This window comes from Lactuca serriola, chromosome 4 (genome assembly GCF_051521515.1).
Source record: "Lactuca serriola cultivar US96UC23 chromosome 4, Lser_US96UC23_V15, whole genome shotgun sequence".
NCBI lineage: Eukaryota > Viridiplantae > Streptophyta > Magnoliopsida > Asterales > Asteraceae > Lactuca > Lactuca serriola.
This window is the reverse complement of record NC_136411.1, coordinates 88,442,533-88,508,143: the sequence shown is the minus strand read 5'-3', so window position 1 is coordinate 88,508,143 and position 65,611 is coordinate 88,442,533. Positions and strand designations below refer to the sequence as shown.

The 65,611-nt window shown below is 31.7% G+C and overlaps 1 protein-coding gene across 1 annotated transcript; it reads left to right on the top strand.

The window, feature by feature from the left end:
- The first annotated feature begins 16,111 nt into the window (after positions 1 to 16,111).
- LOC145098588 (secreted RxLR effector protein 161-like) lies at positions 16,112 to 16,633 on the top strand. Its single transcript, XM_079036215.1, has one exon. The coding sequence runs from the start codon at positions 16,112 to 16,114 to the stop codon at positions 16,631 to 16,633; it is 522 nt and encodes a 173-aa protein (XP_078892341.1).
- The last annotated feature ends 48,978 nt before the right edge of the window (positions 16,634 to 65,611 follow it).

The window sequence follows — 65,611 nt, the reverse complement described above, 5'->3', positions numbered from 1 at the left end:
AGCAGGCTAGTAGATATATGTTTTATATCGGTTCGATTTTAGGTCATGTGGTATCATCAAATACGAATCTATTCGTGGTCTAAGTGTCACTAACTGGTCTAAGTGTCACTAACTAGAGATGCACAAAATCGAAATCCGACCTGATCTGGTTTTGTTTATGTCATCAAAAATCCGATCCGATTCCAACCAAAATCTGAATTCAATTCTAATCCGATTTGAAACCTTAAACCGATATTAGTGGGTTTTAAGCGGATTTTGGGGCGGATTTGGATCCGGTTTTTAGCGAATTCGGTTTACTATCCAGTATCAAATCCGATTTGAAATTTAGGATTACGATCCGATTGAAAATCCGATTCGATCCGGTTTGGTCAAAACCAGTTTTGATACAATCCGGTTTCAGATTTGATCCGGTTTTACATAGTGAAACCGGTTTTTGTGTGCAACCCTACCACCAACCACCAATATAAACGTCATCCGTATGTTTGTGGTGGTTAGTGGTCGTGGTCATTTGTGGTGGGAAGCACGAACATCACATTCAATCAACTTGTTTCCTTCTCTATATTTTTCTATCTTTGTCTACATTATTTCATCTCTCTCTACATTTCAATATATATATAATTTTAATAAAAAAAAAGAGGAATATAATGGTGGGTATCCAAAACTTTTTGTAGTTGAATGTGGTGATTAATTGACACCCACCACTATAATGGTTAATAGTGGAAAAACCCGATAATTTTATATAACGTAAATTATACCTTTTATTTTTATGGTTTGATTAGCTTCGCACATTTAGTCCGATCTTTGAAAATTTGATAACATATATCATTGCACTTTAAAAACATTGGACTTCACAACCTTATTTCATTTAAAAAGAACTTTTATATTTTTGTTTATATATATATATATATATATATATATATATATATATATATTATTGCTTATGTTTTTTATATTGTTTCGCTTATATTTTATTTTATATATTTATATTTTTTTTATTTAGATTTTATTTAATATTTTTTTGAATATTTTTCATTGTTTTTTTTTATATTTTGTTTATTTATATTTTTTGATGTTTTTTTGAATAGTTTTTACTAGTTTTTTGACGTGATGTTTGAATATATTTTAATCTTTTTTGACGTTTTGTTAGTTTATGATTTTAAAAATACTTTATGTAAAAGTTGTAAAAAAAGTTCGTTAAATATAAATACTATAAACATAAGTTGGGTATAAAATTATTTTTTTAATAGGATTAATAAATAGACTAACTTAAACTTGAAAACAAGTTTGAAGTTATATATAATGGCTAGTTGGAAATCATATAACTCGAAAATGAAAAAAAAAATCTACAAAAAAAAATAATAAACTTAAAAAACATTGACACATGTGTTTGAGATATAAGAATTCTGATTAGCATTTGTTATTCAGAACAAAATGTTAAAAACTTTCAAAAACTAAAAAAGTTGAACTTGAAGCCATTGACACCCATTTCGAATTCCGCTTAGCCTATACAATAACTCTATTAAAATAAATAATTTTATACCTAATAAGTGTTAATCATATTCACATTTAACAATTTTTTTTTATATTTCTTATACAAAAAAATATTTATAAAAAGCTTTACAAAAATAGAAAAAAACAAAAAATCAAAAAAACATTAAAAAATATATTCGAACAAAACATAAAAAAACTAGTAAAATTATTCAAAAATCCGTCAAAATAATGTAAATTAAAAAATATAAAAAAACATTAAAAAATATATTCGAATAAAATTTCAAAAAAATATAAATAAAAAAATATAAATAAATAAAATAAAATGTAACCGACAAATATAAAAACGTTAAACAGGTATATATATATATATATATATATATATATATATATATATATATATATATATATACACACACTAGTCGTTTACCCGCGCAAAGCGACGAGTGCGGATCAACAAAATGACATAAAAAATTTGTTAAAAAAAATGACGAATAGATAGAGATTTCTTATACCTGGGCTAGGATTAAGCGTAAGACATTTTTAACTTATTCAGTTTTAATAGAAAGAAAAACCAAAGGAGGAGGTAGCGAGCATCAGAGAGAACCAAGGTTTTACGGTCAATGACAAGACATTCATGATAGACGAATACTAGATTAATGTGCCTCTTCCAGTTTATATGAAATGCTTTATAACGAGTACATCATATTAGACTGATTCAAATGGATATGAAGAACACTTGGTCAAACTTTGACCAATTCAAAATCTTATCATCATCTTATTTGACTTTTTCATTAATATTGACAGATTCAGTATTTAGCGATTCAATTGGATATGAGGAACACTTGGTCAAAGTTTGATCCATACAAAATCTTATCATCATCATCATCTTATTTGATTTTTTTATAAATGTTGATCGGATAAGATTTAGTATTACCAATTCAATTGGATATAAGGAACACTTGGTCAAACTTTGACCCATTCAAAATCTTATCATCATCTTATTTGACTTTTTTCATAAATGTTGACCGGATAAGTTTCAATATTCTTTTAATGCATAAAGTCATTGTACATGATGCACTAATGGTTTGTACCTTTTAATTTTCAGCCTTTGACCAAATTTGCATAATAAGTAATAAAGATATATATATATATATATATATATATATATATATATATATCTTGTTAAATTTTCAAAGGTTAGATTGAAAATAGGAACACAACCAAACCACAAGGACCAAAACTACAAGGACCAAAACTGTAATTTACTCTTTTATATATACACTAGGCCAACGAATTACACATGCTACTCATAATACTTAATTCGATATATGAAAAAGTTAACTAAATTTTGTTTACAGAAAAACATATACTAAAACTTCGAAGAAATCATTTTTGGTCGGTTATACATATGAAATATATTTGTTGTTAATATCTGTGGAATTAGTTGATATTATTATTAACAGATGAAGTATATTTGTTGTTAATATCTATGGAATTAACCGATTTATTGATTTTTTTTTAAATTACTATGGAATTAATGAATATTATTATTAACAAAACATTATAAACACAATATATATTTTTATTATAAACAAATGAAATACATTTGTTGTTAATATCTAAGAATAGAATTGTGGACTAAGTATTCTTCTGTTGCTTGTTGACCACTTAAAACTCTCTACGTTCCTCTTATGCATCATTGTGAGTGTCATGATGAGATGTACTCTATGAGTGTTCCTCTAATGTTGGTATGCATTTTATGTTCTTTAACCTAATTACCACCTAACATCCATACCTTACCTCAGGGGCGGCTCAAGTGATCACCAAACTAAGAAAGCGCTTAAGGTACCTAATTCTAAAGGGCTCCTAATTTTAAATCATATTCAGTAATTCTAGTCCAGAAAGTCTTAATCATTCAATTCTTACGCACACCTGAGGTAAGCGACAATTCAATCACCAAAAAAAAAACGATTCATAATCCATTACTTCCAGTTTACTGATTGTTCATTTGTAGTTATGTCTTGGTGATTGTTATTATTAATAAAATAATCAATAATCATGTCCATGAGGAAATACAAGTCAGTGGCTTTAAAAAGGAAAAAGAAAATGCAACAAGAAGGTTTTATAGAATCACAGGGTCGGTTTTAAAATTTGTAACTACTAACAAAAATATTGATAATGAACATGAACAAACTAAACTTTTTTTGGAATTCCCTATCGTGGGTTTCTGGATCAGCTTTCCCGCACCGACTAATCCGTCGTTGCAAACATGAGGCTATGCCTCATGTCTCAAAGTCACTACATGTGAATCTCCGTGGCCACAGAGGTTGAGTAGTGTTAGGATTTGAACATGAGTCAATAGGTTATCTACCATATATTTCTTATGTCTTACCACGTCACCAGAACCCAAGTGGTTAGAACAAACTAATCTTGATAATAATAATCATAAACAAACTAATATTGAAATTGATAATGAACAAACTAATATCGAAAATGATAACGAACAAATTAATATCGAAAATGATAGCGAACAAACTAATATTGAAAATGCTAATGAACAAAGTAATATTAAAAATGATAACAAGCCTTTAAACATATACGATCCAAGTAGATGGAATAATAACAATACTAATTTAAGACATTTAATTGTAGAAAAAAATCTTGTTAAGATTTATAATTTTAACTTTCCAAAATATCAATATTTAAGAAGCTTTACTACGTCTCTTTATATGCAAAAAATAGCAAATTGAGAAATATACGAACAAACATGGTTGATTTATTCCATAGATGTAGATATAGTTTTTATTTTTGTTATAAATTATTTAATGTGAATATATCTACATGTTCATTAATAGATAAATGTAACATTGATTGGAACAATATTTCTAGTACACTAAAAAGACATGAAGCAAGTAACATATACATTCTTAATATGAGGGCATAGATTGACTTACAAACGAGATTATCAAATAATAAAACAATTGACAAGCAAACCCAAGAACAAATAAATAAAGAAAAGAACATTGGAAAAATATGTTAATAAAGAATCATCACTGTAACAAAAACTTTAGGAAAACATAATACAGGATATCGTGGAAAAAATGAAAAAATTAATGAAGAAAATAATGGTAATTTTTTAAGAATAATTGAAATGATTGTGCAATTGGATCTTATTATGCAAATTAAGTACAAAGGTATTCATAATCATTATCTTGGACACAATACTCAAAATGAACTTATCAGTTTATTAGCAGAAAAAGTTAAAAATAAAATTATTAAAAAAGCAAAAGAAGCTAAATACTTTTCAATAATATTTTATTATACTCTTGATACAAGTCATAAGGAATAAATATCAATTATCATATGATGATTAATTAGATCTTTTAGCAACTCCTAAAGAAATTAAAGAATACTTTTTTAGAATTTTTAAATATAGATAATACAACCGATAAAGGTTTATATGATGCTATAGTTGATAAAATTAAAAATATAGGACTAGATATAAATGTTGCTAGGGGTCAAGGTTGTGAAAATGGATCAAATATGATAGGAAAACATCTAGGCATACGAAACGATTGTTAGACATTAATCCTAGAGTATTCTACACTCCTTGTGGTTTTCATAGTTTAAATTTAGTAATTTATGATATGGTTAATTCGTGTCCTAAAGCTAGTGAAGTTTTTGGAGTTATACACCATATATATTCAATATTTGCTTCCTCAACTAAAAGGTGGAAAATATTACTAGATAATATAACAAACCTAACACATAAATCATTATCACAAACTCATTGGGAAAGTGATGTAGAAAGTGTAAAAGTAATTAGATTTCAAACACCACAATTAAGAAATGCACTTTTACAATTATCCAGAAATTATGGAGATCTAAAAATTAAAAGTGAGGCTAAATGTTTAGCTACATATGAAATTAAAAACTATGAATTTTTATTAGGAATAATTATTTGGTATGTTGTTTTGTTTTCTATTAATACTGTTAGTAAAAACTTGCAATCAAATGATATGTGGATCGATGATGCTATAAATCAACTAAATGAACTTTTGTGTTTGTTTGAAAAATATAGAGAGCATGAATTTGAAAAGGCTTTAGATGATGCAAAGTAGTTGGCTTTAGATATGAAAGTAAAACCTAAATTTCGTGAATAACATATAATTCAAATAAATAAACGATATGATGAAAATATTGTTAATGAAACTATTAAAACTCCTCTTGAGTTATTTAAAATTACTTTTTATATATAGTAGATCTAATTATAACTTCACTTAAAAGTAGATTTGATCAATTTAATAAGTTCAAAAATAATTTTGGTTTTATATTTTGTATAAAAAATTAAAATCCTTTGATGAAAATATTTTAAAAGAACATTGTTTAAATTTTGAAAAATCTTTAAATCGTGATGATAACTTAGATATTCATGGTTTAGATTTATTCATGAACTAAAATTTTTAAGACATATTGCACATTTAAAATATGATACAATTATTAATATACTGAATTACATTAAAAAGTTTGTTCTTTTCAAAATGCATATGTTGTATATAGGATTATGTTAACTACTCATATAACTGTTGCCTCTTTAGAAAGAAGTTTAAAATTAAAGTTGTTAAAAAATTATTTAAGATCTAGAATGATTAGATGGATTAGCTATTTGTCAATTAAAAAACATTTAGTAGAAGAAATTGATTAAGAAATTTTATTAAAGAGTTTGCGTCTAAAAAAGGCTAAAAGAATTAACTTAATGTCCGAAATATATTCACAAAGAACATAAACATAATTAAAAACAATTAACTCCGTCATTTATAAATTTTTTAACTTATTATTGCCGGTCTCAATCCCAGATAAATGATGGAGGTTTATAACATTAAGTACAATAAAGGTCAAAGGGACCCAAGTTTTTGGTTCGCTTAGAACCCCAAACTGGTTGAGCTGCCCCTGAGCCTCACCCAGTAACAACCATCGACTAATACACATCTATCAAATACGAATAGTGAATCGTGAATGAAAATTTATATGAAAACAGGTGAAGGGTGATTGTCTATCTAAATTGTCATTCAAAGTTCACTTTCCACTCTCGATAGATGTATGTAATTCGATGGTTGTTATCAGGTAATGTATGGAGGTTATGTGGTAGTTAGGTTAAAGAACATAATGAAAGATTTATATGTTCAAGAATAATTGTGTAATGATATTCTCTAATAACATGTGATCATATAGTGTCACATCTTATAACAAGTCAACACTTATTGATTGTTTATTATGTAATTTGATTATTGATAAATATTATCAACTCTTGTATTTAATTGGAGAAACATACATAGTACATCTCACTATGACACCCACAATGATGCATAGAAGGAACGTAGAGAGTTTGAAGTGGTCAACAAACAATAGAGGAATACTTAGTCCACAATTTTATTCCTAGAAATTAGCAACAAATGTATTTTCTTTGTTTATAATAAAAAAATATTTTTTTATGTTTATAAATGATTTTATAATATTAATATCCATTAATTCCATGGTAATTTTCAGAAAAATTCCAATATTTTGGTTATTGATTATTTTCAGAAAAGTCTAAGTATTTTGACCAAACTAACGAAAAAGGACATGATACCAAATCTATGAAACCGAAAAAAAGGTTTTTTTCTTCTTCGAATTTTTAGTCAGTATTTGATGCTTTTTTAGAAACAAAATTTAATTTGAGACCTTTGTATAAATTGGACTAAACTATTAAGATTTTTGCTGAAGATTTTCCTATTATATACCACAAATGATTTTATTATTAAAATAATAATCAATGGATCTTTGATTTAGTAGTATATGTAGAATTATGATTAAAGGATTAAGTTAGATCGTAGATAAATATGTAGAATTAGTAGCATGATAGATGGTGTATATGTTAATTATTAAAATAAAACATTAATAAAGAAATTTTAACTATTTTGAATAATATTATAAAATAAATATCTATTAAAATTACATTGTTTAATGATTTCTAAAACGGTTTGTATATAAAGAAAATTAAAAAAAAATTGCAAATCTTATTCCTATGGGTTTTTTGCTACAGTTTAGTAACTTTTAAAACCGTGGTATGGTTTTTTGAACTACTTTCATATTGGATTTGGTCTCTATCAAATTTGAGAAGACTATGATTTTGCTTATTGTATGCAATATTGACTTTTTTATGGCATAAAATTTCAAACATTACGCCATTAAGAGCTTCGCTTGGTTGGCCTTCCTAAACTGGCGGATGCCTCTTTTTTTTTTTTTTTTTTTTTTTTTTTTTTTTTTTATCTCTCTAAAGTCTACAAGAAGCAAGTAGGAGATGCAGGATTTGAAACTACATAAAAAGCTTTAACAAATTTATAGTCTGTCGATTTTGATCCTTCCATCTAACAAACCCGTTTCACTTCTCCCTCTTTCATGTATTCTCTCTCTCTCTCTACTGATAGAGTAGTTTGCTACTTTGCATTTCTCTATCTTTATCTTTAACACTAACAGGCGACGATCACCAACTTCATCGTCCATGCCTTCTTGTGACGCATCGTTTCGGTTCCCAACCCAATTATGAGTTTATTATTTCAGAGCTCTATCAAATTCTTTCTCCGTTTAGTTGGGTATAGTTTTCATCTCACCCAGAAGGTGGATGTAATGTCCCAAAAAAACCAGACTAAATTTTCCGTTTTTAACATAATATAACATCCAATTTTAATAAAATTACATTCAGGTTAAATCATTTGTTTATAAACTATTATTCAGAAATCAGAGTTGTAATGAAGACATTGTGGAATCTCGAATCATAAAGCTGCTAATGTGTGTGTACAATCATTCATTCGCAATCCGATAAGTACTTGCAAAATATTTAATCCACAACTGTAAGCACAAAGTTTAGTGAGTTCCCTAAAATATTGCATTCAACACAGCATAACAATCAACTATAGGTTATCAACAACCCTGGGGACTATTAGCGGTCCCAGTGGGCTAACAGCACGCCCTGTGGATTAACAACACACATCACAGGTTATCAACAACCCTGGGGGACTATCAGCAGTCCCATAGACTCACAACATTCTAGGAGTTATCAGCAACTCGACTCACATATAACGACAATCAACAAAATAAGACCCAGCTGGTCAACCAACATATACTACCATACAGAGAAGTATAGTGAGAAGACTCACCTTGCAAGTTGTAGCCAAACACCATAGCTTTCACCTAGCAAAGATTGATCCTAAATGGCACCTAACAGCAATAAAGAGTACCCTCTCAGTCTACACTCCAAAACCCTTAGTTTGACCAAAAGTCAACCCATGCCAAAAGTCAATGGTCAAAATCAAATTCAATAGCCAACAATACTAATAGCTGACCCACACGTCGTGACCAACCCTTGGTTATGTCGTGAGAACGCACCACGATGTGAACCCAACTTGGTTACGTCGTGAACACAACAAGGCAAGATAATCGCAGGATACTTCATCGTTACATCGTGACACTCTCCAGGTCCCGACGTAGCCACAGTTTGAAGCATAATCCTAATGGGTTATGTCCTTAATCCATTAAGTCATCAATTCCAACTTTCTAGAAGGCTTTATCCATTCCAAAGCACCATAATAATCCTTTCTTTTTAGACATGCATATCCAATGCATTTCTTAAACATAAGTTAGGTCAAAATGACCAAAATAAGATCCTAACTTCAAGCATTGTGCCCAAAAGATCATGAAAGATCAGATCTCTAGACCAAAATACTCTTGTGACAAGGTAGAATAATAAAGTTGCAAACTTTATCACATCCCACAACACAATATTCATTTAATGAACCAGAAACAAGCTTAGAATCAAGATCTAGCAACTTATAAGCATAAAGGTGGAAACTTGAATCATACCCAAGTTCGAAGAGATAGTTGGTAGCTGAGATCTTCTTATGAAAGGCTCCAAAACTCCATCTTGAAAGAGCTTCTTTCCAAAATCCACCAAGAACTCCAAAAATGGATGAGAGAGGAGAGGGGAGGCTTAAAGTGGTGAAAAGGAGGCTAGGGTTTCTCGTAAAGGGTTCTAGATATGACGGAGGCTAAGAAAATACCCCTAAACATGAATTCTTACCTTTAAATACCTTGAAAACCCTAAAAATTTCATGGTCTTGGGTTGCATAGTTTTCACCTCGTGAGGTCTCTCATGTCGTCACAACAATCCTATCACCCCATGAGAATGGTTTTTCCCTAAATTCCACTCTAACTTCAAACAATCATAACTTCTTCATTTCAAATCCGATTTTGACGATCTTCATATGCACAGAAAGGTATTGACGAGCCCCGAAACCCTATATAATTACTTTTGGCTTAATACATGTCGAACTAAAACCATAATCCATGCAAGAATCCCAATATATAACTTTTCCTATTTGTTGGGCCTTATGTGTTACGTCATTGTGATTTATAGCTTAGTATGTTTTGTATCTGGGTTGGGCCAGTCCACCCGTTATTTATTATTAGGGTTTAGCTATTTGAGGTGCATGCATGCACTGTATCTTGTAATCGTCTTTTGTAAACTCTATACGCCTTTACAGTAGTAGTTCTTTATCGAGCTCCTTTAAGGTTGTGATTATTAAATATTCGACGTATTTGATATTCATTATGTGTTCTCGATCTTTTACATGTTGAATCTATTCGATCATTTGAGATTTATTCTCAACAATTGGTATCAGAGTAGGAGATTGTGTAATCCATACACATCTATTTTATTAAAGAGCTATTAGGTTTTCCGCTTTAATAGGATCTGGAGTTTGCCATCTTCTTCGATTTCATCGATTACAGACGTTGAATCTTGATCTTTATTTTACCCTAAACTTGATTTTAGATTTACATATCTGGTTCATACAGGTTTTCTTTAAATCGAAAACATGCAGTCTGACGATTCTCATGCTAACTCAATCAATCTCTCAAGTGGCATTGGATCTACAACAAGGATCCCTATTCTGTTTCCAAACGATTATGAAGTGTGGGCACTACACTCTAAAGATTATGTGCTGGGTTTGGAAGATAATGGATCTTTGATATGGGACGCAGTAACCAAGGAGATGTTTGCTCAGACAGGTACAAAAAGAGTTATCAAGACTCAAGCAGAGTACAACGATCGTCTTCTTGAAGTTGATGATGTTTCTAAAGATGAAAAAACAAGCTAATCAACAATGTTAAAGCCATGAGGATCATCCGTTTTGCCTTGCCAGCTGACACGTTTCTCCTAGTAAGCTCCTTCAAAACTGCAAAATAAATACGGGACAGGCTTAGGGAGCTATACTCAAGCGACGCGGATCTTGAACATTCCATCCAGACGCTGTTACTTTCGGAGTTTGGAGCTTTCATTCAGAAGCCTGAGGAGAAGCTGGACCAAACATTCAACCGCTACAACCATTTATTGAGTATGATGGTGAAGCACAAGATCAAACATGAACTGATGGAGCAGAAGGTCACATTCATGAACGGGTTAAGGTCTGAGTGGAAAGCTGTGGTGTCGACAATGAAAGCACACGAGAAGTTCAAAAATTACTCCTTATCAAAGCTCGTTGGTATTCTGAGGTCACATGAAGGCGAAGTGACAAGCGAAGGAAAGGTTGTTTTTGGAATGGGTTCTTTAGCACTTGTGACAAATGGAAAGAAGGTTGCCTATGATGGTTCGGAGTCTGATCTCTCCGATTGTGAACTCTCTAAATAAGATTATGGTTTGATGGTTTCCAACTCAAAGAGGTTCGCAAAGAAGAATTCCGGTCGCAACAAAAACCGAAACTGGCAGGGGAGTTATAGTTCTGAGAAGGTAAAGGATGAGAGTACGAACAGCTCTCAAAAGGAAGGAATGAAGAAGGAAAAAAAGCTTGTAGGTGACTCCGATTATGACTGTTATTATTGTCATGGAAAAATACATCTAGCAAAGGAGTGCATGCTATGGAGAATGAATGAGAAGAAAGAAGAGAAGGATGATGACTCTTATTTCCTCAGAAAGCTGGAGGAAATCAAGAAGAAGAAAAGTGTTGATGACGCTAAACCTATTTTAATTGTGCAGGAACAGGATGATGAGTTTGGAAGAGTCGAAGTGTGGTCAACTGACTCTGAAGACGAAGAGGTCCGTAGGCCAACTCATGGGAGAAGCTTCGTGGCGAAAGTTGATGATTCGCAGTTTAGTAGAAGATGCTTTATGGTGACAAAATGAAGGTTCGAAGCTTAGAGGATACGCTACTGAAGGCGGTCGTGTCTCCGACAGCTGTTTCGCACCGAAACCTGTCCCTGAGCAGATTAGCAAATGCGAGAAGGTGATAAACAAGGTACATACCATTCTTAAATCTCTAAATATTCTTGCGTCTCAATATAAAACTGAATTAGATGATCTAAAATATACGGTATCTAGTTTCAGTGAAAGTTTAAAAAGAACCCGTTTGAATAATTCTAACTTAACCGATCAACTCGAAAGGGTTTTGAACAAAAGTGAAGAGAGGCGCATGTGGATTGAAAAGTTGGATCTAGATTTGTCTAGGTCTATGGATGAGTTGATTTATTTGCAAAGAGATAATTTGGGGCTTAAAAACAGCGAAACATTTTTAGTTTGATTGCTAAAAGACTTTATTTTAATATTGCCCAGTTACATCTTGATTGTGAAATTGGAAAGAAAATTCATACGATGATTTTTCCCTTTCTCGAATTGAAAGAGGACGAAATCGACGCAGATTGTTACTGGTGCGAATCCATCGTTTCATCAGAAGAAGTCTCGGATGCTTAAACAGTAGGATTGGACAAAATTGAATATTTCATAAAGTCCAAAGATCACAAAAGTATGTTGAAACAACTTTTGGATGAAAATGAAAAAGAGAAAATCAAATCTGATATTGTATAGAAGTTTGACTCATTAAACACTAAGTTGAGTTCAAAAAACAAATCTAATTTTGAAAATACATTTGAATTCGACGATGATAGTGATACGAGTGAAATCTCTATGGAGGATGAGGTTGATTGCTCTGAATTTGTTAAAAGGGAACCTGAACCTGCGAAAGTCTTCATTTAAAAAAATTCAGTTGAGTTTGCATGTTTTTCTGAAGTTAAATCAAAAGTTTTAAGAGAAAAAGCAACCGTTTTTCCAAAGGTTCAAACAGTTCCTAATCAAGTTTTCACAACCAAGGGACTAAATAAATATCAGACAGCGAAACTAACGTCCATGGTCGAAGACGACAATAAGGATGAATGCGATGAATTTTTCTGGTCAGCTCCAATCGGCAATACAGATGAAACCAAAGGTCTCTTTGAAATGACCTCTTAGGAGACGAAGAGCAGATATGTAGTAGAATCATTGAACAAAGTCAAGTCCAACTACGAAAAGGGAGTCAAAGTGGAACTAAGAATGTTCCAAGTGATACATCTCCAATACATACTGAAACTCCCCTTAGAAAGCTAAAAATCGAGGGCTAATATTCATAAATCCTCTGAGCAGTTTGCAGCTCAAAAGCGTCAAAGAAATGCAAGATATAATAAAAATCTAAAGGAAAGAAAGCATTTCCGGAGATCCAAAAATCCCAATTTCGTTTATCAAGAAAAATCATCCAATCCAAATGCGAAACTCACTTTACATGCAAACCCTAAGAGTTTTCCACAAAATCAGTTTCAGTCTCCACAGGTTTCGAAACAAAAAGTTTTTCAAAAACAATCCTATTCAAATCATGTGAAACCTATGGAGAAAAAAAAGTCTCAATTCTCTCCTAACACCAATGCTTCACATTCAACCAAGACATCGAAAGATGTTAAAGGCAAATGAAAGATAGTTTCGGAGCCTAAAATTCCATTTAAGAGGCCTGAAAAGAAAGTTGAGAAGAAATTTGTTAAGCAACAGATCCAAAATAAGAAAAGGAAAGTATCCACAAAGGATAAGAACTTAAAAGATAATAGGATCACCGTTTTTCAAATTAAAATGGAAGATAGCACCACCTTAGTTAAAAGATCTTATTTAGTTGATTTTGCTATTACTTTTCCTATTTCTGTGAAACCCTCACGTGGAACCAAACAACTTTGGGTTCCTAAATCTCTTTGATTTTTGTAGGTACTTCATGACGAGCAGTTTGACTCTGAGTAGTATATAGATAGTGGCTGATCGCGTCACATGACAGGGAGAAAAGAAGAGTTTAGAGAGTTTCGAGCATTAAAAGATGGTGGAAGAGTGAAGTACAACAACAACTCACTTGGAGAAATCAAGGGTTATGTGATGATCACAAATGGGGAATTTTCAATTCACAAGGTCGCATACGTGGAAGGTTTGCAACACAACATCATAAGTCTTTCACAGTTGGTTGTTGGTAAAAGTTTAAAAGTTTTGTTTGATGATGAGGGATCTGAGATTATCAAAAAGGAGACCAAAATAGTGCTCCTAAAGTCAAAGTGCAAAGGCGAGATGTATCCACTAAATCTGAACCCCATCAAAGGGAAGCCTGCCATCTACCTACTTACAAAAGCTTCTACAGATGATAGCTGGCTATGGTGCCAGAGACTCTCGCACCTCAATTTCAAAGACATCAATAAACTGGTTATTGGAGATCAAGTGTGAGGGCTTCTTATCTTGAAGTTTGATAAATAACATCTTTGTGCAGCCTACAAAATGGGGAAGCAGAGATCTGAAGTAACACCTAAGCTCAAGGATTTCATAAAGCATATCGAAATACAACTGCAAAAGCTGGTTCGTAACATTCGTAATGACAACGGTCTGGAATTCAAAAACTAAGCATTTGAAAAATTTCTTACTGAAAAAGGAGCAACTCACAACTTTTTAGCTCCTTATACTCCTAAAAAAATGGGGTCATTGAAAGACGAAACCGTTCATTGTGCGAAGCTGTAAGAACCATGCTGTCATTTGCGAATCTGTCGCTTTACTTCTGGCAGAATGCTATTGGAAAAGCCTGATTTACACAAAATCGACCAATCCCCAATAACCGATTTTTTGTTACTCCCTATGAGATTATAAATAATCGAAAACCTAATGTCAAGTTCTTTCATGTGTTTGGTTCCAGGTGTTTTATCTTTAATTCTAAGGAGCAAAGGAACAAATTCGATATGAAGGCTGACAGAGGTATTTTCTTGGGGTATTCTCTGACTTCTAAGGCATATGGGGTTCTCAACAAAAAGTCCAAAAAGATAGAAGAAACCTACTATGTCACATTCAATGACAATTATTTGAAGAAGTTTTAGAAGGATGACAATCAATCAAATGAGATCTTTCCCAAGCCGAATCTGACTATAATTCCACTCTCCAATCTCTACGAGGAGTTCATGAACTTATTCGATGAGCCAGAAAATCCAATCTCCTCAGAATCCAAAGCAACAGACAACAAGGAAAACGAAATGGAACACGAGCACCCCACTCCGAAAGACTTTGATCTTCCGTCTCAATCACAAGATACGAATGCTACACCATAGGGGGAGAGTTCTAGATCAACCTCCACACCTGATACACCTTTACAGGGGGAGCATTCAACTCGTAAAGTGACCCAAGAAAGTCCTCTCCAGGTGGAGAATCCTATTCTGAATGAAGAAGTGGAACATACATCATTCGAGGGGGAGAATGAAAATACGAATGATGATTCGAATGTGCAGTCAGAGTTTGAAGAAGTGAATGTTGAATTGGATCCAACATATGATCCTAATTACCTTCCGTTGACTAAATGGACCAGGGATCATCCAAAAAATCAAGTAACAGGATATTTTGTCTTCAAGAGTTCTTAAGAGAGCACAACAAAAGGTGAAACAAACTACATTATACTCTAAAGTGGAATATTGCATGTTCAACTCATTTATCTCCAAAATTGAACCTAAAAATGTTCAAATCGCTCTTGATCACTCTAATTGGATGCAAGAAATTAAGGAGGAGCTCAATAAATTCGAATGAAACAAGGTCTGGAGACTTATTCCCACTCCAAAGGATGCATCTGTTGTTGGTCTAAAATGGGTGTTTCATAACAAGCTGGACAAAGACGGAAATGTGATAAGGAACAAGGAGCGACTTGTAGTTAAAGGGTATTGTCAAGAAGAAGGCATTGACTATGAAGAAAACTTCGCACCGGTTTCCAGGTTGGAATATGTTCGCATCTTTGTAGCATACGAAGCACACAAGAACTTTGAAGTATATCAGATGGATGTCAAGTGTGCATTTCTGAACGGGGAACTAGAAGAAATAGTATATGTGGAACAACTACCAGGGTTCATAAATGAAAAGTATCTAAATCACTGTTACATTATGGACAAAGCAGTTTAGGGTCTAAAGCAAGCTCTAAGAGCCTGGTAGGAAATACTTACTCGCTTTTTAAAACAGGCTAAATTTAAACAATGATCGGTCGACCCAACCTTCTTTCGCAAGAAAGATGGTGACCACTTAATGATCGTACAAATTTACGTTGATGACATCATCTTCGGATCAACTAACCCCAGCTTAGCAGCTAAGTTCCAAAAGTTGATGGAAACTAAATTTGAGATGAGCTCCATGGGTCCGATTAACTTTCCCCTTGGGTTGAACATAAGACAGAGCTGGGAAGGTATCTTTATCAATCAGGAGGATTATACAAAGACCTTACTCTCTAAGTTTGGAATGGTGGGAGATTCGAAGGTGAAGGTTCCAATGACATTCAGAACGAAACTAACACCGTCTTTGGACAAGCCAACTGCTGATCTGACACTCTATCGTCAAATGATAGGCTCATTGATGTATCTGACTGCCGATAATGATACTGAAAGGATGTTTGATATCATGTTTTCTTGCTATTATGCCGGGTTTCAAGCGAATCCTTGCGAACCCCACATGACTGTTGTTAAGAATATCTTCAGGTATCTCAAAGAAACATCCTCACTAGGAATATGGTACCCTTCAAGTTCAGGTTTCTTTGTGCAAGCGTTTTTGGATGCTGACCTTGGAGGTTGCGGTTTAGATCGAAAGTGTACAACGGGAGGATGCCAATTTCTTGATTGCAAAATCATTAGTTGGAAACCTAAAAAGCAAACTTGCGTCTCCCTATCAACTGCTGAAGTAGAGTACATAGTTGTTACCTCCTATACTTCACAAGTAATCTGGATTCAAAGTCAACTTCGTGACTATGGCATAAATATGAAATGATGTTGGGTTTTAGTATACTACAACATCCTATGGTGCACATACAACCCTAAATGCTTTGGATCTATGTTTTCTTTAATTATACATGCAATATTGTTTCCAAATAATTAAGCCTACAACTAGCATATAATTGACATAAAAAATATTGAATACTAGTTAGGAGTTTACCACTTTATGTAGCTTGTAGAACTTGTTGTATTTGGCCTTCAAGAACTTAGCACCCTAAGTGTGATGCCTCAAACGGTTCACAACACACCTAGGACAAAGGAGAACTTAAGAGAGATGTTGCTAGCTACAAAATCGGCTCTAATGAACTCCAAGAACTCTAGTTGTCGATTTTGGGTGCTAAGGGAGTCCTTTTATAGTGTGGCAAAGTCTAGGGTTACATCCATGCAAACCCTAATGCCCATGACCTTTCATATTACTTAGGCTCCATGGGTTAAATCTCTATGGACTATCCATGGACTACCATATTGGTTTAGCCCATCCTAAATAACAATTAGCCCACACTATAAGAATCATTGATTTACCAAATCAATCCCCATATATTTAATTAGTCTCTTTTGATCACATAATTAATTCCAAATTAATTCTTGATCAATACTAATTAAATAATATGATTTCTATTAATATATTAGAACTTATAATATATTAATAAACCATAAGTAACCTCTTACTCAAGTATCCATCCTATCAAATTGTCTTGGTGATATGCAACCCGAAATGGACCATGCTACTCTCGGGTCAAGTACATACCAATTATAGTTATGCACTTAGACACCTAATCCAACAAAAGAATCCCTTTGTATTGCGCATCTGAGAGCGCCATTCGCATTTGTCACAACCCAATGCGACATTCAAAGAACAAACACATCACATTGAGGTATCACTTCATCAAAGATCATGTGGAAGATGGAAATGTCGAGATACACTTTGTTAGATCCGTTGATCAGCTAGCCGACATATTCATGGAAGCCTTTGATAGACATGCGAATTGGTGCGAACGCTCGCAGTGACTCGCAGTCCACTGTTCACACTGCGAATTGGTGCGAACGCTCATAGTGACTTGTAGTCAATCGTTCACACTACGAATTGTTGCGAATGTTCTTAGTGACTCGCAGTCTACTGTTCATTAGTGGTTTGGGACTTGATATATCGTTTGTACATTTTCTTTATTTCTTTTTACTAATTTTTGTTTTTATTTCTTTTTCATAAAATCAAAAATTCAAAAATATTTTATTTTGTTTTTATTTCTTTTTCAAAATATTGAAAATCCAAAAGTATTTTATTTCTTTCTGTTTTTATTTATTTTTCAGAAAAAAAAATACAAAAATAGTTTCTTTATTTTCATCATTTAAAATAATCAAAAATACCAAAAGTAATAGTTTATTGAGCAGGTTTGAAGGCAAATATCTTGGTGATCTCAATTACCAATGATGGGGCAGGTATATATTTTCTAGTCTATACACTAATTAAGTGTCCCTAGAAGCATGCTGCTGCATGTAGTCCAAAGCATAAAAAAAACTCTACGTTGAAGCCTTAATGAATCGATAACACCAATTGTTTCTTCCTAATTAGGCAGTTTATTCACATAAGTCATGAGCTACCTTACTCTCCTCATATTGAGTTAAGAGTTAACTGCTTGGTCACTTTCGCATAGTAGAGGTACACTATTTCTTAGGAACCACCTCCTACTACTTCTCCATCACTTTCTCATTCATCAATGTAACCCTTGAGTCTCTCATAAATTACCACTGAGGTTTATGGTTACACAACTTCTGTGTTTATGATCGTAAATTCATTATTACGACAAATTGAGTGAAACCCAAAATCCAACACACATTTACGAATTGATGGTGAACAATTTAAATGTTCTAGCTTATTCACCAAGGAATTAACGAATGTCCACCTTCGTGGCTGGTACCATGAAATCTCTTTTTCTTTTTGTGCGATCTTAATGAAATGTTGTAGTCCTAAGACGTTTCTTCCTAATAAATCCAATTTTTATTTTTTCTTGAGATTTCTATAGTTATCCTACTCACTTAAAATAATTCCAAAGCATACTTGTTCTTATGGCTACACTGGTCAGACAAGTACTTCATCCGAATGTTCGGACCTATGTCAAGTTTCGTAGTTTGGTTGAAGATGAAGCTGATGGGTTTTATACAAACAATCCTATGTGTGCATGTAACCCTAGAATTGGATCTATGTTTTCACTATTAGATACACAACATTATGAACACATAAAGAACCCTAAAAGGCTTCTAGGAATTTAGAAATCCACAAGGAAAGATGAAATGCATACCTCTTGTTGTTATATTGTAATAACAACTTAAATGTTGAATCTTCTTGTCTTTGAAAGCAAGTACCACAAGTGTAGTACCTCTAATGGCTCACAAACACCAAGAGCAAATGGAGAGACAAGAGAGAGAGAGAGAGAAGAGGTATGAAATTCGTCCCTAGGAACCCTAGACAAGGCATGGACGAATTCTTATGGCCTTAGGGGTCTTTATATAGGTGTAGAGATTAGGGTTTCAGTCCTTTACCCTTATCTAGTTGCTTGCCCACCAAGTAACCATAAGATAAGCCTTGAAAACCCTTATCCTTATCCTTTGGACGATTTCAAGGATATCTTATCCCTTGAATTCGTCCAACCTATATCTAGGATAACCATTACCCTATTTTGTAACTATCACATAATTACAATCCAGCCCCTCTAGTTTAATTAATTACACTTGATCACAAAATTAATTCTTAATTAATTATTAACCAATATTAATTAAACAAATATGATTTCTCCTTTAATATATTATTCTTATAACATATTAATAAATCATAATAACCTCTTTCTCTATTATTTCTCTAGTCAAGTTGCTTTGGTGAAGGCAACCCAAAAGGACCATGCACAATCGGGTCAAGTACTTGACAAATATGGTTACGGGCTTAGACACTAATCCAACAGTCTCCCACTTGGATAAGTCTAGTAACTATAATAGTAAGTACAACCCGATTAGCAATTGTAGCTCTCAAAGACGCTGTCGAACTCTAATCTTATCAGTAACCTGTCCTTTAGATAAGGGATCATATATTCGTCCATTGTAGATATCATATAGACGTGAGACATGGATTGAAATCATTCTCTCAATCTATGTGTTGTTTCCTGATTTCCGATTTACGACGACTGACTAATTGAACAAATCAAATTAGCCCTAGCCCGGCCGAGCATTTACGTTTGTCATCACTAAAGCATAGAGGGGTCCACAGATATCACTTTTATCCCACTTTGGGTAAAAGGAACGGATAAACTTCGACTCAATGTTTCCTTGCACTCACTCACCAAATCACACACAACAATAAGTTTTATAACACCAAGTTACTGGTGCGTTTACATATTATCAATGTGTAACCGATTCGCAAGATACAACTCACACATCTCGGTTTCAAGAATACAAGATATTATCGTCTCACCAATCGCTCGTGATAAAATCCATGAAGCGATCCAAGTGAGCGTGGGTTTAATCCAATGCTCAAAATCATATTCATAAGCACTCATGAACGTTGCGACAAACCTTTGCTATGTCTAATACACTTTAGACAATCTACAAACTAATTCATGATAGTCTTCATTCATACCTACTTCCAACATATGAACGACTGTGGACCATTCGAATAATTTGATTATTCTGAAATAATTAATTATTCAGGAAGTCAAAACATGCAAAGTGAAACACAAGAATAATACTAATCCTATATGGTCCCAAACCTTTGAGTATAAATAAAACACCTTTTATTTATCACCATATCGATTACTCATTATCCATTGTTTAATGTTTCAGATAATCAACTTTATAACTCGAATCATAACCACAATTGTCCCATGTTCCAAGCATGCACACTTTGGTTTCCTATGGTCCATACTTTGTGAAATAGATCAATTGAAACTTTTCAAATGCAACTCATTTCACAATCCCCAATCCTTATAATTAGTGTAAGAATACCATATTCTTGCCATCTTTTAGAATATGTCAAATTCTAATATTTTATGCAATGATCCTCTTGTGATATAACGACACAAAAATCACAAAGACTCGGCCAACGAAATCACAAGGAACTCTATCAAAAATTATTACAGAACAATTCTATAGATGTGATGTCTCTCACTCAAAGTACATTCCTTTGAACATCCTTTTGCATAAAAGTTTCTAATCTAGACATAAATTCTTAATTTTCAACTCCCAATTATGGAAACATTTCCATATTTACCATATGACAACTCATTCTTAATAGAATATTATCTATTCATAATAATGTCGATATGGTCCATTCAATACCATACTTCCAACTACTCACAAGCGACCAATCCTCAACGAACTTTGGATCATCCTTTGATAGTTGTTTAATTATCTTAGTCAAAACCGATTCTTGTCCTATTTCCCTCTTAATGTGCTAGACATTTGGAAAAAATTTAGAATGGTCAAATATTATAGCACTTGCAATAGATCCTTTACCCGAAGCGTATGGGACATGATGCATAATGTCTTACATAAAGATACGATACTCTATCAATCTTCTGCCATAATATTTTATGTGTCACGTTCTTACAATTCGAACTATGAAGAGGGATAACGTAATCATAATCGAAATTTAAGAGCACACTATGTATCCTTTGACTAAATTTACTAAAATTTCTCAATCTAAGCTTTAGATTTTGAATGAAGTACAATATTCTCTCCCTTAATTATAGAAAAACAACTTTTTAACTCTTACAACTTTGCAAAGTATAACTCTTGTTTTCTATAATTAATATTGCTAACTTGTAATACTTACCATAATAATCATGCTCCCACTTACATGATGATTATTGCTTTACCAGCATAACACTTATGCTCCCACTAGCTTCGACATGTATTCAGAAATCAACTTAAATTCTAGAAAACAATTTCTTAAGTTCATATTTCTAATACTAGATACTTCGATAAGACTTTATTTAAGCTTCTCAACCTCATACACTTTTCCTTGGACAGCTCATATGTATATGTGTAAACGATTCTAGGACTCATATCAACAAGTCTAAAATGTTCTGACCCATTTTCCATTTCCCACAATTCAAACTATGAAGAGGTATGCCGTAATCATAGTTGAATTTGAGAAACCCAAATCACATAATGCTATCTTTAAAATCTCTCTTAGTGAAAGCGTTTCCTCACAACCACTCTCATGAATGAAAGAAACCTTATAAAACTTGGATTTTGTGGTGTATACGTTCCCATCCATGTGAACTTGTTCTTCTTAATTTCTTGCCATCAAGGGTCCTACCATTACTTCGAAGTTATTGAGCAGCCCACCCCTTCAATTCAATGTACTTTCCGTTGAACAAGGTGTCTTGCCCCTATACAATCCATTGAAAACTCGTAGAACTTGCATATACAGAAAACTCAATTGGAATGGCACAGAAAACAAAATAGTGTCAACACGATAGGTTGTAAACCTCAAGTCGTGTGCTAGTGATGATTGATAAGGTTTATTCTTGATTTGTTCTTGAAACCTCTCAAGACCATTAAGACTCCCACTGACTCCTTGACATATAAGGTTCTCTTGTCAAGAAACATTTCTTGACAAACAAATATTCAAGAGTTAGTGCAGTTTTATCAATACAAAACATTTCACATGATTGGTCCTAGTTGGTTTTTGTCTTATCCAAGACATCACAACTTACCAATTTCAAATGTGCAAGAATAAGAAAATCCTTTTTCCAAATTCCACATTTGATGAATGTTATAAACCTTCTTAAGACTTGTCACTCAATTCACAATCTTGGAGTATAACTCTAAGACTTGATATTGGAACGAAGTATGATTGACTTCTTAATTGAACCATTTCCACAATTCTCGATTCCTCTTTTTAGACATACAAATTGTACTAAGACTCACTTAGAGGATCAATTGAGATATGATTCTTAATCATTAAGTCCTATCATAAAACATAATAAAAGGTACTCTCCCTTCTTCTTAGAATAGAGAAACTTTTATCTTTCTGCCTCCTTGATTCTTCTTATTCGTTCTGCTATTGATTCAAACTCTTTTAATCAACCTAGAATTATACTCAATCTTACAAGTATAATCATATTCACTAAGCTTTGGTAAATCATGACGAATGTCTTTGTCACTTTTATGGTAGACTTGATCATCGTACGACCTAGTGTACTCGATCTCTTAGTCCTTAATCTGACACTTTGTCAAAAAATTAGTCCAAATTTCCCAAATGTGAAAGTTTCCATTCATCATATAATACTTGTTATACGATTCCAAGTTCCTATCCACTTGAAACTTGGGCGATGAGAAACTCTCCCTATTTGGTAAACTCTAGACACTTCCATAAATAACCTAAATAAGAATCAAATCCATTTTGCTAATAATAGAAGTACACAAACATCAATTTTTCATATATGCCATTGTAAGGATAAACAAATAAGATAAAACCAAAATTTATTTTATTCATAAAATCAGCGGAAAACATGTCCTTACAATGCAAAATTCAACTGAAAAACTATGTAATCAAATACTCCTAACAAATCTATCATAACTTCCTAAGCTCAAAATCTGATCTTCGAATCCATTCGATCGTAATCCATTTCTTCGTGATCAGACTCATCTTGCTCTTCCATCAAACTTCCTCTCTTTTCTCTAATCCTGCAAAACATGCAAATGTAATCTTATCACATTATGTATAAAGAATAGGAATTTAGTGGAGTTAGATAGTGGATTTTATACCTGAAGTAGAGCCATACTTCTTGACTCTCCCATCTCTTAGACTCTTCAGGTCCTTTGGGCAGCTTCGTATCCATTTTCCCTTCACTTGGCAGCAGAAATAGGTGTGTTCTTCTAGAGTGTCCATGGAAGCATGGTTGGTTGAATTATCAGACAAATATGCTCCATTGCTTCGCCAAATCATTTCTAATTCAGCAGCAATAAGCATGTAAGTTAACTCAATAAGGGTCGCGTCAAGATCCATCATATAATATTCTCTTATGAACTTATCATATGATTTAGGGAGTGACTGAAGAACCCAGTCCACAGCCAACCTATTGGGGAAAGACTCACCCAACATAATCAACCTATCAATGTATGATTTCATCCCTAGGACGTGAGCACACATTGGTTTACTATCTTCATGTTCCATTGCCAATAGGGTTTCGGTGATCTCACTACTAGAAAAACAATCTTTTATGACGCTCATTGCGCGTCGTAAAAGGCTCAGACGACGCGCAAATGCGCGTCAAGGAAGGCCCTGTCATAAAGCGAGACGACGCGCATTTACGACGCTCATTTACGATGCACAATTACGACGCGCATTTACGACACACAATGCGTGTCAAGGAAGGCCCTGTCATAAAAGAACATGTCACGCATTTGCGTGTCGTAACCTTACGACGCGCGTGTTAATGACAAGCAATGCGTATCAAGAAAGCCCTTGTCAAGAAAGGCCATGTCAAAAATGAAGATGACAGACATTTTTGCGTATCATAATTTTAAATGTTTAAAAAAAATATTATTTATAGATTTGCTTATTTTCAAATTAAATTTGTATTTAATGTTTCATAATAGAAAATAAAAATATCATATACAAAAAATAGAATCCATTGCATAAATTTAATGTCATACAAATAATCGTTCCATGGAAAGATAAAACAAATTAATAGGAGTTGTAACAAAAGTTTACAAACAAATTAGATACAAAAAATACAATCCATTGCCCCTTTGCTTATTCAAGATCAACCTGCAAGTAGCTAACTAATCTGTACAAATTCACCCTTGTTTCTAATCATTTTCTTAAATACTTTATAAACACAATTCATCCTAGTACCTGAACTATAGTTGTAGCCTTGTTTCTTCTTCTTCTTCTGAACTCATCTCTTGCAACCATTGCACTAAGAGGTCTGAATAGATACAACAACTCCTTGTCAATTATGTGAAAAATACAACCGGAGAGTGGCCTATGTTAGGGTGCAAAGTCACTCTTGGATGTAGTGTTGTAGGCTTACTCTCTTGTATGTGTAAATGAGTTGAGTCTTTCCTATAAATAGGAAGTGAGTGACTCCCATTATGTAAGTGAATCCATTTTGGAGTGTTAGAATAGAGAGAGAAACTTTGTACAAACCCATTTCTATATTCTTTCTAGATCTAATAAGAGCTTACAAAGATTTATTTACTCCTTGTGTTCTTGATTTTACATGATGATTCACTAGATCTTTCATATTCCGCACATGCCATCATAATCAACACCACTACAATTGGTATTAGAGCGGGTGTTCTTGATTTGATCAAGAATTGATCCTTGATGGCTTTCTTGATTTGGTGATTCATTTTATGATCTTGGATCTTCATGTTTTAGAGAGTTTTTGGATTCTAGAAATCGAATTCATCTTTGACTCTATTCATAATTCGATTTTCTTCACTAGAATTCAAGTGATTTTTACTTTCTCTAGAAAACCCATTTGAAATCACTTTCTCTCTCTAGAAATCTTCAAGTTTTTGTAATCATGGTGAATTTGCCATACAATTCTTGGATTGTGATCATTGAAGGTATCAAATACAAAGTCAATAAAGATCAATATTATGGGTTGGTGTTAAACAAGAAGATGTATTGGGGAACAATGGTTTCTTATGGAGGATTGAAGGATGATCATGAAAGCTTGATATTTCAACCACTTTGTGAGATCAAATGGTTGGCTGATATTACATGTTCCATAATATCACATAGTAGTGATAAGATTGGAGAAGAAAAATATTTGTTCGATAACAAATATGTTTCTCTTGTTGAAAACCCAAATGATCTTTGTGCTCTTAATCTTGTTGAAGTTTTGACAATGGAGTTCAATGTGATGTTCTTGATGTTCAAGAAAAAGGAGTTCAAGTTCATTCTCATGATGAAAAAGTTTTTTGCTCGATTAGAGTTGAAACCGATGATGTTTTGTGTTCTTGTGATTCGTTTGAAGGAATGATTCCTTATCGGAAGCCGGTGATCCAAGAAAATCACAAATATCAAACTCCAAAAGATTTCATTCAAATTCACAAAGTTGATGTTGTGGAAAGTGGGTTTGTTCATGAAATCAAGTCTTCAAGATGCAAAAAGATGAGAAAGAAAAAGAAGAAGAAGAAGAATCGGAAGAACAAGCGGGTTTACTCACAAAAATCGTCATATGTTGTGAAGCCAAAATCCGTGAAGCAAATTTGGGTTCCAAAGCAACAATCTCCAAAGGTTGCATTGAATTTGAAGTCAAAACCCAAATGTGTTGGTGGTTCTTTTGAAGATGTTCTTGGATCGTTGAAGAACACGAAGAACGAGTTGTACATCTCGCTTGGTGGGTGGTACAATGTTCGATTTGGAGATTTTCTCATTCCGACAAAAGAACCAAGATCTTCCAAATTTGATTCGCTTGTTGAAAACGGAACTCGATTCGTCAAAAAGGTAACTCAAATTCTCAAATGGATTCCAAAACATCCATGATTTCGATTCGTATTTTGCGTTTTTCATTTTAGATCGATTTGCCTTATTGGATCTAATCTGTTTCAACCCCATAGTTGATCCAATTATTTTTGTTTAGATCAAAATCTTTAAAATCAAAATTGTATTCTCAATTTTATTTCTTTCGTATCACATGATTACTGTTCATGAGGCTCATTTTGACAAATTCAGATACTATTCGTTTATATGAGCCCAAACTTATGATTTTACTGTTCATCTTACCTTTTGATTGTGAGCCCAAAATTCAATCGAAATCTGTTTGAATTTTTGAGCCCAATCTTCAATGCAATACTGTTCATAGACATATTACCTTAAGCCCATTCATATTTTTTATCCGATATTAATTGGTATTAATCGGATATGAAGTGTTTCTCTTATTCATCCCAACACGCTTAAAAGACTTGTACTCTTCAGTGTTCTTGAATGTTCATATGAACATGATTTCTTCTTGTCTTTCTTAGCAATCGTTGCTTACAAAACCTGTCTTGTGAATCGGTTGTGTATAGCTTCTTCTATTGCAAGTAGATGAGGATCAAGTGAATCGGTTGTGTATGTTTGAGTTTGATCAAATTGATCAAGAAATCTCAATTTTTTGTGAAGAACATGGTTAGAACAGTTGTTTGAACACTTTTTGATCTGAAAATCTGGGTTAGATTTATCAATATCGTGTTTGTTGACTTCCGATTTCAAAAAAAGTCAAACTCTAAAAAGAAAAGTCAAACTCGATTTTCCGGTGATGATTCAATAAATTGGAGGCTGAAATTGTTGTTATTGAGTTGAGAACAAGCTATAGATGTCGAAATTATGTATGATTGAAGGATTAATTTCGAAAATCAATTGGATGTATGTTCTTGTGATGAACACCGTTACGAACTTTGATGATGAACAGTTAATTGATGGTTATTGAGTTCATGAATGAAAAGCAAAGTTAATGCAAGAGTTGATCGATGTGAAGTAAAGAAAGAGAGGAATCGATGTTGGCTAATGAAATTTGATGAGATGAAGTCGTTCAATGAGTGGCTTATGTTTTCGACTTGTATTGCTCGTTTCTTTATGATCTGGTTAATTGATTTTGATTTCGAAGCGTTTGGAGTTAATGGATGATTTTAATGTCGACGACTTGTTGACTGAAAAACGAATCTGTGAATATTGATTGGGAAAACTAATTTTCGCATTTGGTTATAGAGATAACATTGGATTCGCATATGAGTGAATTTGTTTTGATTTTGATGGTCGATGGTTTGATGAGTAATATCGACTGGAACGCAAAACCATGGATTTTGAAAAGCTAATCAGGTGGATTTGCATATGAAATCAATTTGTGTTTGCATCTGGGTTTCAAAAATGATTTCGCATTTGGTGAGAAAAATTGTGTGGTTAATGGTAAAACAAGATTCGCATATAAGGATATGATCTGGATAGTTCGCATCTATTGAGTTCGCATATAAGGTTGTGATATGGTTCGCATATATGGAAGTCGTTCCTTCGCATTTGGTTAATTTGGTTAATTGGATGAGAAATGTGTGAAGAATTGAGATGCGAAGCATTTCACAGTTTAATGAATGGGGAAGAAAGCAAAAAGTTTCAAATTTGGCCCCTTATATTTTCATGAATTGGCAAATTTTACCCACTTTCGCATTTGGGGTAAAAATTTTGAGAAATGGGAATATTTTCGAATCTGGTCCCTACAGTTTGTGCGAATTTACGCTTTATGCCCGGTTTCGCAAATGGGCTAGAGTTTCACATATTTGACTGTTTTTGGCGCAACGGGTCCCTGCAAGTTTCAGAAAATGACAATTTCTACCAGGTTTTTGAAAAATCTTGCAACTTTCACCCAAAAAGTCAAAATTTTTCATAAATTGGAAATTTTTTGTGGCTTTTTCCTGATTATTTTCCATGCAAGATTTTTGGTGATTCATTTTTGGTACACATCAAGGGGGAGTTTTGTATTGTTCATTCCTTGAGCGCTTCTCACCTTAATGGGTTTTATAATCATTTTTTTGATTATAAAAAGGGGGAGAATGATGGGTATTTGAAGCTTCTCGGGTTTGTCGAATATTCATTTGCGGATTTGAAGACCAATGTTACTTCGAGGGGGAGTTTCGTCTTGATCGCGCTAGCTCGTTGGAGATTGAAGCCGGACATCCAATCCTAACTTTGAGGGGGGAGAATGTTAGGGTGCAAAGTCACTCTTTTATGTAGTGTTATAGGCTTACTCTCTTGTATGTGTAAATGAGTTGAGTCTTTCCTATAAATAGGAAGTGAGTGACTCCCATTATGTAAGTGAATCCATTTTGGAGTGTCAGACTAGAGAGAGAAACTTTGTACAAACCCATTTGTATATTCTTTCTAGATCTAATAAGAGCTTACAAAGATTTATTTACTCCTTGTGTTCTTGATTTTACATGATGATTCACTAGATCTTTCATATTCCGCACTTGCCATCATAATCAACACCACTACAGCCTACCTTCATAATAGCAACAACTAACAAAGCAGGAATGAAAGAGAATCCAATACTCACAACAATAGCTGCAGTGAATGCATCTAGGTCCTAAAAGATCATACAAATCACTATTTAAATACACATTGCATATAAAGGTGCCAATATTCTGATTTCATGTACTTAATATATAAAGACTCCAATAATAAATAGATATGTTATGTTACCTTGAGACACCTTTGAAGGGGATCCAAAAGATAATTTGTAGTCTTATCAACTTGGATGAATCCCATTGTTGTAACAGATATTTCAAGAAGAATATGAACCAGATATATAAACATGTATGTATAATTAATAAAACACAATTAAAAGATGAAGATATAAGATTCTGTTATTCAGGATTTATTCAGGCTCTGATATCCTAATGGTAGCAAAAATGTTGTCATAATTCCTACATTGATTAGTGCTAAGCTCTGATCCTCCGGTTGAATTCTGCAGTCAGGAAACGATTAAGACAAGTACACATTATTATTGATCGTGTAGAGAAGAGAAATACTACGCCCAAGAATAAAGCAAAATTTAAAAATGCTATTACCTTTTTTTATGACATTAATGAAAACTTTTCAAGAAGAAGAAGAAGAGTCATGTCTACTTGACGAGCATGGCATTAATGAAAACTTTTCAAAAGGAAGAAAGACATGAGAAAGCATAAGCACGTAAGCAGAGCATAGTGAATCAAAGAATGTTTCTTATAAAGTTCATTTATGATCCTCAAATAAAAAATAAAGCAACTACATATATTATTGGCCATGAGAGAAGTAACCTTATAATAGATCTCAATGTAGGACACACACAATAAGAACTCCCTTCCTAGCATCTGAAAAGTTAATACAAGGTGTTCATTATTCATAAACAAGAATCATGATATAAATAATAAAGAAAACACACCAAAACTGCACACAGAATGTGTGCGTGTGTATTTTTTTTATGCATATATGTAAGCATGTTCACACATACATGTATGTATGTGTGTTATATGTGTGCATATTTCAGACATATATCATATATGTATTATGTAATGCAAGCAAGTATGCACATACATGTAAGAGGAAGTTCTTTCAGAACACTTACATCCTGTATAATGTTGAAAACGTCCTTTATTGCCAAAGGTATTATTCCTGGAGAATTAAGAACACCCTGTGAAAAGAATTAAGAAGAATAAAAAGTTCAAGAGAACATAAAGCAACTACAGAGAGTGTGAAGGGACATACAAAGAACCATATGGATAGGATACTTGCATCATACCACCTCCATGACCAATAAGAACATAAGAAGTTTAGAATAACTGTATAAACTAGATGATATTAACTATTAATTAATAAGCAACAACTTTGCTTTCTAGATGCCAATTACAGCTTCCTGTCACAGGCTCTTAAACCTAGAGAGATTATAAAATGCTACCTTTAAAATCTAGCATTTAATTCATTTATCACTTAGAAGAATCCTAGTAGTCTCAATCTCCTCCTGTTGGTGACTCAATTGATTCCCACTGCCACCAGGGCCGGCCTTATTGTTTGAGGAGTAAAGGTAGGGCTTAGGGCCCCCAATTGTAAGGGGCCCCATTACTTTTGATCTAAGGTTAGTAGTTTCCAAAAAATCAGGCGTAAGTTTTGATACCGATCTTCAAGCGACGATACGACCATAAAAATTTTGTTCTATTTTCCATTCTCGTTCTCGATTATGGCGCTTCTGACTTCTCCAATTGTTTCTTCTACTCTTCTGTTGAGTTGCTGTCTCTGTTGAGTTGCTGTCTTGTTGAATCTGCAACTTGTTGTTCTTCAGTTCTTCTTTCTTCTTCATTCCCTGTTTCTCCTCATTTGATGATCTGCTGGGTAAATCGGTAATATGCTTTGAAGTTTTTAATTTTGATTTTTCTATTATCTTTGATTTTATAATTGGGTTTAATAGCCAATTAATTAGGGTTAGCGGATTGTGATTCACTGATTTGTGAGCAACTGTAATATACTTTTGAAATCTTCTCTTTTCATTTATAATATTTGATTATAATATTGAGTTGGAATCGCAGCTTTCCATAGGCTTTCAATTAGAATTTTTGTATTAAATAATTTGAAATCTTCTCTTTTCATTTATAATATTTGATTATAATATTGAGTTGGAATCGCAGCTTTGCCTAGGCTTTCAATTAGAATTTTTGTATTAAATAATCTTTGATTTCAATTGTTAAAGTTTCGACATGAAAGCTTAAGTCTAAATAGTTTTATTGTACTTTTATAAATTATAATGTAGTTTGGTAAATTAAATATCCTAAAATTGCATGAGAGTAAACCGGCAAGAGGTGGTTCCAATCATTCCAAATTATAGTTTTGCCTAGACATATTGTACATTTAGAACATGATACAATTATTAATATACTTAATTACATTAAAAAAGTTTAGTTCTTTTCCAAATGCATATGTTGCCTATAGGATTATGTTAACTATTCATGTAACCGTTGCCTCTGCAGAAAGAAGTTTTTCTAAATTAAAACTATTAAAAAATTATTTAAGATCTACAATGTCACAAGAAAGATTAAATGGATTAGCTATTTTGTCAATTGAAAAACATTTAGTAAAAGAAATTGATTATGAAAATTTTATTAAAGAATTTGCATCTAAAAAGGCTAGAAAAATTAACTTTATGTCATAAAATATATTCACAAAAAACATATACATAAAAAAAATTTAACTCCGCCATTTGTAAACTTTTTAGTTTATTATTGCCGGTCCCAAACCCGGATAAATGAGGAGGGTTTATAACATTAAGTATAGTAAATATCAAAGGTCCCCAAATTTTTGGTTGCTTAGAGCCCCCAAACTGGTTGAGCCGACCCTGACTGCCACTGCCAAGTGTTAGCAGCTTTTCCACATGTTCGAATACAACACAGAGCCGTTTTACATCTTGGATTATTTCCATATCACTCGGTAGCTTGTTCACTGCCAATGTAATAAGTTAGATTAAAAACATGATTATTTTACCCTTGTGTCTAAAAATTGTAAACGAGACATTACACATACCTTGCAAAGGCTTCAATGCAGAAGCAATGGAGATGTATAATTGGTGTAAATAATATTGTCATATTATTTAACCCACCAAAGCTAGTCTGGTTAAGAGTGTCAGCTGCAGTTCTAAAAGCAGTACACACCATTTGCTCTAGTAATTGATGTGGTCTTACTATTTCCAGATAATGAAGTATCTGTATAGATATTGGATGATGTTAGTTTCATTGATCATGGAGGGTAAATGTGTAAAAATAAAAAAAATGTATCCTACTAGTTGTCTATGATGTTAGTTTCATTGATCCAGGGTGATTGCACTATTTTCATTGATCCAGGGTGATTGCACTATTTTCAATCAGCGACTTATTAATCTCTTCACAACTAACACCAAAAAATACTAGATGATTTAGATAATAAACAAATAAATAAATAAATAAAGGACATTTGACATTTATAAAATAGATAACTGATATTTGTCGCTATACTAGTTGCTTAGCAGCAACCTCAAGAAACTCAGCTAGGCGAGGAAGGTTTCTCCTTTAAGATCTGAAGGAAGTGGTGGGTCCTGCAATTGCAATATATACAACATCAGTAAACACTTAATGAATCTTCTTTGTGAGATTTAGCATGATTAACCTTCTTTGAAGACTCTGTTATTATGAAGCTTTTCACACCAAGCTTCATGTAATACAACTCTTGCCTTTGCGCCCCTTTTCTTCTTTAAATTTACCAACATCATATTTCTTATATTATTATATACTGTCTATTTATGCTTTTTATTTTATTTAATCAAGAGATGACATCTGGACTGAAGGCCAACATAAAAAAAATAGTTGCTTTACCGAAATGTCTCTAACTTTAGCATGAAACCTGTCAAGGTATGTTACTTAATAAAATTAGCTTCACAAACATGTTTCTTGCTCATGTCTCACATCTGTTATTCAACTTCTTCTGATTTATTATCTTTTGTTTTTAGAGGAATTATGCATTACTAACTCATTTTTATTTGCTACAGGTGATTACTGACTCATTTTTTTTTCACAATCTTTATCTTTTTAGGACTCTATAGCTTTCAGTAAGTTTGATTCAATACATCTGATCAAATTTAGCAAATCATGCAAGTTGGCACCAATTTTCTTTGGCATGGCTTCTAAAAAGGGTATCAAAGGACGAAATTGTAACCCATTGAAACATGTAGTTGCAAAGGAGACAACATTATTAATTGAATATGTTAATGGTGGAAAAAAGGAATTATTCATCAGTTGAAACATACACACACCTGAGTTGGACAAAACTAAAAGATTATCAATCTCAGGATTATGTGTAAAAACAGAAAGTACAAGGCAAGTCCCAAAAGCCCGACCCATAAGATATATTGGCCTTTCAGGTGATTGGCAATTCTCAGTTGCTCCTATTTCAGTCACTTACAAACAAAAAACAAACACATCAAGATTATTATACAACTAAAAGTTAAACTTGCTAGAGAGGTTGTAATGAACATGTTTCATATTGTTACACAAAATCAATAAAACAAAAAGATCAATCATGTTAGCTATCAAAAGCCCTAATTTCAGAATGGAAGAAAATGACGAAGAACATAAACAAAATTAATAAAAAAATAGATCAATCACGTTACCTGTGAGAGAAAGAGGGAAAGTACAATTGAACCTGACCAATCTTGAATGGAGAAAATATGGTATGTATCACTACATGGTTGACCAGGAAAGGGCAAAAATGTCCAATCCTAAAACAATTATCTAGAAGTCAATTGAAATTGGAAAAATAACCTAATAAATCTATAAAGAAAGAATATCATACGATTTTAAGTTTATGCATCGCTATATTCCAAATTCTCTTTGAGTTTAATCACCCAAAATCAATAGAATCCCCAAATTAGATTCAAACCCTAACAAAGTATGAATTAATGAAGAGAAAGTTTAAATTAAACGAGAGGGAAACAAAAACATAAAAAAATAGAGGGAAACAAAGTTTGGATCATGTTCCTGATAGAAACATAAAGTGAGGGCAAACCCAGAACATCATTAGAGAGTGAGAGTGCTTAACCTTTCAAGCCGTTGAAGATGGACAGTTTTGAAGTGGGATCCAACTTCTGAGCTTTCTCAAATGCATAAATCGACCTATAGAATTCAAAACGGGGAAGATGAACTTGTTTTCCTAGATTCGATCAAAATACAATCAAAATTACTTGTGTGTGAGTGTAACGATGATTGATAAATTCAAAACTAACATCATTCAATAGGATATAAAGAACTTAAGTTTAGATCAAGAAAATAAAGAGCAGCGAAACCGATAATTACCTGATGGAAAACCGAGAAGATGAAGGAACATGAGACGGTTATAGAAGCAAAGAATAAACAAAGGGCGGAGACGTGATTGTCTTTCAACGTAAGTTTCGACCTCCGATTGACACGGGTAAGCTTCCGGATCGACTTCTGGAGATATTATAAGGCAAAGATCCGTTAAAGTACAAACAAGTAAAGCTTAATTACATTTATTGAGATGTGGTTCAAAGCCCTAGTTCTTTTCGTTGAATTTGTGAAGACATGACCCAAGATGGAAGGAGATGGAAATAGTGAAGAGAGAGAGAGAGAAGAAGGCAAGTGAGGAAGGAAGGAAGGAGCGTCGATAACTAGGGTTAGGTGGCAATTGGGACGAGGCAGGAAGGACCATTGATAAGATAATTAGGGCAAGAGGGAAACAACCATCGAAATCAACAACAACATCTCCGAAATTGACCGGAAAGCACCTCCGTTCATCATCACCGGCAGATCCATCCCAGTCTCCCTTATTTCCGTCACTTCTCACAATAGAGAAACAAGGGGGGAGAGTCGATTGTGAAGATGCAAAAAAGAAGGTAGAAAAGAAAGGCGGGTTTTCAAAATTTTAGGGTTTTGTTTTCCCCTGTTGTCTTCTGAAGGCACGTTTCACTAAAATTATAAAGCGATACCTATAGAGGACGCACGTTTAAGATAAAGTGCCCTCCATGTTTTTAATTTTTTCCCTAAAGACACTAATTTAAGGGCACGCAAAAATGCGTGTTGTTTATCCTTCAAATTTTGGAAGTCTGACATTATTTTTAAGTACGCACAAAAATGCGTATCGTAAATCAGCGAGTGTCATTGTTCGCGCGTCATTAAGGGGTATTTTTCTTGTAGTGTCTTGAACCTTTCAAATCTTCGTTCTTGTGGGTCAGGGAGATCAACGGGAGGAGGAGGAAGAAGTGAAATCAAGCTAGTCCGCATTGATCCTTCACTTTGGAACAAGCTTTCACTTTCAACAGGAACACTTTTTCCTTGGGATTCAGGAAGACCACGGTTAGAATCGGACATCTACAAAACGGGATAAATTTCAAGTTAGTTGATTGAATCCTTAATGAAACACCCAAATGAGAAATTAAGGCTAGGATCCAACAACATTATTTACACATTAGAAGAGGGATGCCGTAATCCAACATGCAAATAATTTGGAGGTAAGTGAATGACGATTCACTAATTCTTCACCATGAAAAACATAAAGGCTTAAGTTTTAAATGTATTAAGAATTCCTAGATTTCCTTTGATATTCATTGAATTTTTCTATGGCATGTTTAAATCTCGATATGCCTCTCTCGTTTGTGACTGGGATGCCGAGGATCACAAAGTGGGTGTGAATAACCATGCAAATCTACATGGTGCCCTCATTGTTACAGTCACCTATTCGATGTGCCGGTAAACCACACACGCTCCATCGAACTATGACAAACATTGAGTCACCCTTTGCCACCTTTGCTTAGAACCCAATTAGTGTGCCGGTTAACCACACGCGCTCCACTAATGTCTTAGCAAGGGTACAAAGTATAATTTCATGGGATTGCATCAATTTTACTTTTTCCTAAAGTCACTTGGATTGGGAATTTGTAAAAGTGTTTAGTTACTTTACATAGATTCATTATACTTATTAATGAAGAAAGGATTGCCCTATCCTACCCGTTCGGCTAACGACCATCCACCAATCAAGGAAGTGGTGGGTAAGAGAGGATACCCATTAAACGACCATTTTATTTATACCCCTATTATAGATCGGTTTTGTGAATGAGGCCTACTAACGGTAAGACTAGCATTTTAGTTATACATATATAATATTAGACTTTTAATGTTATACATAGTATAAGGGTGTATTTTACACTTTTAAAATACTAGGTGGTTTAAATTTTATAAATTACACTTAAAATATAAACCTTATCATTATGGATTTATTAACTCTCTTTTAATCATACACTTAATTAATTTAATAAAACCATAAGGGTGTAATTTGAACTTTTCAAATTTAGGGTTTTAGAATTTAACATTTTTCAAAATTAAACTTTTAATCAAACAATTTAAATTCCAAAACTTGAGGGCGGGTTTTGAAACTTTTCAAAACAATTAGGTTTTAATCTCACTTTAAAATTTTCGAATTCAAGACTATTTAAATTAAAATTTTAAATATTAAAACTCTTGATTTAATAATTATCTTGAATTAAACTATTAATTTAAATTATTAAATCATAAGGGATTATCTAGATCATAAAGGATAATTACCAATTAAACAATTAATTTATCCTAATCCTTTTAATCCCTCTAAATTTCAAAAATCATGGGATAGGATAATTCAAAATCTTTAATTACCATATATTACCATTAAAGGATAATTACAAGATATAGGATAATACAAATCCCTAAAATTTAGGATCTTATCTTGGGGAGGAAGATAATTTCGAAAATCATGGGGTTTTTCAAACCCTAGATTTCGAAATCTTGAGGCTTAAGGAAAGGATTTGAAAACCCATTCAAATTTTCGCAAATTAGGGTATAGAAACCCTAATCTCGAAATTTCTAGCCTCCTAGGGTTTATTGGCTATAAGCCCTAGTATGTCAAGTTCATACAACTGTATAATACTAACTGAAAACAAGTTAACCAAAGGCTCTGATACCACTGATGGGTTTTATACAAGCAATCCTATGTGTGCATGCAATACTAGAATTGGATCTATGCTTTCACTATTAGATACACAACATTATGAACACATAAAGAACCCTTAAAGGCTTTTAGGAATTTCGAAATCCACAAGGAAAGATGAAATACATACCTCTTGTTGTTATATTGTAATAACAACTTAAATCTTGAATCTTCTTGTCTTTGAAAGCAAGTACCACAAGTGTAGTACCTCTAATGGCTCACAAACACCAAGAGCAAATGGAGAGACAAGAGAGAGAGAGAGAGAGAAGAGGTATGAAATTCGTCCCTAGGAACCCTAGACAAGGCATGGACGAATTCTTATGGCCTTAGGGGTCTTTATATAGGTGTAGAGATTAGGGTTTCAGTCCTTTACCCTTATCTAGTTGCTTGCCCACCAAGTAACCATAAGATAAGCCTTGAAAACCCTTATCCTTATCCTTTGGACGATTTCAAGGATATCTTATCCCTTGAATTCGTCCAACCTATATCTAGGATAACCATTACCCTATTTTGTAACTATCACATAATTACAATCCAGCCCCTCTAGTTTAATTAATTACACTTGATCACAAAATTAATTCTTAATTAATTATTAACCAATATTAATTAAACAAATATGATTTCTCCTTTAATATATTATTCTAATAACATATTAATAAATCATAATAACCTCTTTCTCTATTATTTCTCTAGTCAAGTTGCTTTGGTGAAGGCAACCCAAAAGGACCATGCACAATCGAGTCAAGTACTTGACAAATATGGTACGCGCTTAGAAACTAATCCAACAGAAGCCACCCTTAAGCTTAATAAAAAGAAGCCTTTAATTGTTTCTCAACAAACAGATGATCGTAATTCAACGGGAAACAACACATACACTTTTGAGTCTCTCTTGACTTCGTAGGAAGAGATCATTGCCTGGGATCCATCTGCTTTATGTCTTAACAGACATCACTAAAATCCTATAGAATAATGTTGATTTATTTCTTTATCTTTGGCACACTCTCTCACAAAGATCATTGTGATTTTCCAAATTCTGGTTTGTGGTACTCATGATTACTTTCAGTTTTGTAGAACAATTGATGGTGATTAACTGCGAAAGTTCGTAAGTGAATCGGTAGCGAAAGGGTGTAACTGAAACGAATTTCTAAAAGGATAAGATTTTGGCACGTCAATTTTGAAACTGACATTGATTTAAAGCTGCCTGGCCCATGTCACAACTGTCTTTCATGCATTTTTAGCCGACTTTTAGTAATTGATGCAACCAACCGCCCGATTTCACTCTCTTACTATACAATATAAAAAGATTTTGACAATTCGATATTACTTACCACTTTCAAAAGAAATCAAAATCTTCCCAGTGATTATTCTCTCTATTGTTCATCATCGTCTTCATCAAGCTTCCATGGCCGCTTCACCAGAAACCACTTCCGTTGCAGAAAAATTGGCGCAATCATCCATTCTCAACCTCAAGGCAAACTAGAACCTCACTATGGACCTTGATCCGACCAAGTATGACATTTTTCTTCACCCACTCATCGAGTACCTGAAATATTCCCTTCTTGTGATAGCACTGACGAAATCAGAAATTGTTCCCTTGGTTCATCTGTCCAAGGCGTACTCTATAGCAAGTTACCAAAAGGGTGAGGAGTTGATTACGTTCGAAATCTTCAACAAGAAAACCAACATCACCAAATATCGATTTTGTAGCCTTCTAGGGCTTCCTCAAGATCGTGACCTGGTTGACCCTGAGACCATCTCCAACTTTACCATTTTGGAGATGTTTTACCAGATGGGGTACAAGGAAGTTCTAACCGCCGTCTCAAAGTTTAAGAAGCCAAACCTACCACCAATATGGAATGGACTATTCACCCTCATCTTCAATAGTTTTTCAGAAAGGGTTACTGGCTCCGACTGTGCCGACAAACTTTTCATGAAGATTATGTACGGGATCTTCTTCGGAATCAATCTGGACTATGGTTCAATGCTTTGGGCTCAATTGGTCCAATGTACCCTTTCCACTACATGACACAGTGAGATTTCCTGTGCTCGCTTCTAGACTATTGTGGTTCAACGGGCTATTGATGAGCTTAACATCCCCATCCTTGAGGATTCTTGTATGGATGCTATTCAGATATTCCACATCACCAACGTAATCTTGGTGGACACTTCAAAATTTTCATTCATCAGATCCATCTCTGAGGTGATGCTTCGCAACATACCGACAACGGGTGAAGTAATGTGAACCTACACAGTCTGCCAGTCTCTGGTCTTCGCCCTATGACCGAAGAAGTACAAAAGGTCCTTGAAGGAACAGACAAACCAAAGAAGGGAGGAAAGAAAAGAGGTTCGAAAGTTGGTCCATCCGAACAACCAACTAAAAAGCCAAAGAAGAAGGTTAAGCGAGTGGCTCGCAGGCCACAAACTCCCATGCCGAGTGACCATGAAGACTCGCAGTCAAACATGGCTTCAGAGTTTCTTGTTCAAGAAAAAGTTCAAAACGAACATGATACTGCTGCTACATCTCAACCATAGTTTTCAGAGCCTGCACCAATGAACCCTGAGGTAACTTTTGAAATTCCTACCTCTATTCCTATCAGATATGATTTTTTCCAGGATGTCTCTATTCCCTGAACCACCTCTACTGTCACCACTCCAATTACTATTTCTCCTTTCCCACCTGTATCTATGGGAGTTTCGCAGACACAAATCTCTCTCGCACAGTCAACCCCACTATTTATAGATTCGCAGCCACCACAACCACTAACAATGTTGAACCTCCAATATCTGTCAATGCATCTGATAGGGGGGGGGGGGCAGGTGCTTCAGGTTTCATTTTGAGTCATTCTTCACCACCCATATCACATCTTCTCCAGGATGATCCAGATACCATTTATGGCGAAGATGAAGAAGATTTCGGAGGATTCACTTACAGTCCCTTCAAGATTACGACCGAGAGTGATGAGGAAGCTCCTGTTACCCGAGGGCAGTTAAAGGCTCTATCTAAAAAGTTGGATTCCTTGATTAAATCCACCAAGACATCCTCTCGAGGTGATTATTCACAGAAAACTGTCAAGGTGTTCTTTGAAGCATTGACTAAGCAACATTCTACGAACCTTGACAAGACCAATCACGCAGTTGAGGCTTCAGCATCTGTATGCAAAGAAACGAACGAAAAAGTCGATAAACTAATTATTGATGCTCATTCCTTCATGAGCACTTTTCAGAGCTCATTTGAATCAAATACTGCAAGGGCGAATGAAGTTATTTCCAGTATTGGATCAAATCTTCGCACAGAGAATGAAAAGCTTAAAGAAGTTCACACTGAAATCCAAACAGACAACTCAGAGTTCGACTCCTCCATTTCTTCCAAAATAGACAAGCTTCATGAAGACTTGGCTATGAAGAACAAAATTTTGGATCAACTCGCATTGAAAATGGAAAAAGTGAAGGTTCTAACTGTCAAGCTGGAGCATGTTGAGAAGCAGATCAACGAAATCTTTTCTGAAAAGGTTGTAATGAAGAGTTGCGTTGAAGATGTGAATGCATTACTCTCTGACATAATCGAGACTCGTGACTCTTTGATCACGATCACTGTGAAGAAGCATTTGGCTGAAAAACTCAGGCTGGTGTTCGCAATGCTGAACAAAGTTGAAGGTGTTTCAGAGTCAAGCCCACTTTCGAAACAAGGTGGAGAAAGTATGAAGCAATCAAAGAAAGAAACCATGAAACCAACTGAAAAGCCACTTGTGAAGCCAAAGTCTGAAAATGAAGTGAAGGTTAATGTAGCTTTAGGTTCAAAAGGCAAAGAGAAGCTCAATGATGAAAGAATCATTGATGATAGCAAAGAAGGAAGGATCGTGAAGCTCAAATGGATGAATACAATCGAAATGTGAGAGAAGCTAAAGAGAAAGAAAAAGTTGAACGGGAAGCTCAAGTCACATTGGAAAACCGAAAGCTTTTATTTCCATTCTGGACTTCAGAGAGAATAATGAGCGTGGCTATAGATATTCCAATCCATTATTGGTTAGAATCCGTTGTTTCCTTCGACTTGCAGAACACACTGGATTCACAGCTTGATCTACCAATAACATCGAAGGCTTTCAAGTTTTGTAGCTTTGTCTAAGTTGTGAACGTTCCGCTGAAATACTGATCGAGGTCGTTGTCTCAATCAAAAATAACCTCAAAACCACTAGATAGCTAGGGTAAGTAAGGGTCGAATCCACGAGGAGTTCGTGGTTAAACCTTGTGTTAAAATAGTCAAATGGAAAAACTAATGCTTGCAATTGTCACAAATTCAAATTAAACTAAAATGAACTAAAAAACTAGAAACTTTATGTTGCAAAACATTGTCAAAACAAATACTATGAATGAGAAAACAAGGTACTTCCAGTTCAGTTGTGGACAATTTAGATTCACACACTTTCTTCCTTGGAACCCTAATTCAGTTGCTTAGATGCAATTGGGGTTTATTAACTTGTAACACATAGTTTTGGGCACACGATATGTTCATTCAACTAGTTGTCTTACTCCTTATGTCTAAATGGATTAGGAATAATTAGTGAACTAGCAATAAAATGTCTTACAACTACCTATTACCGCATGAAGATTCAATATCATAAGTTGGATTAATATATGTTAATCCAATCACTTGTCTTTGTTCCTAAAGTAATTGAACTTGGAACAAATGATGAATTGACAATAGACTATCTTAATTATGATATCAAACAAATTCAAATAACCCAATTTCAATCATTATTACCAAAATATTATCATATGAAACGTAAAATAGCAATTAAGATTAACTAGAATCAAGTAATCAAGTGTGTTCATCCAGAAGTCGTAAAAATCCCGGAAGTAACCCAAAGGTTTAGCCTTCCATTTAGTTCATAAAACAAATAACTTGAATAAAATGAATAAAATGCATAATAAAATCCACTAACAAGCTTGAAATGATGAAACAATTATAACCTAATGATATCAAAGTTTGAAACAATAAAACCTAGAAGAACAATTAAGGAAATTCTAAAGTTGTACTGGTGATGATGAACATCCTTGGTTGAACAATATTGTAATGTTAAATCCTTATGAACTTGATGATTTTTCTTCTTGAAACTGGATTGGAGTGATAAAAAAATGTGTTTGGAACCCTCCAAAACTGAGCAAAATCGCAGGAGAGAAGTCCAAAGTCGATTAGGGTTTAATCTCCCTTAAATAATCAGCGTAGTCTTACTCTCTTATCCTAAGAAAAAATACATGGAATCATGAATTTCGTACATTTCATCAAAATATTTTCAGTAAGCACAATATATTGATTTTGTGGATTATTAGTTGCTTATCCGGACTTTTAAACTTAAAATGCACGTTATGCTTATTTTACATTGTTGTTTGAAACCCTCCACTTTTTAAATCCTTTCCAATAATCAAGCTCATGAGTAATTAGTTGAACTCATTGCCAAAGTCTCGTTTTCAATGTTCACTAACATAGTTAGTGCGATCGGTAACACTTAATGGACCAACCTATACACTCCCGCTATCGAGGGGTCACATATTGTTTCACAAAATGTCTTCAACTTGAACTTTTCTTCATATTTATCTTGATTGTGCATTCTTCAAGAGATTTGATGGCTTCATCGGATTTGATCATCTTTGTACTTGACTTGAGCTTGAATATATATACTTGGAAATTATCCAATGTCTTCTTATGCTTTTTGGTTGTGTGAAAACAATAATAGTCCCCTCCTAACCCCAAAGGATCAGGAGTAAGTAAGACCAAGTACCCAGAGCATGATGATACATATTGTTCTGTTGGGTCCTCAATTGAAAGATCGTAGGCTCGAGCCAAAAACCTTCATTTTTCAAACTTGGGTATTTCACATAACAATATTTGAATAAATATAAGTATTTCCAAACCAGCTAAGCAACCCACAAAATCAAGATTAAATAGATATTATGACTCAATGTACGAAACTCCTATCATTTTCCATCTTGATGAGCTACATTCAAGATATAAAGAAGCTACTAACTCATCATATATTTCATGGTGACCAACTTCAGGATAAGATAATTAAAGATAGAGTTTAAGATAGTAGTACTTACATCCTAAGATGATTATCCAAAAAAAATCATCAAAGTTCATGTAAAAGAAATTAAAAATATGGAGGATGACACACCTGATGGCACTGATAGTAGATGCGGTTTTGATTTCCAAAAAACTTCACTAGTTGGAGGTGTTTGGATAATGTTTCATTATGCCCGAATAAACATCGAATAATTATGATATTTAAAAAAAAGCATTTTTCTTCAATTCTCCATCTTTTTCTTGTGTACACCCCTCCCCAACTTTAAGTCTTGCATCGTCCTCGATGCATTAAAAGATAAATTCCTAAAATAATAATAAAAAAACTACAAGCACACAAATCAATCAAATAAAATGAAGTCGGGAAAGATACGAAAGGATGGCTGGTGCTTGGCATTTCAAATGAAAGAGCGGGGAGATGCTGATTTTCATAAAGTATGCTTTTATCTCGCTGATAAGCATCTTTACACTACTTCATGCCTGCACTACATATTGGAGTTTCTGGACAAATGCAAAGGGAATCATAAAGTAGATAAGAAGTGTTTCTCTGATATGATCCTTTGGTATATCCAGGTTCACAATGCATTTCTCGGCATCATTCCGAAACTTTTCGAAGTACAAAAGCGAACTCCACAGTGAAGGTCTCCTGCCTCAATTGACGCGAAGGGGGAGATTGTTGGTCCATATGTGTTGTGTCATTGTGATTTATAGCTTAGTATATATTATATCTGGGTTGGGCCTTTCCGCCCGTTATTTATTATTAGGGTTTAGCTATTTAAGGTGCATGCATGCATTGTATCTTGTAATTGTCTTTTGTAAATCCTACATGCCTTTACAGTAGCAGTTCCTTATTGAGCTCTTCTAAGGTTGTGATTATTAATCATTCGACATATTTAATATTCATTATGTTTTCTCGATTCTTTTACCTGTTGAATCTATTCGATTATTCGAGATTTATTCTCAACACTATTTTACCCTTTTTCTTCGAAGCAAAATCTAATGGCTTTAATCACTTAACCCAACATTATCAACATCCGATAGGGTCTAAAATCTATTCCTTGAAGCCCAAGACCTTTACTCGATCCATTTATGGTCCGCTATGCCAATAATAGTAACATCCGAAAACTAGGTGTTATAATTCTCCCCCACTCAAACTGGATTTTGTCCTCAAAATGTGACTTGGTTAGAATTTTAAATGCACTAACGCAATCCATATGCTACCTCTAACCACTTCATATGCTTGTGTACGTGCCCATTAAGCACTTAATGCTTGCAACCAGACGTCCAAACTTCAGATCTAAGCCTTATGTAACATCTTAATCCATAAAGTCTTGAACTTGGAGCTTTTGCATGGCTCAAATGAACTTAAACCCTAGATTTAGCATTCTACTTCACAAAATGGACACAAACACATGCATGGTTGATCCACAACCATCAAGATGCTAACTTTATGGACTAGGGACCTCAGAAACATCAAGAGAAGTAACTCCTAGCTTATGGAGCGGAAGATTTCCCACAAGATCTCATTCATGGGACCAAAAATGACCAAAAATCCATAAAGACTAGATCTAATCATACAATGAGCAAGTTCCAAGCTTTATACCTTAATAAAGCTGGAAATGATGAGTTGAATCTGGATCCACAAGCTCCCCCTTAATCAAAGCTCCTTCTTCAAGGCTCTTCTTCCTCAAAGCTCACCAATGCACACTAAAACACATAGAAAGAGGGTCAAATCTTTTCTAGAGGGGCTAGGGTTTCGAAATGAGGCTCAAAGGGTAATGGAGACTGAGAAATGAGGGGATCATGGGTCGTAATGTGTTGGATTAGATGTCTAAGCCCATAACTATTATTGGTATGTACTCGATTCGAGAGTAGCATGGTCCATTTGGGTTGCATATCATCAGGACAATTTGTTAGGATGGACTTTTGAGAAGAGGTTATATATGATTTATTAATATATTATAAGTTCTAATATGTTAATATGAAATCATATGATTTAATTAGTATTGATCAAGAATTAATTTGGAATTAATTTAGTGATCAAAAGAGACTAATTAAATCTATGGGGACTAATTATGGTAATTGGTTATATTTATATGTGTTGGGATTATGATCTATATTGGACTAAGTTTAAGTATGGATACATAAAGAGTTGGGGCACATGTGCCATGGATCATAAAACCCATGGGTATGGATTTGGGTTTTACCCATGACCTTTTGAATCCTACATATAAATATGTTACTTCATGATCAATTTTGTGTGCTTTTATTCTTAGAGAAAGATGGATGATTTTGGTGCATGGAATTCTCTCTCAAAATGTCATCCTTTGTCCTAGATGTGTTGTGATTCCATTTGAGGTGCAACACTTAGGGCACTAAGATCTTAAAGGCCAAATTTGTTTTATTATACATATGTTATTTACATGCTAGTTACAGGCTTAATGCTTTGGAAACACTATTACATGTATAATTAGAGAAAACATAGATCCAATGCATTTAGGGTTGTATGTGCACCATAGGATATTATAGTATACAAAACCCAACATAATGTTGCTTAAATAGGGTCTAAACCCTAAAAATTAGGGTTTGTCCCCTGGGTGCGTACCTCCACTTTTCTGAAATGGCAACAATGCCCCGTTGAGACCAAAATTTCAAACTATAAACACACCAACGGTAAAAAATGAAAAGTACCTTGAATCGGGTGTTACAATATGTGAATTATTTATATATTTATATTAACCAAATTGTCATGTTGTCAAATATTTTAATTGATATATATTCTACTAATATTTTCATTAATAATATACTTCTACTTTTATAATTATATTAGTTGCCTACTCAAGACAAAACTCAATCAAATCATACATACTTATAAAACTAGCATTTTTTTCTTGAATCTCATGCATTTGAAACCCCCATTATTTTTTCATTTAACCACATTCATTTGAAACTCCCATGACTTTTCAATTTCCTTATAATAATAATTGTAATTTGGTAATTATGTTGAATAAATATCAAATCTAAAGTGTATTCATATATAAATTAAACTAGACAAATTTCCGCGCGTTACGCGGCGCAGGTTAAAAATGTTAGAATATAGTTTTCAGACACATTTTAGTTAATTCGATTCATCAATTTAGGTTCTTTTATTATTATTATATTTAATGTTTTCCTTTTAACTATGTTATATATATATATATATATATATATATATATATATATATATATATATATATTGATTTTTTTTAAACATTATTTGATATTTTACTTTAAGTTTTAAATTTTACACTAAATTTTTAAGCTTATTTGATACATTAATGTAGGTTATTTATTTAAGTATATATTAAGGTTAACAAATTAAGTATATCATATTAATAAGTCACAAATTATTCCATTTATGATAATGTTTACAACTAAAAGCATATTTAAGTCAATAAATTAAGTATATTGTATGGAAATATAAAAAGTTGGGAGTTTCAAATGAATGTGGTGTAAGAAAAATTGTTTCCTTTATAATATAGTATGATTTCAATATTAAAATAATATCTTTAATTCTACTTATAAAATTATGTTTTTTAACTTTTAACATATTATACTTAATTTATTAGTTTTAATATATTGTTGGATGTAAACCATTATCATTTTAAAGGTATAATTTTTGAATAATTTGTATAAAATAATTAAATTATTAATTAAAATATAACATTATAGGCTCAACTTAAATATAAATTTTATTTAACTTAAACAACCCAAAGATTATTTTATAAATAGTTAAAAGTGATAAATTGTAGTGTCTTTCTAATAATGATTGTAAGTTGGTTAATAAGGTTAAATAAATATAAAACCTAAAGTGTAATCATAAATAGACTAAATTTCAATTTTAAAATAATATCTTTACTTCTATTTATAAAGTTATGTCTTTAAATTTTAACATATTATACTTAATTTATTAGATTTAAAATGTTGTTGCATGTAAACCATTATCAGTTTAAAGCTACAATTTTTGAACAGTTTTGACAAAATACTTAAATTGTTAATTTAAATATAACATTATAGTGTCAACTTAAATATAAATTTCAGTTCCACTAAAAAAACCAAATAATATTTTGTAAATAGTTAAAAGTGATAAATTATAGTGATAATTGCAAAAACTAAATTGTAATATCAGTTTAACTAAAATATTTCCTAAATATATTTATATAATCGTTAAAAATTTTCAAATAAGTATCCTAAAATAACTTATAATAACAATAGTTAAAAATAACTCTATATAAACGATTATATTGTTACCTTTAAAATCAAAAAAATAATGTTTGATGTTTTAAATAATTATAATGATAGAAATTAAAACATTATGCAAATAAAATTTAAAAAATTAGTTAAAAATAACAACTATAAATAATATTAAACCATATATAACATCTAGTTTTATTGATGTTTAACTCGCGAGTAGAAGTTATTCAAATGATTGAAATTATGACGTTATAATAGATTTATATATCATCATATAATTCAAAATAATCAATATATTATATAATATTAATATACAAATTATTATATCAAATTTAACAACAACGTTAGTGTTATATTTTAAAAAATATATATTTGTAAAGACTTCAACTATATAGGTGTTTCTGCGCATTACAATGTCAACTAAAATATAAATTTCAGTTCCATTAAAGAAAACTAAAGAATATTTTGTAAATAGTTAAAAGTGATAAATTGTAGTGATAAAAGCAAAAAAACTAAATTGTAATTTCAATTTAACTAAAATATTTCTTAAATATATTTTTATAATCGTTAAAAGTTTCCAAATAATTAGCTTAAAATAACTTACAATAACAATAGTTAAAAACAACTCTATATAAATGATTATATTGTTAGCTTTTAAATTAAAAAAAACAATGTTTGGTGTTTTAAATAATTATAATGATAGAAACTAAAACATTAAGCAAATAAATTTTAAAAAATTAATTAACAATAAAAACAACTATATATAACATCAAATTATATACTATATTTAATTTTATTAATGTGTAACTCGCGGGTAGAAGTCATTCAAACGATTGAGATTATGAAGTTATAATAAATGTATATATTATCATATAATTCAAAATAATCAATATATTATATCAATTTAGTATATACAAATTATTATATCAAATTTAACAACAACGTTATTGTTATATTTAAAAACATTGATTATTTTACCCACTTTGAGTTATCCCTAATATATTTCTCAATTCAACTCTTTTTTTTTAGAAATCAACACTTCAAAAACCTTCAATCTTGATGATCCATTACATTTTTATGTTCATATTCTCTTTATATCTATATTTATATCTATATCTATATCACTGTTGTAAAAATCCCGACTAGGTCCCGATTAATCCCTAGACGCTACTCAACCGATTATAGGGCGCCTAGCGATTAATTCCTACATACATAATGAGTGAAACAGTATAAAACGATGAAATTTTAACATTTTGAAGAAGTTTTATCTCAATGGAAACTATTTGAGACATGATTAGTGTTGTATTAATCATATTAACCCATTTTGTTATCATATTAGTGGTATTTATGAACTTTGATATGATATTAGTCATATTTAAGTTTTTAAAATTCAGCAAATTAGCAATTAATGGTCCCCGATTAATCCTCTGATTAATCTCTGCCTAGCCGATTAATCGCTTAACCCCAGTCCACCGACTAGCTAACGTCGAATGTTTTTTACAACCTTGATCTATATTATAAAAGATGCTCTATACATATCTATATATCTTATAAAGCAAATATTTTTCCTTGAGCCTCGTGCATTTGAAACTCCCAAGACTATTTAACTTATAAAAATTAATTTAAGATTAGTTGAAATACTAAGATTTGTAAGTCCCAAAACTTTTCAAATCATGCTATTTAATTGATGAGTTAAATGAAATATTTAACCTATATAAGAAATTTGTAGATTAAATATTGCATATATGTCAACACAAAATGATAGATTATATTTGTAAGGTTTGAAGAGTTATGTGAGTGGTTCCAAGGATGAAAGAAAACAATTGCAACTTTTCCAAATATAAATTCATGTAAACTCAAATTGCATGTATGTAAAGTTTTAGATATTAACCAAGCTTCAAATTTAGGTATGTTTGTAAAGGTATACTTGAGATCATTTTTTAAGTTTACGTGTTATGCATTTTTCTATAATCATTGGATGATGAAGTGGGATTGATAATTACTTCTCATAAGCTTTTGGTAAATCAACTTTAAAGTTATTTATCAGTTAGAGCAATTAACTTTGTTAACATGTATGTATCTTTATGTTGTGTCTATTTTTTATGTTAAGAAAATATATTTTATGTTCAAAAGAACATTATTCAACATGTATTTTATGTTATTACATGTTATATATTATGTTAGTTTCTATGACTTGCTTTGTTGTAAATAATATCGATGTATTTTTTTATAATTGATTTTGATGAAAAGAGTTCACAATAATTATTTCAAAGAGTTTGTGATAATGACGAATTAGAATAATTGATTTTTAATATGATATGACTTTATTGTTGAAACCCAATGAGTATGTGTGTTATCAAAATCAATTTTTTATTTTCTACCAAAAATTATATAGATGTATCCATTTTAAATGTTTTTATAGTACTAAAAATAAATTATTATCTTTTTACATTTGTCAATTTCATTTTCCCTATTCGTTCTTTATCATAAAATAAAGTAAAATAAATAAAATATTAATATTTTCATAAGAAAATATAAATGATAAAAATATACTTCAAGTATAACTCTCATCCTCGTAATCCACTCTTAACATATTTTTTGAAAGGTTGGTCGCAGTACATAACAATTACAATAATTTTGAAATTCAAACCACCATTTTATTTGGATCGTTTATTCTTTTCCAATATTTCGTAGTGACAAAAATGAAAGTACAAAACATAAGTATGATAGTTTTTTTTAAATATAATTATGACTTTTTTTCAAATAAGTAGTTTTAAATTAAGTAAAAATAATAATTGTTTAAAATAACATAAAACTAAAGAATAAATTATATTATATTAAAAAAATTATTGTTATTCGAAATAATAATAATAATAATAATAATAATAATAATAATAATAATAATAATAATAATTCCCACAACATAAAACTAAAGAATAGATTATATTAAAAGCTATAGTGTTTTTCATACTATTTGTTATTTGTTTTATATACAACAGATTACAGTAGATGTTGTAGTGATTTTATTTTATTAAAAGCTATAGTGTTTTCCATACTATTTGTTATTTGTTTTATATACAATCGACATATGTTTATATATAATTTCCACAACTTAAATAGTTATATAAAATCATAAAAAGTTGTAGTATTTATTTTTTTCATACGACTTTGTATTTGTTATATATAGAAATCAATATATGTTCGATATATAAACACAACATAAAATGATCTATAAAACTATGAATTAATAGCGGGAATAACTAATGGTATAAATTTATTACAATTAATAAAACTAATACGTTAACTATAGAGTTTGTTTTGCTACTGACATTGGTTTTTCATGTATAAATATTAAATCATCATTTGTTAAATGTTATTATTTTAATTAAATAATTATATTCACGCGTAATGTGTAGGGATTCGACTAGTCATACTATATTATAAAGGAATCATTTTTTCTTTCACCACATTGATTTGAAACTCCCATGTATTTTTCCTTTCACCACATTCATTTGAAACTCCCATGACTTTTCAATTTCTTTCTAATAATAATTATAAGTCGGTTAATAAAGTTAAATAAATATCAAACCTAATGTGTACTCACATATAAACTAAATTTCAATATTAAAATAATATATTTACTTCTACTTATTAAGTGATTTTTTATTAACTTTTAACATATTATAGTTAATTTATTAGTTTTAGTATATTGTTGGATGTAAACAATTATCATTTTAAAGATACAATTTTGGAACAATTTGTATAAAATACTTAAATTATTAATTTGAATATAACATTACAGGGTCAACTTAAATATAAATTTTAGTTTAACTTAAACAACCGGAAGGATATTTTGTAAATAGTTAAAAGTGATTAATTATATTGTTTTTCTAATAATGATTATAATTTGGTTAATAAGGTTGAATAAATATCAAACCTAAAGTGTAATCATAAATATACTAAATTTCAATTTTAAAATAATATTTTTACTTCTACTTATAAAGTTTTGTCTTTAGCTTTTAACATATTATATTTAATTTATTAGATTTAATATGTTGTTGTATGTAAACCATTATCAGTTTAAAGCTACAACTTTTGCACAGTTTGGACAAAATATTTAAATTGTTATTTTGAATATAACATTACAGTGTCAACTTAAATATAAATTTCAGTTTCACTTAAAAAACCAAAGAATATTTTGTAAATAATTAAAAGTAATAAATTTTAGTGATAAGTGCAAAAACTAAATTGTCATCTCGATTTAACTAAAATATTTTCTAAAGATAGTTTTATAATTGTTAAACGTTTTCAAATAAGTAGGTTAACATAATTTACAGTAACAATAGTTAAAAATAACTCTTTATAAATGATTATATTGTTACCTTTAAAATCAAAAAACAATGTTTGATGTTTTAAATAATTATAATGATAAAAATTAAAACATTAGGCAAATAAATTTTTAAAAAAATTAATTAACAATAACAACAACTATAAATAACATTAAACCATATATTATATTTAATTTTATTTATGTATAACTCACGGGTAGAAGTCATTCAAACGATTGAGATTACGCAGTTATAATAGATGTATATATTATTATATAATTCCAAATAATCAATAAATTATATCAATTTAGCGTACAAATTATTATATCAAATTTAATGACAATGTTATTGCTATATTAAAAAAACATATATTTGTAAAGACTTCAACTATATAGGTGTTTCTGCACAACGCGCGAGCAATCAGCTAGTTATATTATAAAAGATGCATATTTCCTTTCACCATATTTATTTGAAACACCTATCTTTTAAACTTCTTTTTAATTAATACATTAAATACATTATTATTCTAATTTCACTATTAATTAATTTCTTTATATAAATATTATGTTTAATTCAAAACATAAATTCAATATATTTATAAGATACTATATTCAATTTGTTGATTTAAATATGATGTTAGATTCAAAATATAAATCAAAGCGTCAAATAAACTTTGAAAAAAAATATAAACAAAGTTTTTAAATAGTTAAAAAGTTTAACTAAAATGTTAAATATAACTGATATATATAATATTAAAATATTCTATGATGTTAAACTAAAATATAAATTCAATATACTTTTAGTTTGTTAATTTAAAACCCCTACTTTATAACTATTAATATGTAAATTAGTATAACGCATGTAATTTGTTAATTCAAGTATAATGGTAAATTCAAAACATAAATTAAATGTCAAATAATTTTACAAAAAATGGTCAAAAACTATTTATTTAATTACTTTAAAAGTGTAAATACAATATTAAAGGAAAAAAAAAACTAAATCGAAATACCAAATTAAGAGGTTTTTTTTAACAAAACCTATTTTTTTTATAGTAACAAGTTTTTTCAAAGAGACAATTTTTAAGTCCTATTATTTAAAAATGACATATGTTTAAATATAATGCTACATATAAACCGAATCGAAATTGCCAAATTCACATGAAACCTATAAATAAAGTCCATTAAAATGATATGATCATAAAATTACTAATTTGAATGGATTAGCCATTAATAGTTAAAAGTAACTATAAACCAAGAAAAAAAATTTACTTTTATTTTTATTCGTAGTCCATGGGTAGTGCTATTGAGATAGGTGATTTTAATATGTATCTATAAAATAATTAGAATGATTTATAATAAATTAGTTTAAAATTTATTAATTTAAAGTTAATTACAAGGATATAAGTATTTAAATAGAATAATTTTTTAATATTTTACTTATATTATTGTAGTCTATGCAACATGTGGACATTCATCTAGTTTTTATACGATTTATGTCTGGATATGTTTACTATACTGATTGATCATTTTTATAGTAATACAAAATATACATTAGTAGGAATACAAAAAATTATTAGAAATTTATAACTATTGTAGTAATTTTTATTAATTTAGGGAATGTGAAAATGTAGATGTTTCAAATCCATATTGTTTGAGATAACAATTTATCTCTATTACATGAATTTGAATCACCTCCATTATAGCATAGATTTAAAGTTAATGACAAGGATATAAATATTTAAATAAAATTATTTTTTAATATTTTAATTATATTATTGTATTCTACATAACGTGCGGACATTCATCTAGTTTTTATGTGATTTATGTGTAGGTGTGTTAACTAAGATGACCGTGTAGACATTCATCTAGTTTTTATGTGATTTACGTGTAGGTGTGTTAATTAAAATGACCGATCATTTCTATAGTAATAAAATATATACATTAGTAGGAATACAAAAAGTTATTAGGAATTTATAACTATTGTAGTAATTGTCATTGATGTAGGGAATGTGAAAATATATAGATTTTAAATCAATATGGATTGATATAACAATTTATTTCTAACCAAATGAATTTGAATCGTCTCCTTTATAGTATAGAATATATATATATATATATATATATATATATATATATATATATATATATATATATATATATATATATATATATATATATATATATATATATGATTTTATCACTTTTCAAATTGAAATGTATGCTACAATAAATGAAGTCAAATAATTTTTATATCATAACTTCTAATATATAAAGTTTGATATATCAGAATACCTCTAACATCGATTCATTTTTATCAAACTTCAAATGTAACATTATACTGCATTCTAACATAAACAAACGATGTGTTCAACAATTTTTGGTCTTAAAATGTAATTTTTTACTTCATTATAAAATATTTTTTGTACACATTTTCTATAAAAGACAACAGTATTATAAATTTACCTTAATATTAATATAACACATCCATCATTATTTATGATTAGACACATTGCACAAAATATCGTATTACTATTGTATGTTGACTTTAATTGAATAAGAGGTGTTTATAAAAGTTACTAATAACGATATGGATAATACCAAAAAAGGACATAGATAAATTTTCAATTATATATATATATATATATATATATATATATATATATATATATATATATATATATATAATGTGGATGGATATCTGTTGTGCGGATATGTATGGACAATGATATTCTATGAGAATGACTAAGAGAATAGGTTGTTTTGTAATGTTAAAACTTTCAACCTCACATAACTATCTTCATTATCATGTTTTCTCACTAATTCTTATTTATTTTTGTTTTCATGCATCGTTTTCACTAATTTTTATTCTTACAGAATACGATTATCAATAACATAATCTAACAACATTCTTACATAAACATAATCATAAAAAAGTCTATAATACCCTCATAAACGATTTAATTAGTGAGAATGTGAGATAATAACAATAGTTATGTGAGGTTGAAAGTATTCACATTAGGAAACAACATATTTTCTTAATCATTCTCACAAAATAACACTCTTCATACGTCCGTATAATAGATATCTGTCCGTATTTGAACCTCTATATATATATATATATATATATATATATATATATATATATATATAAAAGTAACTGAACTGACATGAACGATAGAAAGCAATTATATTGTTTATATATATATATATATATATATATATATATATATATATATATATATATATATATATATATATATATATATATATATATATTGAACAAAATTGATAAGGATTTGGGGTTTAAATTATTCCACTTATATCTTGGTGCATTTTCACGTTTAACTTGTTTTTAGAAGCAAATTTATAGTGTGAATCTAGCGTCCACTTTCACTTAAAGGGTAATAATTTTTATAGGTTAATACATTTTTTTAAAACATTTCACTTTTGTTCACATGCAATTTTCTTTTGTGTTGTGTTACACAAGGGTTGAGGATAAATTTTGGCATGAGTTTTGCAGTTCATGTATATTTTAATCATACACGCGTTGTCTCATTTAGGCATTGAAAGATTGACATGATATCAAGTGTTCATAATTATTTTGGTGACTTATTGGTTTAGTTCTATATATTTCCTTTTTTGCTTATAATCGTTCACTCCTTAGTTTGGTTTACCACTTTTGGGCTCTTGTTTTCCAAAAAAAAAAAAAAAAAAAAAAAAAAAAAAAAAAAAAAAAAAAAAAAAAAACTAAGATGGAGCAGATGCCTTATTTCCTTAATGATGTTCCAAATTATATAGATTGGATTGATGTTGTCACATTTTATCTCACTTAAATTGATCAATATGTTTGATTTTCTCCAAGTTTTACTATGAGCTAATTCCTGCATGCATTTAGCAGGTCTTTCAGTTATTTTTCTCAACTATGAAGATATAAAAATATTATTGTTGAATTATAAGAGTGAATATTGCAAACTTATAATTATATCCTTTCTAAGTATCCTTTGTTTGTTAATAATTGTTTATTTACTTGTTTGTATATATTGCTTGTATATATTAAATGTTTTGTGCAGGAGGATATATCTTGAACATTTTGTGAATCTATTGGATTGAAATAGTATATATGTGAAATGGTGTAACACGCGGATCTATTCGGATACTTGATGACCCGTATTGTCTGTATATCATATATATTTGATTATGTATGAGAGTATGAGATATACGAGTCTATCTTCTTCTCTGAGTCTATCTTCTTCTCTGTTCATATAGTCTTCATGTATTCAAAGAGTCTGGTTCTTGATTTCAGTTCTTGTTCTTATTCATATAGTTATATGAGTGTAGATTAGATGAGGGAATCTGTAGTGAGGTTCATTTTGTAATGAGAGGAGTGATATGTAGTGAGGTTTGTTATGTAAGTATACGTGAAAACCTTCTGGTTCTTAATAAATAAGAGCTGTTGATGTTGTGATTTCTTGTGTTCAAGTTTCTTTTGATGGTATCAGAGCGAGGTTACGTTGATTCGTGATCTGTTGTTATCTAGATCAAGTTAGGGTTTCAGGTTCTTTAGCATAGATCGAGTTAGGGTTTTTAGATCTTCGATCTAGATCTGGTTCTGGTTTGGTTTAGTCTTCATCTGGTGGTTGATAGATCTGAACAGATCTAGGGTTTGTTTAGATCTGCTTAGATCGTAAAGTTGTGAAGAAATCATCAGCCTGGTTGTTCTCTTGTCACGTCTTAAGAGTAAACGATCAAGATAGTAGTAAACGTTTAGGGTTAACATTGTGTTAATCTTAACGGTCAACGCTATTTTGACGGTCAACGTTAAGATTGTGCAAACAAGGTACTAATTCAGGTTGATTCTGGCATTTGAATGCCCGATTTGGTGTTCAACGGTGGATCTGTGTTTCAGATTCATCGGAACTACATTGCTGCTTGCTGAGCTTGTTTTTGAGGATCACTGTAAGTTTCGCACGCTTTCTAGTCTTTAACTCTTGATTGATCTGTTTCTCTTTGTCTGATATTATTGTTTTTTGTTTAGTTTTTTGAACATATTTGATTTCTTGATTTGTTATTTGTTTGATTATGGGTGATACACCATCAGAATCATCTAGTAAAACTGATGTTGTTGATTTTGATGATCCTCTTTATTTGCATCCATCGGATCATGCTGTAACAACTATTATAAGTTTCAAATTACTTGGTACTGAAAACTTTAGGGTTTGGAAAAGTTCGATGACTAGGGCTCTTAAATCCAGAAACAAACAAGGTTTTATAGAAGGTACTAATTAAAAGATAATAAGGATGCAATTAAATCTCTAAAGTGGGACAAAGTTAATGCTATTGTATGTTCTTGGATTCTTAACTCACTTTCTGAATCTATTTACATTGGGCATGCTTGTTCTGAGTTTGCTTTAGATGTTTGGAATGAACTTTGTGAAACTTATTTTAAGGCTGATGGTTCTGTTGTTTTTAACATTCATCAACAAATTAATGGTCTCACACAAGGGAGCATGTCTGTTTCAGATTATTTTAATAAGTTGGATGGTTTATGGAAAGAGTTTGATGGCTTAACAAAGTGTCCAGATTGCACTTGTGAAGCAGCTACTCATACTAAAAATCATTCAAAGCTCATGAAACTTATGCAATTTCTCAATGGTCTTGATGATTCTTATAACCCAATTAAAAGTCATATTCTAATAATGGAACCTTTACCTGATGTTAAAACTACTTTTTCAATTGTTTCTAGAGAAGAATCTAATTAGAAGCATGGAAATGTTTCTGTGTTATCCACTAAAATTCAAAATTCTTCTGCTTTTGCTGGTAAAATTACTGCTAACAAGAAATTTAAAGGAAGAAATCAGAATTTAATATGTAAGAATTGTGGGATAAAGGGTCATACTATTGAGAAATGTTATAAGCTTATTGGGTATCCTAAGGATTTTAAACCCAAGTCTGAGTTTAATAAGTCACCAGCTGTGACTGGTACTTCTTCTCATGTTATTGAAAGTACAAATACTAATGCTTCAGTTGTTTCTTCTGATAAGTATGGTCATCATTTTTTAACAAGTGATCAATATTCAAAGTTGATGTCTCTTCTGCATGAAAAAGAGTTGTCAGAAGGTGTATCTGCTAATGCTAATATGGCAGGTATATCTTGTAATAATGTTTTTTTAAATAAAATAAAATGGGTTGTTGATTCAGGAGCTAGTCAACATATGACTGCTACTGATTCACAATTTTCAGATGTTGTGGATGTTTCCAAACTAAATCTAAGAGTTGATCATCCTAATGGTTTAACTGCTAAAATAGATAAGATTGGAAACATCATTCTTTCTGATTCGATTAGCATGTCAGATGTTTTTGTTATACCTGATTTTCATGTTAATCTTTTGTGTGTTCACAAGATATGTAAAGAAAATAAGTGTAGAGTTGTTTTTGATGAAAATAACTGTTATGTTCAGGATTCACTGTCAATGGAGACTGTGATGACTGGTAAAGAATCTGGAGGTCTTTATTATTTGGAAAATCAGTTGTTAGGTAGGACAAATTATGTTGTTAATTGTCATAAATGTTTTATATCAAGATTAACCTGGCATAATAGGCTGGGACATCCTGCTGATAAAGCTCTAAGTACTTTAAAATCAGTTTTAAAATTTGATAATGAATCAGTTATGCCATGTGAGGTTTGCCATAAGGCTAAACAAACTAGAGAACCTTTTCCTTTGAGTGAACATAAGTCTTTTTGTTTAGGAGAACTGGTTCATTTAGATGTTTGGGGTCCATATAAAGTTGCTGCTATTGGTGGTTTTAAATTTTTTCTTATTATTGTAGATGATTTCACTAGAGCTACATGGGTTTATTTGATGAAATCTAAAGATGAAGTATTTGGTTGTTTTCATGAGTTTGTTATGATATTGGAAAATCAATTTAATGTTAGTCTAAAAGTTATTAGATCTGATAATGGAACAGAATTTGTTAATCAAAAAATGAATAGTTTTCTTAAAGCTAAAAGAGTGATTCATCAGACTTCTTGTGTTCACACTCCACAACAAAATGGAGTGGTAGAACGGAAGCATAGGCATTTATTGAATGTTGCTAGGTCTTTGTTGTTTCAAGCTGGTTTACCTAAAATTTTTTGGGGAGATTCTATTTTAACTGCTGTTTTTTTAATAAATAGAACTCCTTCATCTGTTTTAAATGGTAAAACTTCGTTTGAATTAATCTATAATCGTGTTCCAGTTTATGACAAAATTCGTGTGTTTGGTTGTTTAGCTTTTGCAACTAAGTTGAACAATACTGATAAGTTTTCTGAACATTGTGAGAAGTGTATTCTTATTGGGTATTCAAATGTTAAAAAGGGTTACAAATTATATAGTCTTGATAATGGTTTTTGTTTCTTTTCCAGGGATGTAAAATTTTATGAATCTGTCTTTCCTTTTAAGTTGGCTTCTAAATCAAATGAAGATTCTCAATTTTTTGAGAAAACTGTTTTTAATAATCATGATCCTTTTTCCAATGATGAGCTATTATTTTCTGAAAATTTTGATAAAAATCAAAATAGTGGTGAATTAGGGTTTAATAATCAGGATGGTGATCCAGTTGTTGACCAACCATTTGGTGCAACTGATTTTGATGTGGATGGTAGTTCTAGTTTAGATGCAACAACATCTAATCAGGAGGGTACTTATGGTTGTGAAACATCTGGTTCGCAACCAGAGATTGTTGTATCCATTCCCACTAATAGTTCTGAGGAAAATGTAGATAATAATGTTGTAACTTCTGATTCTCAGTTGCTAAGTATTAGAAAATCTAATCGTGAGTCTAGATTTCCTCAAAAATTTAATGATTTTGTTGTAGAAGGAAAGTATAAATATGGAATTGAAAGATCTGTTAATTATTCTTTTCTTAGTCAAGATAATAAATGGTTTGCAACACAATTAAATAAGTCTGTTGAACCACAATCTTATTATCAAGCATCTTTGGATCCTAATTGGATAAATGCTATGAATGAAGAAATAGAAGCTTTGTACAGAAATAATACTTGGGAAATCTGTGATTTACCTGCTGATAGGAAACCTATTGGCTGTAAATGGGTATATAAGATAAAGTATAAATCTAATGGTGAAATAGAGAGATTTAAGGCAAGGCTTGTAGCTAAGGGATATAATCAAAGAGAAGGTATAGATTTTGATGAGACTTTTTCACCTGTTGCAAAAATGGTTTCTATTAGAATTATTATTTCTCTTGCCATTAATTTTGATTGGAATTTATTTCAACTAGACATAAGTAATGCTTTTCTTTATGGAGAATTGGACGAGGATGTTTATATGACATTACCACTTGGTTACAATAATAAAAATAATAGTAACAAAGTTTGTAAGTTGTTGAAATCATTGTATGGGTTAAAACAGGCTCCTAGGAAGTGGAATGAAAAATTATGTGGTTCTTTACTTGAATTTGGTTTTGTTCAAAGTGTAAATGATTTCTCATTGTTTATAAAGGCTTCAAATGGTAATATTGTTATATTACTTGTTTATGTTGATGACATAATTTTGAGTGGTAATTGTGATGAAGAAATAAATAAAGTAAAAATATTTTTAAAATCTAAATTTTTAATCAAGGATTTGGGAAAATTAAAGTATTTTTTTGGAATTGAAGTAATAGACATTAATAAAGGTGTTTGTTTAAGTCAGAGAAAATATTGTATGGAATTGTTGCATGAATTTGGTATGTTAGGTTGTAAACCTGTGAAAACTCCTCTAGACTGTAATGTTGTAGTTAGAGGAGAAGGAATTGATACAAATGATACATTGGTACAAAATATTATTCTTTTTCAAAAGTTGGTTGGAAAACTCATTTATTTGACTAGTACTCGTCCATATATTTCATATGCTGTTCAAGTTTTGAGTCAGTTCATGCATTCTCCAAGAAAATCTCATTTTAATGTTGCTGTGAGATTACTTAGATATTTGAAGTTAAATCCTGGAAGGGGTTTTTCAATTACAAAGAGAAATATAAATTTAAAAAGTTTTGTTGATGCTGATTGGGCTAAGTGCTTAGTATCTAGAAGGTCAGTTACAGGGTATGTTGTATTTCTTGGAAATACAATTATTTCTTGGAAATGTAAGAAACAGGAAACTGTTTCTAGATCTTCTACTGAATCATAATATAAAGCACTTGGTGTTATTTCTTGTGAAATTATGTGGATTTTAAAAATACTGTTTGATGTTGGGTTAAAAGACTTAACTCCTGTTTCAATTTTTTGTGACAATGAGTCAGCAATAAAACTTGTACATAACCCAGTTTTTCATGAGAAAACAAAACATTTTGATGTTGATACTCATTTTATAAGAGATAAGGTATCAAAAGGAGTAATTGAAGTTCATAAAGTGAGTTCAGATTTTAATCTGGCTGACATTTTTACTAAACCTTTGGGAGTTGCTCAGCATGAATGGATTTGTAAAGGATTGGGTCTTATTGATCCATTTCAAAATAAGTTTTGAACTTATTTGAATTATAAGTTTGAGGAGGGGTGTTGAATTATAAGAGTGAATATTGCAAAATTATAATTATATCCTTTCTAAGTATCCTTTGTTTGTTAATAATTGTTTATTTACTTGTTTGTATATATTGCTTGTATATATTAAATGTTTTGTGCAGGAGGATATATCTTGAACATTTTGTGAATCTATTGGATTGAAATAGTATATATGTGAAATGGTGTAACACGCGGATCTATTCGGATACTTGATGACCCGTATTGTCTGTATATCATATATATTTGATTATGTATGAGAGTATGAGATATACGAGTCTATCTTCTTCTCTGAGTCTATCTTCTTCTCTGTTCATATAGTCTTCATCTATTCAAAGAGTCTGGTTCTTGTTTTTAGTTCTTGTTCTTATTCATATAGTTATATGAGTGTAGATTAGATGAGGGAATCTGTAATGGGGTTCATTTTGTAATGAGAGGAGTGATATGTAGTGAGGTTTGTTATGTAAGTATACGTGAAAACCTTCTGGTTCTTATTAAATAAGAGTTGTTGATGTTGTGATCTCTTGTGTTCAAGTTTCTTTTGATGCTTATGGTGATGTGTTCTCTTGTTTTCGAATTTATGCATTTTCAAAAATTGTTGTGGCTATTATACGGTTTTTGGGATGGCGTCAATATTGTTCCTTGGGAGGGTTTTATTGGTGTTGACTTTATTTGATCGAAATCTTAGGGGGTGTTTGGCTTAGTTTTTGTGGGGCAAAAGTCCTTTTTGTAAAAGGACTTTTTACAAAAGTTATTTTTTAAAATGTGTTTGGATTAGCTTTTGAAGGGAAAAAGTCAAAAGTTAAAATGTTTAGTTTAATTTTTACATGTAAAATGACAAAAAAAGACATGTTTAGGGTAGATGAGGGGTATCTTGGTAATTTAATATTTTTAGCTGGTGAAAAGTTGGGAAAAGTGAGGTAAGGTAATTGTGACTTTTCAAAAAGACTCAAATTACTCTATGAAGAAAGTCATTTACAAAAGTCTTTTTCCCTTTACCAAACATCTTTTGGGACTTTTTCTAAAAGATAAAGTCAAAAGTCATTTAAAAAGCTAAGCCAAACACCCTCTTATTATATATTTATACTAGGACTTGGATTGTCCCGTTTCCTCTTCGTCCGTGTCTTTGTTTGTTGTACTAGTTCATGACTTAAATGTTCTACCATGGGGATAGTTCGACAAGAACTTGTGCACTAAGTTGTAATGTCAATTAAGGGTTTATTTCAATAATTTTATTTATAAAACTATCCCACATACTCCGTAAAAAATTTTAAATAATAAAAGGTTAACCCAATTAAACCATATTCAGAAAATACTTATTTTTTGGTGTGTACTGATATAAATCCACATTAACTTTCCTCTTGCTAAATGAAGATTAAGTGCACTTTTTCTTGCACTTGATTGCAATGAATCCTAGACAAATTTCAATGGATTTAACTATTAGATTTCTAATCACAATACTCGACTAGAATACATGTGTTTCCTAGATCATGTAACTTAATCCCCTCATAAGGTCTCATTAGACCATAATGTTTCATAAGAAAATCCATGCTGAAAGTTGGAAGTTGAAAGTTATTCGAATGGGTGTCATGTGACGACGACTCAATTTTGCCATTAATGACATCTGCTCCCATCTATCACCCACAACACTTGAAAAACAAACTCGTGAGACTCAAAACAAATTTTCAATTTCACCATGAAACGAGCCTAGTGTAGTGACAATGATTGTGACACGTGGCTCGTTTCCCCAAAGATGAACAAGGAGAGGAGTCATAAATCTATTGGCGTCGTAATGCTCACATAATTGTTATTTTTCAAGTACATCAAGCACAACACACATCCCTGTTCTTGTTTTTAGTTTTCAAACACCAAATACACTTATTAGGTTCTTATGTAATGTCCTCCTAACCATGTATGTCCTTGTGTTAAATGATCTTTCAAATAACTTAAAAAAAGTTGCTTAACTTTTGGAAAAAAAAACCTTTTATGGCAACTTACTAATACATGAAAAAAATGGTGGATAAGGATTAATGGACCATCTCTATTATTCTCATCTCAATAACATAATTATTTTCTTAGCTTTTTACAAAAGTACATTTATACTTCCTTAATATATAGTAAAAATGCACACAAAATTTTGATTTTGACATTGCGGAATTTTTTTACAGTTATCATACTAAGTTTTCAAAAAGAGTAATTTTGAAGCTGCAAATTCTAATTTGTTTCAATGTTGACCATTTTTGTAACATCCCAAAAATCATGGAAATTTAAAATTTTCAAAAACAACCCATTTTAACCATAAAGTGTTTACAAAATCATTGTTTCAAGAGTATAATCATAAACAGAGTTTTCCCAAGACCCAATATCATAAAAATATGAAGATGTGCATGATCACTCTTCACTTTCCCACAATCATCTGAAGTACTTGAAACAATAAATTGAAATTGTAAGCCAAAGCTTAGCGAGTTCGCCAAAAATACTGTGACAACCCGATATTTTGAGACAAAAATGTAACACCAGTCAAATTTAGGTCAAAAAATAACTTTCCTAAAATCTTATTTGGGTTAAATAAAGTAGTAGGAATCGTATCAAGGTTTTCGTACATATAAAGAACTCTAAAATCCGAGTTATAACGAAGAAGTTATGACCAACCGAAGATTCTCGGCAAAACCGGCAACACCGATTAAACGAAAAGCGCGAAGTTTCAATACAATAGTCTTTAGCCTTAAATATCTAAATGAAAGTTGTAGATATCATTAAACCGCGAGCGTACATAAAAAGAACATCCAAATCTGACTTCGTATGAGGAAGTTATGATTTTTCCAGGATCCGGATATAGCAGTAGACAGCTAAAAACTCGAAATAGAGATCGAGAGACTTTTGGCCAAAACAACCTAAATAAGAATCGAATTTCTCAACAATAGTAGTGCAACGATGAAAAGTCTGACGAAAACGGACATCGGATGAAGAAGTTATGGATTTTTAACGGAATTTTCGTGTCCCGGTCCGTTAAAAATAAATAATTAAAAATAATGTCAAAATTAGCCGATGAATTCTAAATGAGAGTTGTAGAGTATATTCTCACCTACATGTTCATATAAAGAACGTCGAAAACGGAGCTCGTATGCGAAAGTTACGGATTTTACAAGTTCGAGGCCCGAAATCCGAGGTTGTCAGGATTGCCACGACGTGGCACAGTTTGCCGCGACCCGAAAAGTGACTGAGGGCATCCAATCAATGGAAGAGGATAAGGTTGACTCCCCACGACGTGGCCATCCCTTGTTACGATGTGGCACACCAGAAATGCCCCTATAAATAGATTTCAAGGGCTCCGAGTTCCATTGCTTAGTTCCCTTCTTTCTCGCGCCGAAACCCTGCATTTAAGCCCCCGTAGCCCTCCCAAAGCCCCGGTTTTCACCTTCAAGTTCCGAAGAAAGGTTTTGTGTTCCCGAGATTCCCGAGAATCCCGAGATTTTCCCGCGTTTTCAACTCTTCCTGTCGAAGTTCTACTCGATTCTTCTCTCGACTACTTCAAATCAACCACTTCAATCATGTGAGTTCATACCCCTATAAACTATACTTTCAAATGTTTATCAATGCTTTTTATACACTTTTAAGGGGGGAATACAAGTAAACACACGGTTATCCCCGTGTGAAAGACATAAATCTTTGTTATACTTTTTGGTTATATAATCAATCACATGTGATTTATAACTAACATATAATTGGACTTACTACACTTTTAGCCGTTTCACTAAATAGAGTACCTCAAATAGCTTTCTCAAACGTTTTTACATGTTAAAACACTTTTAGAAACTGTCTTACAAAATGTATGTTTCCTTTTTGAATCTGTTATAGTTGTGCTTCAAACAAAGGTTTTCTTACACTTAAACTGTCTTGTCAACTGTTTTCGAATTGTTTTATAAACTGACATCAAGTCATGAATTCTTATTTATTAAACTTTTCAAAGGTTTTACAAAACCTCTTTTATACTTTTATATTGTTAAATGCTTGCCTATATATGTATAGTTAAATAAGAAAGGTTTAAAAGACTTGGAACGACTAGCACGCCTTATTTCTTTTTCTGTTCTCGTTGGGATGTGGCCTTAGGGTATCAGTTATTCGTCCGAATGTCGTCTAAATATTAGTTATATAGATCATGTATACATATATAGACATAAAAGTTCCATCAGTTAGTTCAGTTCCGACACTCTTGGGTAGCAAGGGTGTATAAACCTACTTGGACACTCATCAATTACATTCCAGTCAAATATTATAGGAATAGTTTAGGGGATACAAAACATTATTCCTATTACAAGGAATCACGCAAGATTCAGTTCATTCATGAGTCTATACCAACGTTTTATTTACAAGTATGCATTCTTCATAACAAGGATAATATTTTCATACAAAAGGTATTTCATTATATTACTCATGAACTTATTGTTAGCAATCATGTGAGACATATGGCTTTGTTAGTACCAAAATGAAAGTCCCCATATTTAACCAGAGTCTCCTGGAGGGAGAGCGCGAATTTGTGTATAGATCTATACGGGTTTGACGAACCCGCTCCTAAACTGTAAGCTCCAGTTAGACCGGTAGGTCTGGGGTGACAAATGTCGACATTAGTACCACGTCTAGTATGGTTACGAGAAACTTACAAACAGCGGAAACAACAACTCTTGTACGTAGTAATATACATTTAACTCAATCATGCTCAGGGGGTAATAACTGATGGGTTTTAGGTAAAACAAATAAACTAGAAAACAATTCCTAAGTTCACATGCAACC

What these genes read in the sequence shown, in the direction of transcription:
- LOC145098588 (XM_079036215.1), top strand. Translation starts at nt 16,112, where the DNA reads ATGGTGGGAGATTCGAAGGTGAAGGTTCCAATGACATTCAGAACGAAA.